The 72089-nt window shown below is 41.5% G+C and overlaps 1 protein-coding gene across 2 annotated transcripts; it reads right to left on the bottom strand.

The window, feature by feature from the left end:
* Window positions 1-14079: 14079 nt before the first annotated feature.
* On the bottom strand, window positions 14080-70766 carry LOC139419631 (LHFPL tetraspan subfamily member 6 protein-like). Of its 2 annotated transcripts, none has more exons than XM_071169614.1 (4): window positions 70374-70766; window positions 69364-69895; window positions 15167-15265; window positions 14080-14993 (listed from the first exon to the last, which is right to left on the bottom strand). In XM_071169614.1, exons 2-4 carry the CDS (start codon window positions 69746-69748, stop codon window positions 14875-14877), a joined length of 603 nt encoding a protein of 200 aa, XP_071025715.1. In that variant the 5' UTR covers window positions 69749-69895; window positions 70374-70766; the 3' UTR covers window positions 14080-14874. The 2 variants fall into 2 exon arrangements, with proteins under 2 accessions (XP_071025715.1, XP_071025716.1); XM_071169615.1 differs by having other exon boundaries at window positions 70523-70766.
* Window positions 70767-72089: the final 1323 nt, after the last annotated feature.

Below are 72089 nucleotides of genomic sequence, written 5' to 3'. Positions count from 1 at the left end.
TAGCCTGCATGAATTTATTGTTAAAGGGGAACTGGTAAAAGTATACCGGATCGGGGGGGGAGGGCAGAAATAGTAGAAGTTGTCTAAAGTCAAAATAAAACTTTACAGAGCTAAGTGAAAGAGAGAGTTAAACATAAAATACAACTCAATACATGTGCAATAAATCTGTCCAGCTGGTGTCTTGACAAAACACAATTTTCCTGTTCTCTCTTCCATTCTCCTGCTGCCCCCTCCTATCAGCAGCTCGATTTTACATCAATGGGGCTGTACATTAAGAGAAGTAGTGAAGGTGAAGCTCAACACGATGAGGACTGACATTCACTATCTGGAAGATGTTCTCTCTCTCTCTCTCTCTCTGTTAGGATTTTCCAACGAAAAGATAGGGCGCGACAAACACAATAATGTCCAAACAAGGATATCAAAAAGTTTAGGATATCAAAAATCATTAAATAGACCAAAAATTAATCATGTAAAAATAATAACATAAAACCCCAAAAATATAACATACATACCAAAAACAACACAGATAAAGAATATTTTAAATATTATTCACAGTTACACCACAATAGAAATGGACTTCAGTTATATACATTTTTACCTTTAAGGTCCATTAGACAAAGCAATAAAGGTGCCCAAAATGTATTGAAAATTGTCTAGTTTGATCCCCAATCAGAGACGTGGAGTCAGTCCGGGCTCGAAGGTCAACCCAGCTCCAGGGCCGGAGTCTTCCTCCGCGCCGATGCCCACGCCAGGCAAGGCGACCAACACAACTCCATGGCCGGAGCCTTCCTCTGCACCGATCTCCAGTCTAGACCCGGTGTCCAGTCCCGCTCCATGGCATGAGCCTTCCTCTGCACCGAGGTCCAGTCCAGGCACAGTGTTCAGCCCGGGTCCATGGCTGGATCCGCGGGATAAGCGGGTTCTTCGTCCTGCACCATTGCCGCCACCGATGCTGGCAGATTCACAAGCTGAGTGGGAACTTCGCCCCGCACCGGAGCCGCCACCGACGTTAGATGCCCACCCGGACCCTCCCCTATAGATTCAGGTTTTGCGGCCGGATTCCACACCTTTGGGGTGCGCCCTGACCATAGAGATCCTTTTTATTCTCTATTTTGGTTAGGTCGGGGTAATCTAGGGTGTTTATTTCTATGTTGGCCTGGTATGGTTCCCAATCAGAGGCAGCTGTTTATCATTGTCTCTGATTGGGGATCATATTTAGGAAGCCATTTCCCCACTGTGTTTTGTGTGATTTTTTTTATGTGTAGTTGCCTGTGAGCACTCCATAGCTTCACGTATCATTTGCTTTTTATTGTTTTGTGCGTTTCACGTCAATAGATATGTGGAAACCCATATCACGCTGCGCTTTGGTCCGAATGTTCTTACAACAATCGTGACAGATACAAGTGTCCTTCCTAACTCAGTTGAGAGTTGCTCTCAGAGTTCCTCTCAGTTGAGAGGAAGGAACGGGCTGAGGGATTTCACCATGAGGCGATTGGTGACTTTAAAACAGTTACAGAGTTTAATGGCTGTGATAGGAGAACACTGAGGATGGATCAACAGCATTGTAGTTATTACACCATAATAATAACCTAAATGATAGAGTGAAAAGAAGGGAGCATGTACAGAATAAAAAATATTCCAAAAACGGCATCTTGTTTGCAACAAGGCACTAAAGTAAAACTGCAAAACATGTGGCAAAGAAATTAACTTTATGTCCTGAATTCAAAGTGTTATGTTTGGGGCAAATCCAACAACACATCACTCATTACCACTCTTCATATTTTCAAGCATGGTGGTGGCTGCATCATGTTATGCGTATGTTTGTCATCAGCAAAGACCAGGGAGTTTTTTTAGGATAAAAATAAACTGAATAGAACTAAGCACAGGACAAATCCTAGAGGAAATCCTGGCTGTGTAATAGAGGCAACGTCACCATTGCATCTCCAACAGCTATCCTCTGGTATTAACTTCAGCTTATGTAACCTTTGTGGTGTCCAGTGCCATCTAGAGTGCCTTCAGAAAGTATTAATATCCCTTTACTTATTCCCCATTATGCTGTGTTACAGCTGGCACATCAACAATACTGACTTCAGACGAATCCCCTGACACTTGTTGGAGTGGTAGAGAAAACACACCATTGTGTTCATGAAAGTCTCCCCTTTCCATAGAGTGGTCATAAGTTTGTAGGTCAAACCATTCGGACTCTACACAATTTTTTTGGGATGTCTCATTGTCTGACTAACACTGCTCTAGCTCTGCTAGTTGAGGTAATAAAGTCAGCAAAAAAATAAATGCCCCTTTTTCAGGACCCTGTCTTTCAAAGATAATTCGTAAAAATCCAAACAACTTCACAGATCTTCATTCTAAAAGGGTTTAAACACTGTTTCCCATGCTTGTTCAATGAACCATACACAAATAATGAACATGCACCTGTGGAACGGTCGTTAAGACGCTAATAGCTTACAGACGGCAGTTAATTAAGGTCACAGTTATGAAAACTTAGGACACTAAAGAGGCCTTCTACTGAATCTGAAAAACACCAAAAGACAGATGCCCAGGGTTCCTGCTCATCTGCGTAGGCATGCTGCAAGGAGGCATGAGGACTGCAGATGTGGCCAGGGCAATAAATTGCAATGTCTGTACTGTGAGACGCCTAAGACAGAGCTACAGGGAGACAGGACAGACAGCTGATCGTCCTCGCAGTGGCAGACCACGTGTAACAACACCTGCATACACGTGGGAAAGGTACAGGATTGCAACAACAACTGCCCGAGTTACACCAGGAACTCAAAATCCCTCCATCAGTGCTCACACTGTCCATTGTAGGCTGAGAGGCTGGACTGAGGGCTTGTAGGCCTGTTGTAAGGCAGGTCCTCACCAAACATCACCAGCAACAACGTTGCCTATGGGCACAAACCCACCGTCGCTGGACCAGACAGACTGGCAAAAAGTGCTTCACTGACGAGTCGCGGTTTTGTCTCACCAGGGGTGATGGTCGGATCCGTGTTTATCGTTGAAGGAATGAGCGTTACACTGAGGCCTGTACTCTGGAGCGGGATCGATTTGGAGGTGGAGGGTCCGTCATGGTCTGGGGCGGTGAGTCACAACCTCATCGGACTGAGCTCGTTGTCATTGCAGGCAATCTCAACGCTATGCGTTACAGGGAAGACATCCTTCTCCCTCATGTGGTACCCTTCCTGCGGGCTCATCCTGACATGATCCTCCAGCATGACAATGCCACCAGCCATACTGCTCGTTCTGTGTGTGATTTCCTGCAAACAGAAATGTCAGTGTTCTGCCATGGCCAGAGATGAGCCCGGATCTCAATCCCATTGAGCACGTCTGGGACCTGTTGGATCGGAGAGTGAGGGCTAGGGCCATTCCCCCCAGAAATGTCCGGGAACTTGCAGGTGCCTTGGTGGAAGAGTGGGGTAGCATCTCACAGCAAGAACTGGCACATCTGGTGCAGTCCATGAGGAGGAGATGTACTGCAGTACTTAATGCAGCTGGTGGCCACACCAGATAGTGACTGTTACTTTTGATTTTGACCCCCCTTTGTTCAGGGACACATTATTCAATTTCTGTTAGTTACATGTTGTCACGCCCTGGCCATAGAGAGGCTTTTATTCTCTATTTTGGTTAGGCCAGGGTGTGACTAGGGTGGGCATTCTATGTTCATTTTCTATGTTTTGTATTTCTTTGTTGTTTGACAGGGTGTTGTCTCTGATTGAGAACCATAGTTGCTTTCTGTTTTGTGTCTGCAGCAGACAGAAATGTTTCGGTTTCATTTCGTTCTCTTGTTGTTTTTGTCATTCTATGTTCTGTTCTATTAAATAATCATGAACACTTATCACGCTGCGCTTTGGTCCTCACCTTCTTCCACCAACAGCCGTTACACATGTCTATGGAACATGTTCAGTTTATGTCTCAGTTGTTGAATCTTGTTATGTTCATACAAATATGTACACCTGTTAAGTTTGCTGGAAATAAACACAGTTGACAGTGGGAGGACGTTTCTTTTTTAGTTTATGTAAATGTAGGTAGAGTTAAAGTGACTATGCATAGATTATAAACAGAGAGTAGTTTTTTAAGTCATTTTGCTGTTCGCTTGGATAATTGGAGATGGAAGGGAGTTCCATGCAATCATGGCTCTGTATAATACTCTGTGTTGCTGTGAATTCATTTTGGACTTGGGAACTGTGAAGAGACCCCAGGTGGCATATCTTGTGGTGTATGTATGAGCAGAAAGTTATTTGATTATGCAGACAATCTGGAATTTTCATCACAGTAATATTTCTCATGAAAACTAGAAGAGAAGTCTCTAGTCAATCCTCAACCAGGGAAGACTGGCGTCCACACAAAACATCATGTAATACAGAATATTAATAGACAAGAACAGCTCAAAGACAGAACTACATGGCTTTTAAAAAAGGCAAACGTAGCCTACATATCAATGCATACACACAAACTATCTAGATCAAATAGGGGAGAGGCGTTGTGCCATGAGGTGTTGCTTTGTCTGTTTTTTTAATCTGTTTATTAGAGCAAACAGGTTTGCTGTTTATTTCTCAATCGAAATGAGTGGACCAAGGCGCAGCGTGGTAGGTGTACATCGTAATTTTATTGATGACACGAAAAAATAACAAAGACAAAAAACAAAAGCGCACAGTTCTGTCAGGCAGAAACACTAAACAGAAATCAAGATCCCACAAAACCCAAAAGGAAAATGACAACTTATATGTGATCCCCAATCAGAGACAACGATAGACAGCTGCCTTCCCTGATTGGGACCCCCCCCCCACACACACACACACACGGCCAAACACAAAGAAATAGCAAACATAGACTTTCCCACCCGAGTCACACCCTGACCTAACCAAACATAGAGAATAAAAAGGATCTCTAGGTCAGGGCGTGACAGGAACGGAGTTGCAATAATGCAATAATGGCTCTATATAATAATGGCTCTATATAAAATGCTTTCTTGAATTTGTTTTGGATTTGGGGACTGTAAAAAGACCCCTGGTGGCATGTCTGGTGCTTTAAGTGTGTGTGTCAGAGCTGTGTGTAAATTGATTATGCATACAATTTGGGATTTTCAATACAATGTTTCTTATAAAAAGAAGTGATGCAGTCAGTCTTTCTTCAACTCTTAGCCAAGAGAGACTGGCATGCATAGTATTTATATCAACCTTCTGACTACAACGAATAGCAAGACGTGCCTCTCTGTTCTGGGCCAGCTGCAACTTAACTAGGTATTTCCTTGCAGCACTGGACCACATGACTGGAGAATAATCGAATTAGACAAAACTTGAACCTGCTGAACTTTTGGAGTGTGGTGTCAAAAAAGCAGAGCATCTATTTATTTATTAGCATCTATTTATTATTTATTAACTCCTTCTGCGGCTCTTATGAGTCTGCGAGAATTGGGAGAGGCAAATAGACACAGGTGCGTGGTACGAAATCACTATATTACCTATGGTAGAACTGACAGTGATATCCACTGGTGACTGAGATAAGGAAGTAATCAATCCTAGTGTAAACAATATGAGGAGGGGGAAAAATAATAGTCCCTCCAATCTGTGTGCATTGAACTCCAGATGTCGTTTAAACCTAGGTCTTCAGCTAGTATTTTTATTGCAGCTGCAGATTTACCCTCCACACTATTTCTCAGCTGAGACTTGTCCAGATCTTGGTCTGGGAACTGATTGAAATCGCTCCCCCCGATATTATTGAGATGTCTCATAATTCTAAAACAGTTTGTGATAACCCATAACAAAAATCGAGCATGTTTGCAATAGGTGCATATATATTGCATAAAACAACTGATGTTCCCGTCAAGACCCTCTCAGAACATTAGTTTCTGTAAAGTTGACAGACTTGTGTATGAGAGCAGATACCCCTTGTTTTACCTGTACCTGGGCTAGAGAAAGCCTTTTATTCAAATGTGTCTCCTGGACAAAAGCTATATCAGCTTTAGATTAATTGAGATATGCTAACGTTTTCTATTTCTTGATTATATAATTATCCCCTTTGAAAATTTCCGCTGGCTACTTTTAATTCAGCTGTCTGTAAATAACTAGGTTTCTATCCAATTGGCAACAGATTTTCATGCAGATATTTTAAAATCGCCATAAAAACAATGTGCACATTTTCCCACCAGATAAGAAGCTATGCGTGATGACGTAGTGCACATAAAAATACCTTTTGCGGTTAAATTCCCATTTACCAAATAAAAAATACTAGTTAAATGGGTTTCCTTCGCATTTTCAACTCTACTGATGGTTTTCTCACAAAAAAATGTTGCGTTATATAGCGAGTGTGCCGATGGCTACAGCGCACTTCTAGCCTACATGTTGACATTATTACGGACAAAAGAACAAAACGCAAATGTGTCACCAGAATAAGAATAAGACTCTCGATGATGACTGGAAAGGAGCATCAAGCTCATCACCATGCAGTTTCACCACCATGTGAAGTTAATCATAATTGATTTAATCTGTAGTTTAACAAACGGCATGCTTTCCAGATGATTCGTAGTGGGAGGACCACACGACATGTCATCGCGTGACTCCAAATTTACCTCGATATTATGGTTATTATATTAATGCCTGCGCATAAATGCATTTCCACCGACATGTCGCAATTAATTTTACCGACACAAAATATCCCAGCATGTCTAGAGTATTGTATTCTGTCGACATTATGGAAAATTGACCTAAAAAATGTTCTGTTTCCATCAACCCTGTCATGACATTTTTTACCCAACATGCCCTTTTGTCGCATAACAAGGTTGGATGGAAACCTGATTATTGAGATATAAAGAGGTCATATTAATCATATGTTATTTCTGTACAGTATATGAGTACATCAGAAAATATAAGAAAATACATATAAAAATGGTACACATATCCAACATTAAAACTAAGTAAAATCCCAGCCAAACCTAAGGAGCTGGGGAGAAACAACACAAACCAAGACCTACAGTGCATTCTGAAAGTATTCAGACCCCTTGACTTTTTCCACATTTTGTTAAATTACAGCCTTATTCTAAAATGGATTACATAAATAGTTTTCCTCATCAATCTATACACAATACACCACAATGACAAAGTGAAAACAGGTTTTTAGAATTGTTTTCTAATGTATTAAAAACAAAAACAGAATACCTTTATCTACATAAATATTCAGACACTTTTCTATGAGACTCGAAATGGACCTATGTCTATTGATCATCCTTGAGATGTTTCTGCAACTACGGTAAATTCAACTGATTGGACAGGTCACGCCCTGGCCTTAGTTATCTTTGTTTTCTTTATTATTATGGTTAGGTCAGGGTGTGACATGGGGAATTTATGTGTTTCCCTGGTCTAGGGGTTTTGTATGTTTTTGGGGTGTTTGCTATTCTAGGTGTTTTTGTAAGTCTATGGTTGCCTAGATTGGTTCTCAATTAGAGGCAGGTGTTTACCGTTGTCTCTGATTGGGCACCATATTTAGGCAGCCATGTTCTTTGGGTATTTTGTGGGTGATTGTTACCTATGTCAGTGTTTGTGCCACAAGGGATTGTTTCGTTGCCAGTTCACTTTGTTGTTTTGTATTAGTGTTCATGTTGAGTTTTCTTATTAAATACCATGGACACTTACCACGCTGCATATTGGTCCGATCCTTGCTACACCTCCTCTTCAGAGGAAGAGGAGGAAATCTGTCGTGACAGGACATGACTTGGAAAGGTACACACCTGTCTGTATAAGGTCCCACAGTTGACAGTGTATGTCAGAGCAAAAACCAAGCCAAGAGGTTAAAGGAATTGTCCGTAGAGCTCCAAGACAGGCTTGTGTCGATGCACAGAAGTTTGGAACCACCAAGACACTTCCTAATGCTGGCCGCCCGGGCCAAACTGTACAATCGGTGGAGAAGGATCTTGGTCAGGGAGGTGACCAAGAACCCGATGGTCACTCTGACAGAGCTCCAGAGTTCATCTGTGGAGATGGGAGAACCTTCCAGAAGGACAACCATCTCTGCAGCACTCCACAAATCAGGCGTTTATGGTAGAGTGGGCAGACGGAAGCCATTGAAGATTGAACTCTTTGGCCTGAATGCCAAGCGTCACGTCTGGAGGAAACCTGGCACCATCCCTATGGTGAAGCATGGTGGTGTCAGCATCATGCTGTGTGGACGTTTTCAGCGGCAGGGACTAGGAGACTAGTCAGGATCGGGCAAAAGATGAACGCGGCAAAGTAGAGAGAGATCCTTGATAAAAACCTGCGCCAGACCTCAGACTGGGGTGAAGGTTCATCTTCCAACAGGACAACGACCCTAAGCACACAGCCAAGACAATGCAGGAGTGGCTTCAGGACTTATCTCTGAATGTCCTTGAGTGGCCCAACCAGAGGCCGGACTTGAACCTTATCTAATATGTCTGGAGAGACCTGAAAATAGCTGTGCAGCGATGCTCCCCATCCAACCTGATCGAGCTTGAGAGGATCTGCAGAGAAGAATGGGAGAAACTCCCCAAATACACGTGTGCCAGGCTTGTAGATCCATACCCAAGAAGACTCGAGGCTGTAATCGCTGCCAAAAGTGCGTCAAAAAAGTACTGAGGAAAGTGTCTGAATACTTATGTAAATGTTATATTTCAGTTTTTTTTTTATACGTTTGTATAAAATTCTAGAAACCTGTTTTTACTTTGTCATTATGGGGTATTGTTTGAAGATTGATGAGGAGAAAAAAACTATAGAATCCATTTTAGAATAAGGCTGTAATGTAACAAAATGTGGAAAAAGTCAAGGGGTCTGAATACTTTCCGAATGCACTGTAAATTGAATTTATTAAAGAGTCACCCAAATTTGACTCTCCGACAACCTGACACTTTATGCATCTGCAATACCCATTTCAGTTATAGTAGGCTTTTTGAAGACTTTCTGTCACACATACAGTGGGAAGAACAAGTATTTGATACACTGCCGATTTTGCAGGTTTCCCTACTTACAAAGCATGTAGAGGTCTGTCATTTTTATCATAGGTACACTTCAACATCAGAAAAGCAGATATATTTGATACAGAAACCTTTGTTTAGACCAAAAAGCTCTATTTTTGTCTCATCAGACCACATGACCTTCACCCATTCCTCCTCTGGATCATTGTAAAGGCCGTTGTTGGTGGAAGAAGGTGTGAACCAAGGTGCAGCGTGGTATGTGTCCATATTTATTAGAATGAACACGGAAATAACCAAAATAACAAAGAGAAACGACCGAAAACCGTTCTGGCTGGTGCAGACACACAACAGATAACAGAAAATAATCACCCACGAAACACAATAGAAAACAGGCTACCTAAATATGGTTCTCAATCAGGGACAACGATTGACAGCTGCCTCTGATTGAGAACCATACCAGGCCAAACACAGAAATAGCAAATCATAGATAAACTAATATAGACAACCCACCCAACTCACGCCCTGACCATACTAAAACAAAGACATACTAAAAGAACTAAGGTCAGAACGTGGCAAACTTCAGACGGGCCTGGACATGCGCTGGCTTGAGCAGGGGGACCTTGCGTGCGCTGCAGGATTTTAATCCATGACGGCAAAGTGTGTTACTAATGGTTTTCTTTGAGACTGTGGTCCCAGCTCTCTTCAGGTCATTGACCTGTTCCTGCCGTGTAGTTCTGGGCTGATCCCTCACCTTCCTCATGATCATTGATGCCCCACGAGGTGAGATCTTGCATGGAGCCCCAGACTGAGGGTGATTGACCGTCATCTTGAACTTCTTCCATTTTCTAATAATTGCGCCAACAGTTGTTGCCTTCTCACCAATCTGCTTGCCTATTGTCCTGTAGCCCATCCCAGCCTTGTGCAGGTCTACAATTTAACCCTGATGTCCTTACACAGCTGTCTGGTCTTGGCCATTGTGGAGAGGTTGGAGTCTGTTTGATTGAGTGTGTGGACAGGTGTCTTTTATACAGGTAACAAGTTCAAACAGGTGCAGATAATACAGATAATGAGTGGAGAACAGGAGGGCTTCTTAAAGAAAAACTAACAGGTCTGTGAGAGCCGGAATTGTTACTGGTTGGCAGGTGATCAAATACTTATGTCATGCAATAAAATGCAAAATAATGACTTAAAAATCATACAATGTGATTTTCTGGATTTTTGTTTTAGATTCAGTATCTCACAGATTAAGTGTACCTATGATTAAAAAAAATACAGACCTCAACATGCTTTGTAAATAGGAAAACCTGCAAAATCGGCAGTGTATCAAATACTTGTTCTCCCCACTGTAAGTAGAGCCCTGTATTCTGGATGATCATGTCACATGACCTGGATTGTATACTTTATTTAAATGTCCTGAGAACATGATTTTAAATACACTACCGGTCCAAAGTTTTAGAACGTCTACTCATTCAAGGGTTGTTCTTTGTTTTTTGTTTTTTTTACATTTTCTACATTGTAGAATAATAGTAAAACGAATATAATAAAACTATGAAATAACACATATGTAATCATGTAGTAACCACAAAAGTGTTAAACAACTTAGATTCTTCAAATAGCCACCCTTTTCCTTGATGACAACTTTAAACACTCAGCTTTGCAGACCAGAGGATGGCCTTTAAACAGATGAAAACAGATCTGATATGGTGGGTGATTGAGTTAGTTCTGCATTTCCCTGCTATACTGGAGATCAAGCACAAGTTTGACTCACCAGATTAAGCATCAGCCTTCATCCAGAGATGCACCACCAGGGAGGACTGTTGAATCCAGAATTCAGTTTGAATCAGGACCATCAAGGACTGTCAAATAAGTTATTTATTTTAGCCATTGCTATGATTATTTCTTACCATGTTGGTTTAGAATGTAGGTAGAGTTATTGGGCTACTGGAACCAGTTGGATTTGTGGAGGGGGGTCTAATATTCAGAAATGAAAATTAGACCAAAGAGGTTAAAGCAATTGTCGGAGGATGGTGCTGGGCCATCTGTCTTATAAAGACATTTTGATGAAGAGGCTTTAAGCTTTATTTTGGTGTATTGCACTTGTGATTTTATGAAAGTTAAATATTTCTAATAATTTAATTTGAATTTCGCGCTCTGCAATTTCACCGGATGTTGTCGAAATAACATCTAGCCGTAACATTAAGACAACTTTTAATAAAAAACAAAAGAAAACATTAATGACATTCAAAGAATGTTCTAATAATGTTATTTAATTATCAGCTTTGTATTAGTTAAAACCTCTTTGGGCTAGGGGGCAGTATTTTTACGTCCGGACAAAAAGCGTGCCCAAAGTAGACTGCCTGTTACTCAGGCCCAGAAGCTAGGATATGCATATAATTAGATCTGGATAGAATCTGGATAGAAAACACTCTAAAGTTTCTAAAACTAAAACTGTTAAGATAATGTCTGTGAGTGTAATAGAACTGATATGGCACGCGAAACCCCGAGGACAAACCATCCAAAAAAAAAACATTTCAGCCTACCACTGTTTCCAATGGCTTTCATATTTATTATGAGGCGAAGTCCTCTCAGATTGCAGTTCCTAGGGCTTCCACTAGATGTCAACAGTCTTTAGAAAGAGTTTCAGGCTGGTTTTTGGAAAAATGAGCTAGAAGTTGTAGTTTTTCTAAGTGGCTCCCATTTTGTTCTTTGTTATTTATCTTCGTTAATGAACCTACTATTCTCCGTCTTAATTTTTATAGTTTATTTATGTATTAGGGTTCCTAAGGTTTGATTATAAATGTTGTTTGACTTGTTTGGATAAGTTTATTGGTAATGTTTGGGATTCATTTTGTATGCATTTTGAAGGAGGGAAACCGGTGGATTATTGACTGAAGTGCGCCAGCTAAACTGAGTTTTTATGGATATAAAGAAGGACTTTATCAAACAAAAGGACCATTTGTGATGTAACTGGGACCTTTTGGAGTGCCAACAGAAGAAGATCTTCAAAGGTAAGGCATTTATTATATTGCTATTTCTGACTTTCATGGCGCACCTGCCTGGTAGAAATATGTTTTTCATGCTTTCGTATGCGGGGCGCTGTCCTCAGATAATTGCATGGTGTGCTTTTGCCGTAAAGCCTTTTTGAAAGAAGTTAAGCTTTATTTTGATGTATAACACTTGTATTTTCATGAATGTTCAATATTTATATTTCTGTAATTTGAAGAAAGCCTGCACTAGAAAGGTTAAAAAACAAGGCATGTTGGCTCTATACTGATTCCCATGGATAGAGAACTGAAGACCTTGGATTCCAATCTCACTCATTGGTTTAAATCTCACTGATGTTGTGCCACAATATATAAATATATTTTTGCATGATTAATGTCTAAGGAAATTAGTTTCCATGTGTCCTATTTCTGCTTGGTGTTCAAAACAGTTCAACTAAGCTAGCAATGTTGTTGAAACATGTTCTCAAAACGTTATTTATCTACCTTCATATATTCTATCATTTCCGTTCTGAGAATGTTAATAAAATCTTCCAGGAAAACTTTCAGGGAACCATAGTAAAATGTTCTCAGAACCTCCCTGCAGCCTACAAATAAATGAACATTCCCAGAACAGGCAGAATTTTTACCGCCGTTCTCAGAACGTTTTACCCGTCAGGTAACTCATGGCTTCATTCCCAGAACCAATGGGAAACTAAAAACGTATGTTCCCACAACTTCAAAGGAGCCAAATGTGCTAGCTGGGCTGCCATGTCACCTTTCTCTTCCTCTCACTGCCTGGAAAATCTCCTCCTTCCCCTAATGCAGCATGTTGACCATGTTGTTCCAGCATGGTCGGAATCTCCTGTAGGTAAGGGTGTCATGTCCTTGTTTTCTGCCTTCTCAGGACCACCCAAGATTTTAATATTATCTCTGTTATCCAAATGATACATTTTTGCATTTCCTTCTGGATTTCTTCTATCTGGTCTTTCACTGTGATGGCGACATTTTCCAATGTTGCTATATGGTCCTTTGCTTCGCCAACACGGTTGCTCAGTGTATACATTTTCCCCTCGTTTTCTCCATCGTGGTCTTAATTTCTGATTATTCTTATTTTGCAGGGACACACAAATTGCTCCGATTTCTGAGGCAAGAATGCTCAGTGTGGGCTCGCCAGTGGCAGTATCTGGCTTGGCTGGCCTATCTGGCCTGTGAGAAGCGTTCATTTTCTTGCTAAACTTGGGTGGTTGTTTCAGCAGTGAATCCTTTGCGCACTTTGATTTACGGCTATCCCGGATACATTTATTTTGTTGTTGTAACAAAGCTGCCTCTCGCTTGCATGATAATAATTATGCGCCAAAATTGCTAAATATCATTGTCAAAATCTATTTAGTGTCGAGTTCCCCAGAGGTCCTCAACTACAAAGCCACCCTCATCGAGAGCACACGTGCCCTACCTCTTTCTCAACCTCTACTTTCTGAAAGTGAGCTTTGAAAGTAATCATTGTCCACCAAAAGGCTGAGGGAGATTCACAAAACACATGACCAATTAACAAAATTACCATTTGAAGTGAAAAATAAGACATTGAGAGACTTATTGAACTGACCGTGTGTTATTTTGATTTTCTACAGTCTTTAGCTGCAGGCTGTGTCCTTCAATGAAGTGGTGTGTTTACTAAAGGTCTGGCAGTGGACCAATGACATCACACTCTCTAGACAACAGTTTGGTGATATAGAACACTTTTAAAACCATCTGTGAAAATCACTTAACCCCCAATTTACTGTTGACTTTTCACTAAATAGCCAGGTGTATTGCAAATAGAATGAGCAGTGGTTTGTGGGACTAGTGAAGAGGTGTGTGTTAACCCTTACTAATGATTTACCTCCAGCAGCATCTGTTGAATGGTCCATTCACCTCTCTTCCTGCTGTTCATAGTAAAGCCTAAACTCCCAACAGAGCTCATAACAGCCACTGAATGTTGTCAGAGCTGGCCATCGTCAATAAAGACAAACATGACAGATAATTTTAACCAGGATTAACCGAGCATATGAATCACCATAATCACCAACATCGCTGTTACAGTTTTAAGAAAAAGTAATAGGCTCATGCCAAGTGATTCAATTCAGATTAAATGGCGCTACAGTGGAACTACAACTTCTCCACTGCTGAACGTTTTATTTGTTAATTAAGACTTCAAAGTAACAATATTTATTTACAATGTATTTACAAAACCAAGTCAAATTAGACATAGTGTTTCATACAAAAAGGTGCGAATATGTTATTATAATACAATAAACGTAATACACAAAAACATACATCATTCATATTTGACAGATGTACATGGTTAGGGACTTCAATAGTCCCTGTTTATAGATATACTGTAAATAGACATGAAAACAGTTAAAATTATTGCAAGTTACCAGTAAAGGTTTATATATTTAAGGCAACACTAAGCCAACGTGGGGACACATAACATATTCATTAAATACAGGATATAAAATACTCACAAAAACAAAGTAACATCAAAAGTAGAGTAATTTCTCTTTACCACAGGATTGTGCCATTACTTCAGTTACGATGAAGAGTTATAGTACAGGGACTGGAACACGACAGACTAGAGGGGGAATAGAGGAGCAACCAAACAAAACATGGAAAATAGAGATGGAAACACATGTTGCTGCTCTTGCTGTCAATGACAACCAAGTATGTAGACTCCACTCTTTGAAGTGCTCTGCAGAACGATGGAGTGTCTCATTACGTGTGTTGTGTATTGCTTTCTACTGCAGCATCAAATACAGCACAAGGTGGTCTGCTCATTTACTTTTCACTTATGACAGAGTGCATAGCTAGCCTACAGACTCTGTCCCCCTGATATTCTCCCTTGCTCTGAGTCTCAAATGTTTGGTGATGACAAGTGTTGTTTCAAGTTGTCATCATGGCCGTCCTGCCTTGATGCCATCAGTACGGGTACTGCTTCCGTCTCTTCCCAGCAAAGCAGGCCATCCAGGTACATAACATCATGGCTGCTGCTGCCCCTGCTCCTGTGCAGTAGAACGCCCAGCCAATCTCACAAGAACCTAGATACAGACAGACAGACACAGACAGGAGAAACAAACAGTGAATTAAAATCAGAGCTAACATAACATAATATGAGCTGTGATCAAATTGAATGACTTGTTGATTATCAACATGTGACTTGAATATGATGACGTTGTGTGGATGTGACTGTGTGTAGATGTTTTACCCGTACCAAGCTCAAACTGGTTGGATCTGTTGCTGCATGTCTGTCGGACTTCCTCACTGTCCCAGCCTAGAGGGTAGAGTGCACACCCCGACCCAATCAGCAACGCTGTACAGAGGGAGAGAGAGAGAGAGCATGTGCTAAGCTATGTCATAACAAACCCATCATACAGTGAATAGTGCAGCTTGCATTATTCAAAACCACTTAAGTTAAAAAGATAACACGTTCCACTATGTCACATGATTTCCTGAGATGGCACTTTCATCAAGAGCCAACGGACACTTCCCAACATATTAATGTGGGCAGTGAAGGCAACAGTTTTACTCTAGCATTTTGGATTTGAGATCAAATGTGTTATATGAGGAAGCAGTACAGAATGTCACCTTTTATTTGAGGGCATTTTCAGACATATCTGTTTTACCATCTACAAATGAATGCATTTTATTTATCTAGTCCCCACATTTGAAGGTGTCATAAGGATTTGGACTAATTCACTTATAGTATTACATTTAGCATTTGGTCCCATATTCTAAGCACGCAATGACTACATCAAGCTTGTGACTCGACAAACTTGTTGAATGCATTTGCAGTTTATTTTGGTTGTGTTTCAGATTATGTTTTGCCCAACAGCAATGAATGTTAAATAATGTAGTGTCTAAGGCACTGCATCGCAGTGTTACGGCGTCACTACAGCCTGGGGTTCATCCCTGTGTCACAACCGGCCGTGACTGCGAGTACCATAGGACGGCGCACAATTGGACCAGCGTCGTCCGAGTTATCAGAGGGTTTGACAGGGAGGGCTTTGATTGGCTCATCACGCTCTAGCGACTCGAGGGGGCTTTGCTTGGCTCATCGCGCTCTAGCGACTCCTTGTGGTAGGCCAGTTGCCTGAAAGCTGACTTCGGTTGTCAATTGAACGGTGTTTCCTCTGACATATTGGTGCAGCTGGCTTCCGGTGTTAAGCGAGCTGGTGTTAAGAAGCAGTGCGGCTTGGCAGGTCATGTTTCAGAGGACGCATGACTCGACTTTCACCTCTCTCAAGCTTGATTGGGGAGTTGTAGCAATGAGACAAGATCGTAATTGGATATTACAAAATTGGGGAGAAAAAGAGGGTAAAAAAATAATGTAGTGTCATTTTGGAATTTACTATAGACGCAACAATATGTTTTGATTGGCCAATGCATCTTAACTATAGTGAGTTTTTCCCCTTCCTCTTTTTCCGTCAATACTCCATTTTCTTGAACAAAATTTGACACCTCAGCTGAGAACTCCATTCCCTAAATGGTCAGCCGATGGCGCCATGTCCGTTTGCTAGTTTTCTTTCAAAAAGGGGGTTCGAAATATTAGCATTATGCCATAAGCGAGACCTCAGGAGACATTTAAGAAATGACACTCGAATCACGGGAAAGGATAAAATATGCCTTCCGTTTGAATATCAGAGAAAGTTGATGTAATTAAAACAAATCTTTTCTCTGCTGTCTTTCCATAAAAAATATATATAAAAGCTTAATTAAATGGGGAAAGGCAAATGCTAATAATTATATTTTGCTGGAGGAGAAGCAGAAAAGATAAACACAATTAGGTTTATAGATCATACAGTCTCAGTTAACGTGAGAATGTAGAATGTCTAGATTGTCTATGTTGAGGAATGTGACGTCGTTCTCTTGTCTAGACTAATTGGCACTGTTAGCAACCAGTAGCTAGCGGCACAAGTTATGAGCTAACTAGCTAACTACATAATGTTATATTCTGACATCATTGACGCTAAATATATTTTGTTAAATTGTTAGCAATATTCACAATTGAATTCAAATCAGAATGCTTCAATTTAATATGTTTCTGTTAGCTTATGTTGTAGCTAGGTAGCTAGCTAGCTAACTGTTGTTAGCTAGAAGGCTCCAGAGTTGAATGACACTTCTTAGCGACCAATAACTAGCTAGTAACATTATAGCCATAGCTACCTCTCCGACCGGTGATGGCCACAGAGGAGGAATGCCTCTGCTGTCAGGAGTGTGTACAAGGGCAGGGACTGCTAACAGAAATTGAGGAGCGTGCATGCCTCCTCGCCCACCTCAGCATTGGACCCCACACTGACAGCATACTTTCCACCTTCCACATGCTGAAGAGGAACTGTAGTGAGCAGCCCAGACCAGAGGGAGCGTGAGGACAGATGTCCAAGTTCCTTTGCTGCGCATAAGTTAGCTAATGTTAGCTAGAACCAGTCTAGCTAACTAGCATTAGTAACTTATCACTCCCTGATCGGTTTCATCTGTCTTTGTGATTGTTTCCACTCCCCTCCAGGTGTCGCCCATCTTCCCCATTATCCCTTATGTATTTATACCTGTGTTCTCTGTTTGTCTGTTGCCAGTTCATTTTGTTCCTCAAACCTACCAGCATTTTCCCCCTTGCTCCTGCCTTGTCTATTTTCCTGTTTTTGTCCTTTCTGCCTGCCCTAACCCTGAGCCTGCCTGCTGTCCTGTACCTTTGCCCTCTACTCTGGATTACCGACCTCTGCCCTGACCTTGCCTGCCATCCTGTACGTTTGCCTGCCCGTGTTCGAATGAATACACTTTTGTTACTTTGACATTGTCTGCACCTGGGTCTTACCTTCAAACGTGATAGTAACTAGCTGGCAGTAGCCAGCTAACTAGCCACGGTAGCTAGCTAGACTGGTTCTACCTAGCTAGCTGACTTGCATCACCAGGTCACGTTAACGTTACATTAATTCATTTCCATACGAGTAGCTAGCTACATTGTGAAAAAGTAATGAAACAATTTAGCTAGCTACCAAACAAACTTTCCCATACTGATGTACTCACCTTTCTGAAGAGCCCATGGTTTTGTATAAAGACATGTTCATTCAACATTTTGGGTGGAGGATGTAGCATAACTGGAAGGAATGTCACTTTTTATTTTCACCCATTCAAACCTACCCATTCATTTTAGAAAATCCCCCAGCCCCACATATTACAGTTATCAATGGCAATGATGGTATCGTGAGAGACAGTATCTGTTACCATGTGAGTGACATGAATGTCTTGCTATCTATGGTGCCAGACAGATATTTGTTTAATTCTTTGTAGACAATTGTGCCTGCCTACTGGTGCCTGGAGTGGGCCATGCGAGTATAGCGGCTGGGGCCAGACAACCAAGTGGTGCTGTTTTGTCAGCTGCACCAGGAGCAAATTCCCCTCTCCTGATGGGCACTACGTGGGTTCCTGGAGGTTGAGGAGTCACAAGATATATAATTATTAAATGTTTAATTAAACAAAAGTATAAAAACAGGCCAACTGCACGTCCTTGTCATTATTCGATTCTGAATGGACACAGGTAGAGGACAAGAGAAACCAAGTTGAATCTGTCTAACAGGACCTCAAACAGGTACATTTAAGTTCTTGGCCCATACGAAGACCATGTAATTACCCAATTGACAGTACGATGAATTTTTCTAAAATGACACCCAAATCTAAACAGGACCTGAAGCAAGGATATGCATATTATTGATACCATTTTAAAGGAAAAACGTTGAAGTTTGTGGTTAATGTAGGAGAATATAACACATTAGATCTGGTAAAATATAATACAAAGAAATAAACATGCTTATTCTGTTTTTAACATTTTTTATCATCTTAGAAATGCAAGAGAAAGGCCATAATATACAGGATCAATATCATGCCAAATGTATTCGCAAATGTAAATCACCAATCCACAAATGTAAATCACTTTCCACAAATGTAAATCATTTTCCACAAATGTAAATCGCCATCCACAAATGAAGTTCACTATCCACAAACACATTTTGATTTGAATTTGTAAATCGAGGGCCTTAAGTAAAATGACTGCCATAAAGATATGCACATAGGAGAGATATGCGCAAACATGACAGATATGGCAAACCTGCAACTCCATATTTGGAAGAGTTTAGGTCACCAGACTTTTGTCAGGGATTCGACGACAAGAAAAATACTAAGTTCTCATACGTAGAAAAAGGTTCTCATGGTAGAAAGCGATTTGTAATCGTAGAAAACAGTTATCACGCGTATAAAAAAGTTAGCACGCATAGAAAGCGATTTGTGGTCGTAGAAAAGTTGATTCCATTGATGCTGTTGACCAGGATCACTGGTTGGTGCAGAAAAAAGGGGGTGAGTGTAACCGGTGTGAAATGGCTAGTTAGTTAGCAGTGCGCGCTAATAGCGTTTCAATGAAGTAGGTGTTTTCCTTGCCCTGCAAGGGCTGTGGATTTTGTTGCACAATGGGTAACGATGCTTTGAGGGTGACTTGTCTGTGTGTAGAGGGTCCCTGGTTCAAGCCCAGGTTGGGGCGAGCAGAGAGACTGAAGCAATACTGTTACAAAGTCTGAACCCATGTCCTACACCTCCCCTCTACCTTTTGCATGCCTCTCCTGGGCAAATGGTTAGAGGCCTCAGGAATACTTATGTCTCCTTAATGCTCATTTTCTGTGCAACATGAGACAGCGGATCGATTATAATCACTTACAATGTATGATTTATCCTCCACATTTAGTGGTGCTATCACACTGGCCAGCTAATTCAACTATTTGGGTGATGAACGGGTGTACACCGCAATAGTGTTGCAAATATAGAGTAATCTAGGGCTAGGGTTTTGATTATTTATGTTGGACATAGTATGGGTACATATATGGTTAACATATTATGGTTACAATACTATAATTTATGCAGCCTTGAAAAGCAGGCATCAAAATGGCCGAACGAGAGGCTACCAGCAGTTTATAAAAATCGCTTTCTATGGGTACAAACCTTTTTTCTATGACTACCGTGAGAACTTGTTATCTATGTGTGAGAACTTCTAATCTTTTTCTTGTCATTATATCCCTGACAAAAGTCCGGTGACCTAAGCGATTCCAAATATGGAGTTGCAGGTTTGCCATATCTGTCATGTTTGCGCATGTCTCTCCTATGTGCAAATCTTTATGGCAGTCATTTTACTTAAGGCCCTCAATTTACAAATACAAATCAAAAGGTGTTTGTTTGTAGATAGTGAATTGCACGGGGCGGCAGGTAGCTTAGTGGTTCGTGTGTTGGACTAGAAACCAACTAGTGCCTATTTTAATGCTAGCTTGCTAATACAGTGGATATTCGTTAAATCCCTCATGTGGTTAGTGAAGTCCAATTTGGATATATTTGGCTGTTTTCGCTGAATAACATTTAGAAGTGTCCCCTTTTCAGGTTTAGAAGAAGTGACTGCTAAATGCTAACTCCCGTTTGTTGTTGTTTTCCAGGTTACATTTTTGGATGACCACCAGGACCTCAGCTGCAATTTCGTCTGCTGTTTCTCCATTCAATTCAACAAAATCAAGCAGTTTTGTTTCCACAGATGTGCTGCCATCATATATCTTACAATATCGGACTACTATTGGCAGCAGCGTTATATGTCCATGATTGGACGCATCATTGGACAGGGACACAAATTCAACCTGGTCTAGGTCCTGTGTTGCCCATGTTACTAACATGTTACTCACTATGGCGTCACATTTTGTCCTAGCACATGTAAACTTTGGCTCATAAAGCTTCCGTGTCAGTTGTGCTGTGCAGTCCATAGATCTGTAACTATGATTGTGTCGCATAGTGTGGCATGCAAAGACACCCTCCTGCACAGCTAAACCATATTCTTCTTGGGAAGGCTCTAACTTCTTGAAGAATGTGGTGACAGAGGACATACCAACACGGGCAATCAGAGAGGCTTTATGCTTTTTCGTCTGCTGATGTTCTACCACTGCCATTCTTCCCCGGCTGCCAATTGAAAGAGAGGACGCAGTGAACCATTTTATCATCTTGACCTGAGCATATTAAATGGAAATTCTCTCATCATGTTTATCATAAAAAGTGCATTTTTGTTTCTTGGAAATAGTCATTGTATCTCCTCTGTCTGCTCTTCTTCACTCTCCTTGTGCCACTCTTAATTACTCTCTTAACTTTTTATTTTCCTCCAATCTCTCTCCTCTTTTCTTCACCTGTCTTCCTTTCCTTCTCTTCACCTTTCCACCTCACTCTTCTACACTCTCCTTGCTTCCCTCTTTTTTACTCCCTTCATTTTTCCTTCTCCTTCCTCTCCAATCTGTATTAATACATAGCATACTATTAGATAACCAACGTATTTTAACAGATTCCCATTGCTTGCATGTTTGGAAAAATAAATTGGCAGGCTCTGTAACCATATCTTTACCTTTCCTCATATGTTTCCTTCACTCTTCTTTTCTATCCAGTCTTCCTCCTCTCCTTCCTCTCCACTGCTAATGCTATCCATGAACATTTCTAAATATATTTTCGCAAAACCATTCAAATTGTAATCTACAAAAATATTCTCTGAATAAATTGTGCATTCATTTTAATATAATCATATTTTCAAAATAGCCCGTCCACTGCATGTTTAAATGTGAACGTTTTTTTTAACCTAGCTACCATAAACAGTAGCTAGCTAGCTAACTTAGTCTACATAGCTAACGTTAGGTTATGCTAGCTATTTAAAACCTTATAGAGCAGATAATCTATCTATATAATAAGTTGTGACATTATAACATCACTAGCTAGTATCTCAAACGATTGTAATTTACCTGGCTTGAAAATACGTTTGTGGTGATGTTGTGTATTCACTTTATACTTGCCAGCTTCTGGCTGAGTTTTCCACAGCAGTTTTCTCTAAAACTATCGCGAGCAAGTAGTTAGTAGAAGAAGAAGAGTGAATGAAGCTGCTATAGAGAGCAGCCCCCTCTGTTGGCCTAAACAAGCACAACGCGATTGAGACGTCAACCCGTAGGCTCTGCTGCCCGGTCTTTCTTGCCAAGTAAAATATTTCACTTTGCGGTCTGTTTTTAACGCACAGTTAAAAACGGGGACATTTCCGGGGACAGCTCCAGCCGAGGACAGGCCACCAAAAACGGGGACTGTCCCCGGAAACGGGGACATCTGGTCACCCTAATGTACTCTTCCTTGGCAAATAAAGGTGTGGTTCAGGTATGAATCTCTGTGAGACATTCTTTTTCAGTCATATCCAATACCAGGTGTATCAAACTCCATTATTTAATTAAGAACTAATTCTAATTTACAAGGACAGCCTACTCCTTCCTCCCCATTGGGGGATTGAACCCCTGTCTCCTGCGTGCCTGCAATATGGAAGACCATCAAATGCTTCTCAAAGATGCCCTCTGGTGGTCAAACTAGCAATAACTTGCATTAACAAAAAAAATGTCTGACAAATAGATAACGTGCCACAGAATGCTGCAGCAGCCCACAAGGTGTGCCGCAACTTTTAAAGGAGGATCCACTGTATGACTTTCTGTGTGACACAGTCCCTTCAGAAAGTACACTCTTGACTTTTTCAACATTTTGTTGTGATATAGTAATTTCTTGTCAACGATCTACACAAAAAAAAGTTATGTCAAAGTGGAAGAGAAATTCTAACATTTGTAAAACATTCATGAAAAATAAAACATCTCTTGATTACTTAAGTATTCAACCCCCTGAGTTAATACACGTTAGACTCACCTTTGGTAGTGATTACAGTTGTAAGTCTTTCTGAGTAAGTCTGTAAGAGCTTTGCATACCTGGATTGTATAATAATTGTCAAATTGGTTGTTGATCATTGCTAGACAGACATTTAAGTCTTGCCATAGATTTCAAAGCAGATTTAATTCATTCACAGTCTTGGTAAGGAACTCCAGTGTAGATATGTCCTTGTGTTTTAGGTTATTGTACTGTTGAAAGGTGAAATCATCTCCCAGTGTCTAGTGGAAAGCATTTAGGATTTTGCCTGTGCTTAGCTCCATTTATTTTTTATCCTGGAAAACTACTCAGTCCTTAACGATTACAAGCATACCCATAACATGATGCAGCCATCCCTATGCTTGAAAATTGTGTGAGTTGTACTCAGTAATGTGTTGTATTAGGTTTTGCTCTACACATAACACTTTGTATTCAGGACAAAATGTTAATTCTTTGCCACATTGTATGCAGTATTACTTTTGTGCCTTGTTGCCAACCGGATGCATGTTTTGGAATATTTTTGTTCTGTACAAGCTTCTTTCTTTTCACTCTATCAATTAGGTTATTATTTTGAAATAACTACAATCTTGTTGATCCCATCCTCAGTTTTCTCCTATCACAGTTGTTGAACTCTGTAACTGTTTTAAAGACACCATTGGCCTCATGGTGAAATCCATGAGCGGTTTTCTTCCCCTCTGGCAACTGAGTTAGGAAGGACACCTGTATCTTTGTAGTGACTGGATTTATTGATACACTATCCAAAATGTAATTAATAACTTCACCATGCTCAAAGGGATATTCAATGTCTGTTTTTTTTTTATTTTTTAAACCATCTACAAATAGGTGTCCTTCTTTGCGAGGCATCGGAAAACGTCCCTGTCTTTGTGGTTGAATCTATGTTTGAAATTCACTGCTCAACTTTACAGATAACTGTATGTGTGAGGTACAGAAATTAGGTAGTTATTCGAAAATTATGTCAAGCACTATTATTGCATACAGAGTCAGTCCATTATGTGACTTGTTACGCAAATTGTTACTCCTGAACGTATTTAGGCTTGCCATAACAAAGGGGTTGACTACTTATTGACTCAAGATATTTCAGCTTTTCATTTTTAAATCATTTGTTTAAAAAAAATCCTAAAACATAATTCCAATATGGTGTGTGTGGGCCAGTGAAAAAATAAATCTCAATTTAAACCATTTTAAATTCAGGCTGTAACACAACAAAATGTGGAAACAAGTCCAGGGATGTGGATACTTTCTGAAGGCACTGAACTGTGCATGATCCTGCCAGCTGTAGCTTATTGCTTTACCACATGAAAGGTGTCAGGATTGTTTTTGTGAAATGCTATAGCTACTTCACCACTGTATCTCACTTTATGTTTAGTAAATGTCCCTCTGACTGTGTATTTTTTTAACAGTGATGGTAGTAGCTAAACCAGACTGAAAGTGTTGATTTGGAGGTGTGATGTTGTGAGGATGTGGGTGAGATGATAGTGGAGGCCCAAGCAACTGGAGCATGTGGCAGGAGGACTTGGGGCTGTGTCCCAAATAGCACCCTATTCCTCATGTAGTGCACTACTTTTGATCAGGGCCATAGTACTCTGGCTTAAAAGTATTGCACCCTATAGAGAATAGGGTGCCATTTGGGAGGCACACAGACACTGGGGTCTGGGTTTATAGCCTGGAGTCAAACACAGAAACACCACAGATAGTCTGCATGGTGATATGCTGTTTGTCTTTGACTGTCTGTCTGTTACTTTCGGGAGGTTGTAAGAAGTTACAGATGAAAGCATGAATGCAGTGCCACCAGTAGTAGGCTATATCTAACAAAGCATATCGTCATGGGAATGGCTTTTATTCAGAATATTCTGAAACCCTGACATGAAAAGAAGAAGAATTTATGTTTTACTCTTATTGAAAAGCTAATTCATTGGGAGCTTAGGGAGAGGTATTTTATTTAAGAGCCCTCTGAAGAACTTTTGAATATAACTCAGCCAGCTGACACAAGTTGAAACCACTCACATGCATAGATAGATACATTGCAATGTCTTGTATTCAAATCATCCTCTTAGTTTGCTGCCCCCCCCGGCCCACTATATCATTGTCTTTCTCTAAGCCCCTTTTGTCTGTATGCATCAGATCCTTTCTATAGACATTCCACACATGCCTAAGTGTGTCCCTCCATTTCTTATGAATACAACCCCAGAAAATCCAGCATTTGTCATTTTATGTCATTTTATACTCTTTACAATTGAATCTCAAATCATTCAAGGCATTTTCATCTGGGTTAAAAGGCTTTGTGAAATGTCCACAGGCAGTATATGAGAGCAGGAGAGAGTAGTAGGAGAGAAATGCCTGTCTGGGAATAAACCACACCCTGAACATGACCTATAGGTCATTATGCCCTGAGGGATGCCATAAAGGAACAAGGTGATACAATAGAGAGGTAGGGTCCGTCTGTGAACGTCATCAGATAAACAGATAACAAAACCAAAGTGGGAAAAACAAAGAGGGCGAAAAAAGAACAAAATAGAACAGATAACAATCACAGAATATTAAAAGGGACACTTCATTATTTTAATTAATCAAACATTTTCTTGGGACCTTTTCTTATCTTTTGGACACTTGTAGACACTGGTATAGTGCTTGAGATGATAGAAAGTTAAAAAGTGGTGGTGTCCCTTTAAATGGTTTCTGCATAGTGTGAAGGTTTAGGGAAAAGTGAGTCACGTCCAGTCTAATTAACATTATACTGACTTTTGAATGATTTGGTAAACATTTATCTACAGCATCCTACTAATCAGCACCCTACTCCTTTTAGTGGAGTCATTATCTGTGCACCCCTTAGAATAGTCTTGCCTTGTTAAATAAAAGGTGTGGGGGGGGGGAAGTATTGGAAGGAGAACTGCCTGATGACCCACTAGAACAGCTGCCCTCTCTGCAGTGAGTGTATTCAAACGTCGAGCTGTTTTTGTGTCCCAGAGAGAGTTCCTACCGACAGCTCTCTGATCTCAGTACAGAACAGGTGGCATGCTGTCGGGCAGCCCTCTGTCGGAGTCGCTCGACAGCACAACCAAACCTTAAAACTGTTCACTGAACTTGACGTTTCTACAGAAACAGGTGGTGCACCGCACCGTTAAGAGGCTCTGCTGTCGAAGACTAGCTTGACAGGACCTTAAAAACGGTTCAATCAACACAAGAGCCCCAAACAACACCGAGACAGCTGGAATGACAACTGTGTGCCGTTTAAAACACTACCGTAGACCACCGACTCCACCTGATACTTGCAGAGTATTCCGCACAAGACCTTCAGGTCATCACTAGAGAATCCCGTCTCTCAATACTTTAAAGAAACCATGCAGGCCTTTCTGTGTGAATGCTAGGACTATGTACTTTCAATCAATCTGTCACATTTATTTATAAAGCCCTTTTTACATTAGAATATGTCACAAAGTGCTATACAGAAACTCAGCCTAAAACCCCAAACAGCAAGTACACGTAAAATCAAATCAAATGTTATGTCACATGCATCGAATACAAGTGAAATGTTTACTAGCAAGCCCTTAACCAACAATGCAGTTTAAGAAATAGATTTAATTAAATGTTTACTAAATAAACAAAAGTCAAAAAGTAACACAAGTAATGTACATAACAATAACGAGGCTATATGCAGGGGGTTACGGTACTGAGTCAATGTGCGGGGGTACAGGTTAATCGAGGTAATTTGTAAAGTGATTATCCATAGATAATAAACAGCGAGTGGGGGGAGGGTGTCAATGTAAATAGTCCGGGTGGCCATTTTATTCGATTAGTTGTTCAGCAGTCTCATGGCTTGGGGGTAGAAGCTGTTAAGGAGCCTTTTGGTCCTAGACTTGGGGTTCCGGTACCACTTGCCATGCGGTAGCAGAGAGAACATTCTATGACTTGGGTGACGGGAGTCTGACAATTGTTTGGGCCTTCCTCTGACACCACCTAGTATATAGGTCCTGGATGTCAGGAAGCTTGGCCCCAGTGATGTACTGGGCCGTACGCACTACCCTCTGTAGCGCCTTACGGTCAGATGCCGAGCAGTTGCCATACCATGCGGTAATGCAACCTCTCAGGATGCTTTCAATGGTGCAGCTGTAGAACTTTTTGAGGATCTGGGGATCCATACCAAATATTTTCAGTCTCCTCTTCACAACTGTCTTGGTGTGTTTGGACCATGATAGTTTGTTGGTGATATGGATAAGGAACTTGAAACTCTTGACCCGCTCCACAGGTCATGGTCCGGGGGCCAAACACGCCTGTCAATGTTAATGGGGGCCTGTTTGGCTCTCTTTTTCTTATAGTTCACAATCAGCTCCTTTGTCTTGCTCACATGTAGAAGCAGATGTAGAAGCATCTTTCACACCGCCCTCCTCTCGTAAAACTCACCCAAACAGGCCTACTCCACTCACAAGACTAATTGTATGCATAGTATGCAGTGAGCAATGCAGAGTGGGGAAAGATCATTATTTTTTACTCAATACAGCTATACACTGTACAACTTGAACTATTAACAACTTGACACGAGCTAACTTTTTCACCATATAACAAGATAATATTTTCACCCAGCATGAACTCTGACTCAACTTTCTACATTCTTCTTTAGCCCTCTCAAAGATAAGGTACTTATGAATGATACAGTGTTTGCATTAAGCAAAGCAATGTGAACGATAATAACAAACCAAGGATATGCCTTTGAGAGCATGTGGGGAAGAACAATGAGGAAATTAGCTAGAGGGATAAGGATTATAATAGTTGGGCTAACTTACCGTGATTATGGTAAGGCTTTTCCACCCTCAGTGTCTGACACATTTCAGCTTTGCTACATCGCTGCAAAAGTAATTTCCCACAACCAATCTATCGTTGTCTGATTCATCTTTGAAGACTTTCTAAAATACTAATTAAAGGTCAATTGTCATTGTCTATTGGCATTGCCTGCAGCAACGAGTGTATTATAGTGTTTCCCACAACCTTCTTTTTACTCTAGGAGAAGAGACCATGGGGAGACATGGAATGAGGTTGGGCCAAGGGCTGGAAAGTAAGGGAAGGAAAACACAACCCCCACAATTCTGTCTGGGGAAAAATAGTTTAGCTGAACATCTAAAGCAAAATGGATTCTAAACTCAGAAAAAAAAGAAACTGCCCTGTCTTTCAAAGATAATTCATAAAAATCCAAATAACTTCATTGTAAAGGATTAAAACATTGTTTCCCATGCTTGTTCAAAGAACCATAAACAATTAATGAACATGTACCTGTGGAACGGTCGTTAAGACACTAACAGCTTACAGACGGTAGGCAATTAAGGTTACAGTTATGAAAACGTAGGACACTACAGACACCATTCTACTGACTCTGAAAAACACCAAAAGAAAGATTCCCAGGGTCCCTGCTCATCTGCGTGAACGTGCCTTGGGAATGCAGATGTGGCCGGGGCAATAAATTGCAATGTCCGTACTGTGAGATGCCTAAGACAGCACTACAGGGAGACAGGAGGGAGAGCTGATCGTCCTCGCAGTGGCAGACCATGTGTAACAAAACCTGCACAGGATCAGGACATCACACCTGCGGGACAGGTAGAGGATGGCAACAATAACTGCCCGAGTTACACCAGGAACGCACAATCCCTTCATCAGTGCTCAGACTGTCCGAAATAGGCTGAGAAAGGCTGGACTGTTGTAAGGCAGGTCCTCACCAGACATCACTGGCAACAACGTCGCCTATGGGCACAAACCCAGACAGGACCAAACCAAGACAGGACTGGCTGGACCAGACAGGACTGGCAAAAAGTGCTCTTCACTGACGAGTCGTGGTTTTGTCTCAACAGGGGTGATGGTCGGATTCGCGTTTATCATCGAAGGAATGAGCGTTACACCGAGGCCTGTACTCTGGAGCAGAATCGATTTGGTGGTGGAGGGTCCGTCATGATCTGGGGCGGTGTGTCACAGCATCATCGGACTGAGCTTGTTGTCATTGCAGGCAATCTCAACGCTGTTCATTACAGGCAAGACATCCTCCTCCCTCATGTGGTACCCTTCCTGCAGGCTCATCCTGACATGACCCTCCAGAATGACAATGCCACCATCCATACTGTTTGTTCTGTGCGTGATTTCCTGAAAGACAGGAATGTCAGTGTTCTGCCATGGCCAGGGACGAGCCCGGATCTCAATCCCATTGAGCACGTCTGGGACCTTTTGGATCGGAGGGTGAGGGCTTGGGCCATTCCCCCCCAGAAATGTCCGGGAACTAGCAAGTGCCTTGGTGGAAGAGTGGGGTAACATCTGACAGCAAGAACTGGCAAATCTGGTGCAGTCCATGAGGAGGAGATGCACTGCAGTACTTAATGCAGCTTGGGGCCACACCAGATACTGACTATTACTTTTGATTTTGAACCCCCAGTGTTCAGGGACACATTATTCCATTTCTGTTCGTCACATGTCTGTGGAACTTGTTCAGTTTATGTCTCAGTTGTAGAATCTTGTTATGTTCATACAAATATATACGCGTTAGGTTTGATGAAAATAAATACAGTTGACAGTGAGAGGACGTTTCTTTTTTTTGCTGAGTTTATAATGGTTGGAAAAGGATAGTGCTCCAAATTTGGTCGGAAATAATCTTCAAAGGAGAACCCTTTTCATTATTTCCTCGACCTGATATGAATATGCCAAATGCATACAAAATCCTCAACTTTACTTGCAATTTATCAGGCTGTAGCAGATAAGATCTGTCAGGTATGCCAGTGCCAATGGAACCACTTTGAAGATTTTGCTTCCCTGAAATAGATCATGCAGCTGCTTATGCGAATCTTGACAAAATTATTACAGAACAAGTGCACAATATTGCTCACACAGAACCCCGAGGGCCCCTAACGGCATTACTGTAGTTACGCTATAACATTTCTCTGACAGCCATCTGCTTACTGTATGAATCAGCTTAAATAAAGAACTGATATGCCGTCATAGCTGCTCTGATGTTGCCCTTTTATGAAGCTGCCAAGTGCTATTTTTAGATACAGGAAGAGGACCTTGTCTTAATGGAATAAGATACACAGTGACATTATTCGTGTATTTTAACTGCTTAGCAACTCCCTTTGGGGATTCCAATTCCAGCCTGTTTTGATTAGTGACATTCTATACATTCAGCAGAACTGAGGTGACTTTCACAATAACAACACAATCGTGTTCTCTCCGAATTCACAATAACAACATGTTGTTAATGCAGCCCACTTCAGATGGCTCACCTACAATATTAGTGTTTGTGCTAACTGAACTGCCCAACAGGGCATGAAGTGGAGGGCACAGAGGAGCTGTAGCAACCTTTCACTGTTACCCAACCTTAACCTCATGCTGACCTGGAACAGTCAAAACAGCTCACTTCCTACCTTGCTATTGTCTCAGAACCTGGTGACCTCACCCCATTGGGAGAGGGAGGGAGGGGGGGGGGGGGGGGGAGATCTATTATATATATCTAAAAACATAATTTGTTCCAGTCACAGAGCAGAACACACACCCTTTAAGATTAGAAAGGTGAGGCCTCAACTCCACACCTGCTTGCTCACGTCACAACAGAAATGTCTTTCTGCTGAAAAGGTCAAGTGTGGAATTCTAGTGCCACTGACCTACAATTCCTTGTCTTTGTTATGTTGAAGTGATTGTTTTACTCATTTCTATATTGGAGTGAATTTTTTATTTATTTTATTTCACCAGGTAGGCTAGTTGAGAACAAGTTCTCATTTACAACTGCGACCTGGCCAAGATAAAGTATAGCAGTGTGAACAGATAGCAACACAGAGTTACACATGGAATAAACAATAAACAAGTCAATAACACAGTAGAATTTATTTTTATAATCTAATCTAATCTAATTTTTAAAGAGTCTATATACATTGTGTGCAAAAGGCATGAGGTAGGCGAATAATTACAATTTAGCAGATTAACACTGAAGTGATAAATGATCAGATGGTCATGTGCAGGTAGAGATACTGGTGTGCAAAAGAGCAGAAAAGTAAATAAATAAAAACAGTATGGGGATGAGGTAGGTCAATTGGGTGGGCTATTTACCGATGAACAATGTACAGCTGCAGCGATCGGTTAGCTGCTCAGATAGCAGATGTTTAAAGTTGGTGAGGAAGATACAAGTCTCCAACTTCAACGATTTTTGCAATTCATTCCAGTCACAGGCAGCAGAGAACTGGAAGGAAAGGCGGTCAAATTAGGTGTTGGCTTTAGGGTTGATCAGTGAGATACACCTGCTGGAGCGTGTGCTACGGGTGGGTGTTGCCATCGTGACCAGTGAACTGAGATAAGGCGGAGCTTTACCTAGCATGGACTTGTAGATGACCTGGAGCCAGTGGGTCTGGCGACGAATATGTAGCGAGGGCCAGCCGACTAGAGCATACAGGTCGCAGTGGTGGGTGGTATAAGGTGCTTTAGTAACAAAGCGGATGGCACTGTAATAAACTGCATCCAGTTTGCTGAGTAGAGTATTGGAAGCCATTTTGTAGATGACGTCGCCGAAGTCGAGGATCAGTAGGATAGTCAGTTTTACTAGAGTAAGTTTGGCGGCGTGAGTGAAGGAGGCTTTGTTGCGAAATAGAAAGCCGATTCTAGATTTGATTTTGGATTGGAGATGTTTGATATGAGTCTGGAAGGAGAGTTTACAGTCTAGCCAGACACCTAGGTACTTATAGATGTCCACATATTCTAGGTCGGAACCATCCAGGGTGGTGATGCTAGTCGGGCGTGCGGGTACAGGCAGCGAACGGTTGAAAAGCATGCATTTGGTTTTACTAGCGTTTAAAAGCCTTGGCCAGGTCGATGAAGACGGCTGCACAGTACGGTCTTTTATCGATGGCGGTTATGATATCGTTTAGTACCTTTAGCGTGGCTGAAGTGCACCCGTGACCGGCTCGGAAACCAGATTGCACAGCGGAGAAGGTACGGTGGGATTCGAGATGGTCAGTGATCTGTTTGTTGACTTGGCTTTTGAAGACCTTAGATAGGCAGGGCAGGATGGATATAGGTCTGTAACAGTTTGGGTCCAGGGTGTCTCCCCCTTTGAAGAGGGGGATGACCGCGGCAGCTTTCCAGTCCTTGGGGATCTCAGACGATATGAAAGAGAGGTTGAACAGGCTGGTAATAGGGGTTGCGACAATGGTGGCAGATAGTTTCAGAAATAGAGGGTCCAGATTGTCAAGCCCAGCTGATTTGTACGGGTGCAGGTATTGCAGCTCTTTCAGAACATCTGCTATCTGGATTTGGGTAAAGGAGAAGCTGGGGAGGTTTGGGCGAGTAGCTGCGGGGTGGGGGGTGGAGCTGTTGGCCGAGGTTGGAGTAGCCAGGAGGAAGGCATGGCCAGCCGTTCAGAAATGCTTGTTGAAGTTTTCGATTATCATGGATTTATCGGTGGTAACCGTGTTACTTAGCCTCAGTGCAGTGGGCAGCTGGGAGGAGGTGCTCTTGTTCTCCATGGACTTTACAGTGTCCCAGAACTTTTTGGAGTTAGAGCTACAGGATGCAAATTTCTACTTGAAAAAGCTGGCCTTTGCTTTCCTGACTGACTGCGTGTATTGGTTCCTGACTTCCCTGAACAGTTTCATATCGCGGGGACTATTCGATGCTATTGCAGTCCGCCACAGAATGTTTTTGTGCTGGTCGAGGGCAGTCAGGTCCGGAGTGAACCAGGGGCTAAATCTGTTCTTAGTTCTGCATTTTTTGAACGGAGCATGCTTATCTAAGATGATGAGGAAGTTACTTTTAAAGAACGACCAGGCATCCTCAACTGACGGGATGAGGTCAATATCCTTCCAGGATACCCGGGCCAGGTCGATTAGAAATGCCTGCTCGCAGAAGTGTTTTAGGGAGCGTTTGACAGTGATTAGGGGTGGTCGTTTGACTGCGGACCCGTAGCGGATACAGGCAATGAGGAAGTGATCGCTGAGATCCTGATTGAAGACAGCGGAGGTGTATTTGGAGGGCCAGTTGGTCAGAATAACGTCTATGAGAGTGCCCTTGTTTACAGATTTAGGGTTGTACCTGGTGGGTTCCTTGATGATTTGTGTGAGATTGAGGGCATCTACCTTAGATTGTAGGACTACCGGGGTGTTAAGCATATCCCAGTTTAGGTCACCTAACAGAACAAACTCTGAAGCTAGATGGGGCCGATCAATTCACAAATGGTGTCCAGGGCACAGCTGGGAGCTGAGGGGGGTCGGTAGCAGGCGGCAACAGTGAGAGACTTATTTCTGGAGAGATTAATTTTTAAAGGCTATTGCAGTAGACTGCAACTCCTCCCCCTTTGGCAGTTCTATCTTGACGGAAAATGTTATAGTTGGGTATGGAAATCTCAGAATTTTTGGTGGCCTTCCTAAGCCAGGATTCAGACACAGCAAGGACATCAGGGTTGGCAGAGTGTGCTAAAGCAGTAGGTAAAACAAACTTAGGGAGGAGGCTTCTGATGTTGACATGCATGAATCCAAGGCTTTTTCGATCACAGAAGTCAACAAATGAGTGTGCCTGGGGACATGCAGGGCCTGGGTTTACCTCCACATCATCCGTGGAACAGAGGAGGAGTAGAATGAGGGTGTGGCTAAAGGCTATCAAAACTGGTCACCTAGAGCGTTGGGAACAAAGAATAAAAGGAGCAGATTTCTGGGCGTGGTAGAATATATTCAGGGCATAATGCGCAGACAGGGGAATGGTGGGGTGCGGGTAGAGTGGAGGTAAGCCCAGGCACTGGGTGATGATAAGAGAGGTTGTATCTCTGGACATGCTGGTTGAAGTCACCGCATGTGTGGGAGGTGGGACAAAGGAGGTATCAGAGGTATGAAGAGTGGAACTAGGGGGTCCATTGTATACTAAAACAATGATAACTAACCTGAACAACAGTAAACGAGGCATATTGACATTTGAGAGAGAAATACAGCGAGGCAAAAAGTAATCACAGGTGTTGACTGGGAGAGCTAGCTAAAACAACAGGTGAGACAACAACAGCTAATCAGCTAACACAACAACAGCAGGTAAAATGACTAGGCAGAGAGGGTCGGATTAACTACACACAGAGCCTGAGTTCGAGGCTTGGGCCGACAGATATAAATTAAATAAACGGAATGGAGTATAGATGGAACAGGGGAGCCCCACTACGCTAGCGACACGGCGTTTAAAGTTAGTAGCATTTGCTCCGACAGAGGCCGGATGAAGGCACAGCGGATGGAGTATTCGTCGGCAGACCAGTCGTGGTGGTGCGGCTGGGCGCGGTGTCGACAGAGAATCCAAGCCAGAGGCGAAAGAGGTATTGTGGAATTTAGTTTGCTAGCCGGGAGATGTGCCTGACTCACGGCTAACTGGTGCTAGCTTCGTGGCAGTGGCGTTAGCCACTATATCCAATCGGTAGCAGCGGTGATCCGGTGCCAAGGTCCAGAGTTTACAGCAAGGATCCGGTGGAGTTTTGGGCTCTAGCCGTGTGTGAGTGGGGTTCGGGTGAACAGCTGAGTAGGCCGGGAGGTGGGCCTCAGGGAATAGCTTCGGTACTAGGTGCCACGGTGAGTGAAAACTAGCTGTGAGCTAACTAGCTGTGAGCTAGCCAGCTGTGAGCTAGCCAGCTGTGAGCTAGCCAGCTGTGAGCTAGCCAGCTGCAAGCTAGCTGTGAAGATTAGAAGTAGTGGTCCAGGGATTACGGCAGGAATCCGGCGTTGTTGTGGAGAGACAGTCCGATATTGGTAAACAAGCGATATTGGTAGACAGGCGAGTATTGTCCAGGCTAAAAACAGGGCTGGTATCTGTGCAGAAGGTAAAAGCCGCTAACAATGACTAAATAGCTTGTAGCTAATTAGCTGGTTAGCTTCTGGAGATTCTTGAATGTGATTCCGTATCACATTGGGTGAAGCAGGTTACCGGAAGGTATAATCAAATAAAAAAATCGAGAAGAGATTGAAAATAAATTGATATATATATATATATAGATATATAAAAATACAAAAAAATACAAAAGTACACGAGAGGACAAAACAAACACCTCTTCACTGCTATGCCATCTTGGATTTGGGACTTTGAGTGAGTAGAACTGCATTGCTGCCTGAATGTAGAGCCTCCGGTCAAAGCGGTAACAGAAAAACATCTCTCTTCTTCTACCCCTTTTTATAGCCTAAGCCGAAGCAAGGATATACATATTCTTGATACTATTTGAAAGGAAACACTTTGAAGTTTGTGGAAATGTGAAAGGAATGTAAGAGAATATAACACATTAGATCTGGTAAAAGATAATACAAAGAAAAAACAAACAGTTTTAATTTTTGTACCATCATCATTGAAATGCAAGAGAAAGGCCACAATGTATTATTCCAGCCCAGGTGAAATTTTGATTTTGGCCACTAGATGGCAGCAGTGTATGTGCAAAGTTTTACACTGATCCAATAAACCATTGCATTCTGTTTAAAATGTTGTATCAAGACTGCCCAAATGAGCCTAATTGGTTTATTCATACATTTTCAAGTTCATAATTGTGCACTCTCCTCAAACAATAGCATGGTATTCTTTCACTGTAATAGCTACTGTAAATTTGACAGTGAAGTTAGATTAACAAGAATATAAGCTTTCTGCCCATATCAGATATATGTCCTGAGAAGTTTTGTTTCTTACAACCTCATGCTAATCACATTAGCCTATGTTAGCTCAACCGTGTTAGCTCATTTGTGTTTTTTAAAGCGGAAATCAGCAGTTGAAACAAAAACAAAGCCATTCCCACCCATTTTGGTAAAACGCTAGGGATGGGGCTGGAGAAATGTAACCATTCTCAAATTCATAGACAGAGCTATGGATGCAAGGACTGGCCATCACGCCTCCTTCTAAAACCCCATTGGAGGAGACGACCCAAGGTTCCTCGCCTCAGACCTCCCCCAATGGGTTTTGAGAAGGATGCAAGTAGAGGAAGTGAGGAGTTGAGCAGGGATTAATTGGGACAGAGCTCATGTCATTGTTTTAGTTGTTAACTTATATTGAATGATACACGTATTATCGGTTTTCACTTATATCTTTGTTCTACTTTTGCTCTTTCCACAGATTTCATTTTTTTATTTAACCAGGTAGGCAAGTTGAGAACAAGTTCTCATTTACAATTGCGACCTGGTCAAGATAAAGCAAAGCAGTTCGACACATACAACAACACAGAGTTACACATGGAGTAAAAACAAACATACAGTCAATAATACAGTAGAAAAATAAGTCTATATATAATGTGAGCAAATGAGGTGAGATAGGGGAGGTAAAGGCAAAAAAAGGCCATGGTGGCGAAGTAAATACAATATTGCAAGTAAAACACTGGAATGGTAGATTTGCAGTGGAAGAATGTGCAAAGTAGAGATAGATATAATGGGGTGCAAAGGAGCAAAATAAATAAATACAGTAGGGGCAGAGGTAGTTGTTTGGGCTAAATTATAGATGGGCTATGTACAGGTGCAGTAATCTGTGAGCTGCTCTGACAGCTGGTGCTTAAAGCGAGGGAGATAAGTGAGATAAGTGTTTCCAGTTTCAGAGATTTTTGTAGTTCGTTCCAGTCATTGGCAGTAGAGAACTGGAAGTAGAGGCGGCCAAAGGAAGAATTGGTTTTGGGGGTGACCAGAGAGATTTACCTGCTGGAGCGCGTGCTACAGGTGGGTGCTGCTATGGTGACCAGCGAGCTGAGATAAGGGGGGACTTTACCTAGCAGGGTCTTGTAGATGATCTGGAGCCAGTGGGTTTGGCAACGAGTATGAAGCGAGGGCCAGCCAACGAGAGCGTACAGGTCGCAGTGGTGGGTAGTATATGGGGCTTTGGTGACAAAACGGATGGCACTGTGATAGACTGCATCCAATTTATTGAGTAGGGTATTGGAGGCTATTTTGTAAATGACATCGCCGAAGTCGAGGATGGGTAGGATGGTCAGTTTTACAAGGGTATGTTTGGCAGCATGAGAGAAAGGATGCTTTGTTGCGAAATAGGAAGCCAATTCTAGATTTAACTTTGGATTGGAGATGTTTGATGTGAGTTGGCTCTAGCTTGTTGATATCTGATGAGACACCCTATGTGATTTGACTCTTGTATTATTGACTGTATTCAATAAAACTTCCAATGCCAAATTGAAATAATTTGGGATTCTCTAATTGATAGAAAATTGTAGATCCCAATCAGACAATTACTATAAAACAAATATGTTTTCCTCCGTGCAGTGTTTGGTGAATGCATGGTGTTGTTTTGTCTTAAATCCTCCTTTGAATGCGGTGTGTCCATCCTCACCCCCTTGATCACTGCAACGTATTATCTGGTCTGCTGGGAGGGTCCTTGACTGCCACCTGCCCTCCATTGAGGTCCTGCACAACTCCAGGAAAGGTCATCACCGGCCCTTCCACACCCTCTTCCAAAAAGACTACCCTCTGGCAAACGGTTCAGGTCAATCACAACGAAAACCTCCCACCACCTGAACGGTTTCTTCCCCCGTGCCGTGGCCCTTACCAACCAGCCACTTAGTCCACGATGATCCTCTCATCCATAGACTTTGCACTATGCTCAAGTTTAGCTAACTAAACATGCGGCTTTGCAGTGCATCGCATTTCACAGAGGGCCATCAATTGCTTTAAAATGTGGTGAATTAAAACCATAAAATTAAGTGGTAGAATACCTCTATTCTGGAATGCTTCTCAAGTTAAAAGACTGCATTATTAAAGGGATAGTAGGCTAGCTGTTCCTGGATACTTCCAGTCATTGCAATAATGATAATTAGCGATGGCTTCAGAAACTACCTTCAACTTCCATTAAACTGCATGCTGAGCCATAATAATGATATCCATAAGTTCATCTTACTCTGGGTAAATATAAAAGGGCTTGATTGAAAAAAAAACAGACCACTATCCCTTTAAAGAGCAGTCTTGATAATAAAACGTAGTGAAAGTGCATTTATGTTAGTCATGACTTGGATATCACAATCTTCCCTGCTTCTATCTTAACAATCCCGACATTGCTGCCATGTAACGTAAGGAAAAAGATTGTGATAAATTCACTACTGCTTTGCAGTTTTAAACCAAGTCAGGATTTGACATAATCCACCAACTGCCTCCCCCTGAAATTGAGTGTAAGCACCTTCTGTGTATATTTCTGTAAATATAGACAGTACTGTAGCTATGCCTGCATAATGAGGTGAGTGTGTGAGAGAGAGGTAAGTAGCCCACCACAAAAATGTTGTGATTAAAATGATTTTGCAAAAGACCACTCACTCTCTCCCTTAGAATACCACAGAAATAAAGCTTTCCTCTCAGAAAGGGAATATGACACAAATAGAACTCAGCTGTAAAGTAGACTTGAGCCTTAAAGAGATTCCCCAGACAGATGTTGACGGCCTCCGTGAACAGAACACAGTCTTTCTGACATCTTTGTATGTCTTTCTGTTTTATGTCTCTCTGTGAAGTCTGTATACACTGAGTGTACAAAACATTATGAACACCTGTTCTTTCATAGACTGACCAGGTGAATCCAGGTGAAAGCTATGATCCCTTATTGATGTCACTTGTTACATCCACTTCAGTCAGTGTAAATGAAGAGGAAGAGACAGGTTAAAGAAGGATTTTTAAGCCTTGACACAATTAAGATGGGCCAATATCCCTGTAGAACGATTTCGACACCTTGTAGAGTCCATTCCTCGACTAATTGAGGCTGTTCTGAGGGCAAAAAATGGGTGCAAATCAATATTAGGAAGGTGTTCTTAATGTTTTGTAAACTCAGTTTACAGTGTGTCTCCAGTGAGCACTGAACAGCAGATAGAGTTACCCATACTAGACAGGCCGTCATGAAGCTCCTTACAGCCAGGATCTCTGGTACAGGAATATGATAGGGGACAATGTTTTAATTCACCACTAGTACCTATAGAAACCCACATCTGGACATACTTGAGCTCCAACACACGAGGTGGTGCCAAAAGCACCACACCTAGAAAGTAGCTTGGCCTTCTCTGTATGGGAGACACTGCTCTCTTTCTCTTAAAAAACCCATCTGAAACATCTGGACTCACTCAAGCTCTAACTTAACACAATGTAGCTAGTGGAGCCAAAAGCACCACAACTAGAAACACAATGGTAAAAAGGTGAATAGTGGGGAAGCCTGCAGATGTAAGAAAAGTCTCATTGATTACAGGACTCAATGAAGCAAATGCTGACATACAATGTGGACACCTGCTTGTCGAACATCTCATTCCAAAATCATGGGCATTAATATGGAGTTGGTCCCCCCTTTGCTGCTATAACAGCCTCCACTCGTTTGGGACGGCTTTCCACTAAATGTTGGAACATTGTTACAGGGACTTGCTTCCATTCAGCCATGAGCATTAGTGAGATCGGGCACTGACGTTGGGCGATTAGGCCTGGCTTGCAGTCGGTGTTCCAATTCATCCCAAAGGCGTTCGATGGGGTTGAGGTCAGGGTTCTGTGGAGGCCAGTCAAGTTCTTCCACACCGATCTTGACACCATGTCTGTGTGGACCTGGATTTGTGCATGGGGGGACTGTCATGCTGAAACAGAAAGGGCCTTCCCCAAACTGTTGCCATAAAGTTGGAAGCACAGAATCGCTTAGGATTTCATCGTATGCAGTAGCGTTACAATTTCCCTTCACTGGAACTAAAGGACCTAGCCCCAACCATGAAAAACAACCCCAGGCCATTATTCCACCTCCACCAAACTTTACAGTGGGCACTATGCATTCGGGCAGGTAGAGTCCTCCTGGCATCAACCAAACCCAGATTTGTCCGTCAGACTGCCAGATCGTTGAACCGTGATTCATCACTCCAGAAAATGAGTTTCCACTGCTCCAAAGCCCAATGGCAGTGAGCTTTACACCACTCCAGCCAATGCTTGGCATTACGCATGGTGATCTTAGGCTTGTGTGTGGCTGCTAGGCCATGGAAACCCACTTCATGAAGCTCCCGACGAACAGTTCTTGTGCTGACGTTGCTTCAGGAAGCAGTTTGGTACTCGATATTGAGTGTTGCAACCAAGGAGAAATGATTTTCTGTGAGCTTGTGTGGCCTACCACTTCGCGGCTGAGCTTTTGTTGCTCCTAGACTTTACTGCTTCACAAAAACAGCACTTACAGTTGACCGGACCAGCTGTAGCATGGCAGAAATTTGACAAACGGACTTGTTGGAAAGGTGGCATCCCATGACGGTGCCACGTTGAGCTCTTCAGTAAAGCCATTCTACTGCCAATGTTTGTCTATGGAGATTGCATGGCTGTGTGCTCGATTTTATACACCTGTCAGCAACGGGTGTTGCTGAAATAGCTGAATCCACTAGTTTGAAGAGATGTCCACATACTTTTGTATATGTGACTCGTTTCAGGAAACCAGGTGTTTGTCGCATGTCACTACTTTACAGGAGACCATTTGAACATAAACTTTTTGGGGCATGAATGCCTTCTGGAACATATGATCTTTCATGTGCCTTAATAACAAACTTGTATGCAATCTGTAAACACTAATAAAATTGTTAAATTACGAGCCTAATTGGTTTAGCCACAGAAAAAGGCGGCAACCTTCCCACTAGCCATGATTGGCTGAGATAATAAGTGGGCTGGACATGCCGAGAGATGAGTTCGGATTGGTCTGCCATGTAGCATGCTTCTGTCTATCTGAGCTGGTCAGTATGTGTAGGTAATCCTGTCTAACGCAGCATTTTTAAATAATATATTGCGTAGTAGAACTGCACAAGCATTGTCAACATGCATGTGTAAAGTTATATTGTCTGACATTTTTTCATATATACCATTGATTTTTGTTGTTGGTACATTAGAAATAATTGATGTTGAGTCATCAAAATGATCATATCCTTAAAATGAATGATCATATCCTTAAAATGTTTACTAATTAATGTAGCAACAGTTAGGTAGATACAAAAAACATTCAATTAAATTGGGCAACTGATGCCAGAACACCAATACGCCATACAGTAATACCAGTGACGCAAAGTGAAACCAATGACAAACATAAGATTATTTCAAACAAATGTTATCAATTTATTAGTAATATTTTTAATTACAAATAATTTCAGATTTCACAAGATGAGTTGATTTAAAATGAGCTATAAAATAAGGGTTATTGTTCAAAGATTAAGATCAAAAGATGAAGCCTATTGACTAAAATGTATCTTTCATAACATGACATTGTCATACAAAGATATAAAATATGTCCACTAGAACATTAGAAACACAAACATTGAACATAAACTAAATCTGGTTTCCTAACCACACCGATACAAACATTTTGTACGCAGTAAAACATGTTCATGGAATTTGTCCTGTATTGTTCTTCACTTTTACTTCAGACATGTTTGTCTTTGCCATGTTATTGTGTCACGTCCATCTCTGAGCCAATCTCCATTGCTTTCTAGCTACTGACGGCTTCTTCACTAGTATCCAGTTCACATATGCCACTTTCACACAGTCAGGTGCTCCTCCAAGTACTTCCAGATACTGTGACAAATTTGAACTGATCTTTTGTTCACTTGCATTGGCTCTCGCATCAGACAAACAATCGGGTCATCCCCATACCAGTTTATATCATCTCTTGGGCTTGGCCAGTAGAACTTGTTGACACCATTCCTGTGCATGCACTGTACTTTGACATTATGTTCTTCAACCTACAGTACAATTGCAAGGGTATGGTTGTTCATCATAGTTCACGATACACCACTGTCCACTGTGGTGAGACTCGATGACATCTGGACGAAGTGGAGCTGAGGTATCCAGGTCGATGACATCTGGTTGTTGTGGAGGTGAGAGATCACAACCATTAGCCTGCATTGTCAGGAGGGTGACTTCTTGGAATCCGTAACATGCGCAATCCCACATGCCTTCCGCTGCATGGCAGAGACAACTTATGTCTCTATATTTTAGGATGCCAGGAGTGATTACTTACAACCTGGTGCATTTGCATGGTTCCTTTTATGGTAACCAGAGATACCTCCTCTGTGCCTTTGTTTCCACCTCTTCCTCGCTGACATAATGCAACTGTATTTGACTGCCAGAGTCCCTCAACTCCTGGTAGAAATCTGGTAGAAATATTTTTCTGGTAGAAATGTTTATTGCATCCGTTATGTCTCTCCCGTGACGGACCAAGAGCTCGGCTGACCTCTTCAATGAACCCCCCACTCCAGCCGGAGCACCTTTTCCGTGACTGGCGTCAAAAAAGTTCCACGTAGTCCCCTGGAAGCCCTTCATGTAAGGTTCTGTGCAAACTATGTAAAAGTTAACTTCCTGACTTATGTATTGAGATGTTGCTTCAATATATATCCACATAATCTTCCTGCCTCATGATACCATCTATTTTGTGAAGTGCTCCAGTCCCTCCTGCAGCAAAGCACCTCCACAACATGATGCTGCCACCCCCGTGCTTCACGGTTGGGATGGTGTTCTTCGGCTTGCAAGGCTCATCCTTTTCCTTCAAACATAACGATGGTCATTATGGCCAAACAGTTCTATTTTTGTTTCATCAGGCCAGAGGACATTTCTCCAAAAAGTACAATTTTTGTCCCCATGTGCAGTGGCAAACCGTAGTCTGGCTTTTTTATGGCAGTTTTGGAGCAGTGGCTTCTTCCTTGCTGAGGGCCTTTCAGGCTATGTCGATATAGGACTTGTTTTACTGTGGATATAGATACATTTGTACCTGTTTCCTCCACCATCTTCACAAGGTCCTCTGCTGTTGTTCTGGGATTGATTTGCACTTTTCGCACCAAAGTACGTTAATCTCTAGGAGATAGAACGCGTCTCCTTCCTGAGCGGTATGACGGCTGCGTGGTCCCATGGGGTTTATACTTGCGTACTATTGTTTGTACAGCTGAACGTGATACCTTCAGGCGTTTGGAAATTGCTCCCAAGGATTAATCACACTTCGTTTTCTAAGGTCTTGGCTGATTTATTTTGATTTTCCCATAATGTCAAGGAAAGAGGCACTGAATGTGAAGGTAGGCCTTGAAATGCATCCACAGGTACACCTCCAATTGACTCAAATGATGTCAATTAGCCTATCAAGCTTCTAAAGCCATGACATAATTTTCTGGAATTTTCCAAGCTGTTTAAATGCACAGTCAACTTAGTGTATGTAAACTTCTGACCCACTGGAATTGTGATACAGTGAATTATAAGTGAAATAATCTGTCTGTAAACAATTGTTGGAAAAATGACTTGTGTCATGCACAAAGCAGATGTCCTAACCGACTTGTCCTAACCAAAACTATAGTTTGTTAACAAGACATTTGTGGAGTGGTTGAAAACACGAGTAAACTTACGACTTCAACTGTATATTGTGTGGCAGGGCCATCAATGAAGAAATTAAGGTGTTGCATGGCAGGGTACTGGTGTTTTATCATGCCCAGAATGGGGTCCAGGTGAGCCCATATGGTTGCTGGATAATGCCTTCTGCTGGGTGAGATGGTGCAGAAGAAGATGGGGGGCTCCTCTGCCACACAGAGGACACCAGTGTGGAGCGTCACTTGCTTGTGTGAACCCCCGAAGTGAACTGACTGGATCTCTGAAGCATACTTGCAAGTGATGTGTGATTAGAATATTGAAACAGTTATAAAATGCTAACTATTTTTTAATATAATTGTTGAGGGTTTTATAAAACATTACTTTGAGAAAAAAGTTTGTGCTGTTATTGATTGTCACTGGCGTTACCAGCAAGAACAGTAACACCAGTGACGATAACACCAGTGACAAATCTGCAGACAAGATGGCATATCTAAGATGGCGGCCACTGTAGCTCAAATCACACTTCTTAAATTGTAAATAAATCACTTAATCATGCAATTGTATAAATAATTGTAATCCAATTTCCTTTCCCATTACTATAAACTGTATAACACAAGTGACACATCTTAAGTCCTCACATGAAATTACCAAGTTATTCATGAAATTTGATTTATCTGTTAATTTACCAGGTAAATTGACTGAGAACACGTTCTCATTTACAGCAACGACCTGGGGAATAGTTACAGGGGAAAGGAGGGGGATGAATGAGCCAATTGTAAACTGGGGATTATTAGGTGATTATGATGGTTTGAGGGCCAGATTGGAAATTTAGTCAGGACACCAGGGTAAACACCCCTACTCTTACGATAAGTGCCATTGGATCTTTAATGACCTCAGAGAGTCAGAACACCCATATAACGTCCCATCTGAAAGACAGCACCCTTCACAGGGCAGTGTCCCCAATCACTGCCCTGGGGTATTGGGATATTTTTTAGACCAGAGAAAAGAGTGCCTCCTACTAGCCCTCCAACACCACTTCCAGCAGCATCTGGTATCCCATCCAGGGACTGACCAGGACCAACCCTGCTTAGTTTCAGAAGCAAGCCAACAGTGGTATGCAGAGTGGTATGCTGCTGGCAAATTGTTGACATATGAAGAGAGAGTGCACACTCACCATGTGCTTTTCAAAACAGTCCCGTCTCCAATGGACCTTTGACCCAGGAAGAACTTGGCAAGGATGTTCCATTTTTTTAAAGTTGTGGTTTTCATACGTTTTAACACAAGTGACATGAAATTGAGGGACAGCTATTACTTGTAAATTGTGTTCTCTACAATACAGAAAAACATTTGTTTGCAATATAACTTACATATGTGTCTTACATATGTTTTATTAATAATACAACACTTAAATAAGGAAAGGGGTGTGGCTTTCAGAAAGTTATTTTTAGCCACCTGTGAGAGTAAATGTCACTCCGGTTAACATGTGATAACTATACAACAGAACAGATTAAGGTTGAACTAAGGTTGAGCTTCAATAACGTTCCATAATGTTCCCTAAAAGCCTATGTAAATCCCAAATCTGTTAAATTATATGCAGTATGTACACTTCACAAAATGAACAGGAATGACATACTACTTGACAATCAGAGAACTGATACTGTGTACTGGTTGGGATTGGCGTGGGGAGTCCGTGGGTGGCTTTTACATTTTGGAGGAATTCCTCATGTCTTACTCATTGGTTGGAAGAAGGTGGATCCAAATCAGATGTTCGGTACTATATTTATTTAATATTATCTGAATCCTATAAATTAAAAAATGGCCAATTTGGGTGAAATCAATTAGCTTAATTTAATTTCAACAGAAATAATGTTTCAAGAATGCCAATCTTACCGGTTTCTAACTACATACAGTGCCTTGCGAAAGTATTCGGCCCCCTTGAACTTTGCGACCTTTTGCCACATTTCAGGCTTCAAACAAAGATATAAAACTTTATTTTTTTGTGAAGAATCAACAACAAGTGGGACACAATCATGAAGTGGAACGACATTTATTGGATATTTCAAACTTTTTAACAAATTAAAAACTGAAAAATTGGGCGTGCAAAATTATTCAGCCCCCTTAAGTTAATACTTTGTAGCGCCACCTTTTGCTGCGATTACAGCTGTAAGTCGCTTGGGGTATGTCTGACATTTTTTCCCATTCCTCTTTGCAAAACAGCTCGAGCTCAGTGAGGTTGGATGGAGAGCATTTGTGAACAGCAGTTTTCAGTTCTTTCCACAGATTCCCGATTGGATTCAGGTCTGGACTTTGACTTGGCCATTCTAACACCTGGATATGTTTATTTTTGAACCATTCCATTGTAGATTTTGCTTTATGTTTTGGATCATTGTCTTGTTGGAAGACAAATCTCCGTCCCAGTCTCAGGTCTTTTGCAATATACGACTGATTGTTGTCCTATGGACAGAGTCTCCCACCTCAGCTGTAGATCTCTACAGTTCATCCAGAGTGATCATGGGCCTCTTGGCTGCATCTCTGATCAGTCTTCTCCTTGTATGAGCTGAAAGTTTAGAGGGACGGCCAGGTCTTGGTAGATTTGCAGTGGTCTAATACTCCTTCCATTTCAATATTATTATATTTTTGTATCCACATCCGGCTTTAAACTTCTTCACAACAGTATCTCGGACCTGCCTGGTGTGTTCCTTGTTCTTCATGATGCTCTCTGCGCTTTTAACGGACCTCTGAGACTATCACAGTGCAGGTGCATTTATACGGAGACTTGATTACACACAGGTGGATTGTATTTATCATCATTAGTCATTTAGGTCAACATTGGATCATTCAGAGATCCTCACTGAACTTCTGGAGAGAGTTTGCTGCACTGAAAGTAAAGGGGCTGAATAATTTTGCACGCCCAATTTTTCAGTTTTTGATTTGTTAAAAAAGTTTGAAATATCCAATAAATGTCGTTCCACTTCATGATTGTGTCCCACTTGTTGTTGATTCTTCACAAAAAAATACAGTTTTATATCTTTATGTTTGAAGCCTGAAATGTGGCAAAAGGTCGCAAAGTTCAAGGGGGCCGAATACTTTCGCAAGGCACTGTAAATAATTTCGGGAACATTCTGAGATGGTGTGTGTAATGGCTTGCTGAAGTGACATACAATGACTCTCCTGTCTGTGGCTGCAGCCCCCAGATCCTAACCCTGCTGGCCTGACTGAGCAGTGGAAGCAGAGGACCAGGGGAAAGAGACAGGCTCAGATAAGATAATATTCATCCCCCCTATTGAGGCATGAAGCAGACAGCAGGGGAGCTGGCAGACCATGTGGTCACAGAAGAACATCCAGCCAGCCAGAGCCTGTCGAGGATGCGTTCCAAATGCATCCAAAAAAACTAGATCACCTTTACCCTACACACAGATATGCATACAAAGCTCTCCCTTGCCCTCCATTTGGCTAATCTGACCATAACTCTATCCTCCTAATTCCTTTTTACAAGCATAAACTCAAAACCGGAATTATCAGTGACGTGCTTAAAACGGAAGTGGTCCGATGAAGCGGATACTAAGCTACAGGACTGTTTCACTAGCACAGACTGGAATATGTTCCGGGATTCATCCGATAACATTGAGGATTTTTACCACCTCAGTCACTGGCTTCATTAATAAATGCATCAACGACGATGTCCCCACAGTGACTGTACGCACAGTGGGGCAAAAAAGTATTTCGTCAGCCACCAATTGTGCAAGTTCTCCCACTTAAAAAGATGAGAGGCCTGTAATTTTCATCATAGGTACACTTCAACTATGACAGAAAAATTAGAAGAAAAAAAATGGAGTGTGACTGTTTGAGGTTGTGGACAGGTGTCTTTTATACTGATAACAAGTTCAAAAAGGTGCCATTAATACAAGTAACGAGTGGAGGACAGAGGAGCCTCTTAAATAAGAAGTTACAGGTCTGTGAGAGCCAGACATCTTGCTTGTTTGTAGGTGACCAAATACTTATTTTCCACCATAATTTGCAAATAAATTCATAAAAAATCCTACAATGTGATTTTCTGGATTTTTTTTTCTCATTTTGTCTGTCATAGTTGAAGTGTACCTATGATGAAAATTACAGGCCTCTCTCATCTTTTTAAGTGGGAGAACTTGCACAATTGGTGGCTGACTAAATACTTTTTTGCCCCACTGTACATATCTCAACCAGAAGCCATGGATTACAGGCAACATCCGCACTGAGCTAAAGGCTAGAGTTAACGCTTTCAAGGAGCGGGACACTAATCCGGATGCTTATAAGAAATTCAGCTACGACCTCCGATGTGAGTAAGACCTTTGACACATATGAATACACTGTGATCATTCTACAGTGGTCCCTGCAGTGCACGCTCAAACCGGTGTGATTAGAACACTTCACTAAAACATCTGTAGCATTGTAGCTAAGCCTAACCCTTTTCCTAACCTTAACCTCATTCTCTTAACCTATGTTAATTAACATATCCTGCCACGTTAATTATCCTAACCTGCTATGTAAACAAACCATCTGTGGAGACAAATCATCAGTATCACCACACCGGCAGCCAATCGCGTCACCCCTGACACTCACTTGGAGACAGTGTTGTTGATTATGTATGTAGCTAGTGGGCTCAGCTGTAGCAATAGCAATGTATTTCAAAAGGAGACAACTGTCCCTCTGATGTCATAGGTCCCTCTGATGATGCTGGTGATGATGTAGGCAGACCAACAGTGGGTGAAGTACAGTTGGTCTGCGGTAGTTGAAATTCCTCATTGTCCACATCACTAAGGAATTATCATGGTCCACACACACACCAACACAGTCATGAAGAAGGCACGACAACACCTCTTCCCCCTCAGTAGGCTGAAAAGATTTGGTATGGGCCTTTAGATGCTCAAAAAGTTCTACAGCTGAGAGCATCTTGACTGGCTGCATCACTGCTTGGTATGGCAACTGCTTGGCATCCGACCGCAAGACGCTGCAGAGGGTAGTGTGTACTTGGCCGAGCTCCCTGCCATCCAGGACCTCTATACCAAGCTGTGTCCGAGGAAGGCCCCAAAAAATTGCAGACTCCAGCCACACAAGTCATAGACTGTTCTCTCTGCTACTGGCTCATCACATACTGTATACTGCTGCTACTGTTTATATTTTTACTGTTGCCTAGTCACTTTATCCCTTCCTATATTTACATATTACCTCGTACCCCTGCACATCGACTCGGTTACTGGTACCCCATGTATATAGCCAAGTTATCATGGTGTATTTATTTATTGTGTTATTATTTTTCTATTATTTATATTTTTCTCTCTGCATTGTTAGGAAGAGCCTGAAAGCATTTCCCTGTTAGTCTACACCTGTTGTTTAGGAAGCATGTGACAAATAACAGATTTGAAATGGCACCCTTTTCCCTTTATAGTGCACCACTTTTCATCAAAAGTAGTGCACCATAGTAGGGAATAGGATTCTATTTGGTATAGTCCCAGAGACTTACGACTTCAACACCTAAAACACCCCATACCAGAGATTATAACACTCGGCTCACTACTGCAGATCTGCATAATGCTGGGAAGAGAAAGGAGCAGAGAAGGGCATGATTCCTCTGATCAAATCCCACTATTGCAGACATCTACAGTATAGTCAGTGTATCTTATAGCACTAGGTATTTTCTGTTATATTAATTTGATCCCAGTGCATGGAAACAGTAACTTCCAAACTAAAATGTAGATATTTTGGTGAAAAAACTAACTGGGAAAGAGTTTGACTGTGTCTATTGGAAAAGATCAAAACAACGTGCCAGAGAAAGGAGCAAGGGGATTGTGAATGAGTGGGAGAAGATAACTTCAGTATGTACTGATAATGAGGTGTTCATAGATTAGGAGGTGTGTGTGTGTGTGTGTGTGTGTGTGTGAGAGAGAGAGAGAGGGAGAGAGAAGGGGGTGCAATAGTGTGACGGTATACAGTGAGTCTGTGACTACGGTTTTAGAGGCTGGGAATAGATACGTGTGAGTGGGAAAATTAGGTCAAGACTGACTGACTGAACTGAGCAGTAGCGGCAGCACTACAGAGCACAGCATGTGTTGATGTTTTTTTTTTACAAACCTCTGAAGTGCCATAGGCCACAACACACCGGCAGAATAGGTGCCAGGAGAAAATGTGGTGTTTACATCCGGCACTGTATAAGACTTCTTACACTATCTTATGGGGATGGCATCCTTTTAACTAAAGCAAGAACATTCTCTCTTTATCTCGTCTCACTTCGGTTATGGGCACTGTATACACAACACTAACACTAAGGGCATGATTCAATCCAATGTCAAGTGCGCAACACGACACGATGGGATTGTATCCCGACCTAAATACCAAACACTGAATAACATGTAGTTGCTGGTTTAACACTGAGTGGATGTCCTTCAATCAAGCAGGTAGCCATAACTCCTCTCGTCTGCCAAAACAATGTTGAGGTACTCTCATTTAGCCCGCACAGTTCTGTTTTAAAATCAGGACACCCCCTGCGAGGATTCTTAATTATTGTGCCTCAAGATGTCTCACCACTCTGACTCATACATATTCATTCTTTCTTTCTTTCTGGTTTATTTTTCACACCCTTCGGCGAGTCTTTGAAGTTGTATTCTGAAATTGTCAGTCTGCTGCTCAGATGAAAGTAGGGAGCCGTCTTGCTTTTGCCTGTTTTTTTGTTGTCAGAGGTTGTTGTTGTGTTGTAAAGCTCAGCTCTTTACATGGAGAAGAAGAAAAAAAGGGAGACTGCTTCAACTGGTATCAACTCCAGTCTGATGGTGGAAGAACAGAACAGTTTCCAAGCCACATAGGGAGTGTGATTTGGATAGAGTATCTCCAATCTTCAAACCATGACAGAGTGTAATTGGGTTTCTTCCTCCTGGTCTGAAATGACATCTCCTTTGCGGTGCCTCTCTCCCCAACGTGGTCTCGTGGTCGTATTATTCTGTACGCAAATCCGAAACACTACGTTTAGTATGACATGTTACGTTTCATATGTTATGTATTCATTTGTGGATGTCCGTCACCCATTTCTTACGAACAAAAATATAAATACAACATGTAAAGGGTTGGTCCCATGATTCATGAGCTGATTCTTTTTTTGTTTATGCTTATTTCTATCAAACATTTTGCACAAATGTGTTTACTGTACATCCCTGTTAGTGAGCATTTCTCCTTTGCCAAGGTAATCCATCCACCTGACCATATCAAAAAGCTGATTAAACAGAATGAAGTTTACACAGGTGCACCTTCTGCTGGGGACAATAAAAGCCTACTCTAAAAAATGCAGTTTTGTCAAACAACACAATGCCAAATTTTGAGGGAGCGTGCAATTGGCATGCTGACTGCAGGAATGTCCACCAGAGCTGTTGCCAGATAATGAAATGCTAATTTCTCTTCCATTAGCTACCTCCAACATTGTTTTAGATAATTTGGCAGGACGTCCAACCGGCCTCACAACCGCAGACTAAGTGTAACCATGCCAGCCCAGGACTTCACCTGCGGGATCATCTGAGACCAGCCACCCGGACAGGTGATGAAACTGAGTATTTCGGTCTGTAATAAAGCCCTTTTGTGGGGAAAAACTCATTCTGATATGCTGGAAGGGTTAGCTAACATGCTAAATAGTTAGCTAAAAAGTAGTAAGTAGTTGCAAATTAGCTAAAATGCTAAAGTTGTCAGTGATGAGATTCTAACTCGCAACCTTTAGGTTGCTAGACGTTTGCGTTATATACCCACCAACCACCCACCCTCCTTTCATTTGTCTTATGTTACCATTCCAAACGTTAAATAGTACATGTAAATGCAGGACATTAGTATAATGTGTTACGTCTAGTCTCCCCCATCGTAGTACCCTTCTCCGCATTTGCGGTGCCTCTCTCCCTCATTGCGGTGCCTCTCTCCCCCATTGCGGTGCCTCTCTCCCCCATTGTGGTGCCTCTCTCCCCCATTGCGATGCCTCTCTCCCCCATTGCGGTGCCTCTCTCCCCCATTGCGGTGCCTCTCTCCCCCATTGCGGTGCCTCTCTCCCCCATTGCGGTGCCTCTCTCCCCCATTGCAGTGCCTCTCTCCGCAATGGGGGAGAGACTTCACGGTTGTCAGCAGGCCCCCGATAAGGCCAGTCAGAGATACAGAGGCACTGAGAGTCTTCTCAATCACTCCACTGAGCTCAGATTGAGACAATAAGTACGTGTGGGTGAAGGTGAGAGCGCACGTGTGTGTTCAAGCATGTTAATGAATTAATTTCATAGCTGCGAAATGCTTGACGAAGGAGAGCTTCATGGGAATAACAATCCTAGATGATTGTGAGAGAAAGACTCTCATATCATACCGTGGAGGATGGTTCAACATATTTACAACATTAGATAGTGTTGCTACAACACATGATATCCATCAAGTAAACAATGTCTATACTGGTTCACAGTGGATATACTGTACATTTCTTTTGGAACATATTGTATATACAGCATTCTTGTGATCCTAGATGTATCAAATGCTTTGGACATTCCAGCACATTGCAGAACTGAGTTACTGCACTTGCAGATAATACAATTACAAACATTGTGTCTGATTGGGATGTTTAGTTAATTCCAAGTTTGGGCTTGAAGCAGAGGTTATCCTGGTATGTTGCATACTGTAGCTCCTTGGCAGTCAAGTGAACTAGAAATCACATTTCCTTAAACACTTTGGGTGGAGGCCAGAACTTAAAGTTTAGACAAAAAGCAGTAGGGCAGGATGGGGTAAATTGAGCCATTTCTTTTTACAATCAGCATCAATCTGTTAAGAGAAATATAGTATTCTTTCTAACAAGGATATCTACATATATTTCAGGATGTTGTGTATCCATGGAGATAAATCAGAATTCATGTAAACATTACAGTTTGAAAACATAGCTTGTCCAAAACAGAGTTGTCTCGGGTATGGCCTAAATTGAGCCGTGGGACAGGGTAAGTTAAGCCCCCTACAAATTTCTGTAATGAATTCAATTACAAATCACTTTTAATCTTTTAATAATTTTAATCACACACATATTTTAACACATGCTTAACACCTAACAAACACGTTGTACTTTTTTATACACTTTTAACATAGGCCAGGCCCTGTTGTTGCATCATATCTCATCGGTAAGCCTGGGAAGAAAACAATTACATTTTCTCAACTTGCCACTTGCTCAACCATTAGCTCAACTCACCCAAAGGCAAATATTTTGACTATATAAGCCAACACAGCTACAAGGATGCACTTTCATGCTAGGTTTAGGTTTAGGACTTCATATTGAATCTTATAGAGACCCCAACTGATGTATAGAACAGTCTTATAATTATCTACTTTGGTTTAGATACAAGCATCATGAAACCTTGAACACAAATGAATTTATGTTTTTTGGACCTAACCTGCTTACCACTTTGCCCATGTGGTTTATTACTTCACAAACTCCATGAAATGACGGCCACTTCCTAAATATTTGGTCAAATTATTAATTTTGTGTATGGTTTCCTAGAAACAAGGGTGGCTCAACTTACCCAACTCTCCCCTACAGTAGGTACTACCCAGAAATTATTTTAGATCAATATAAAAATGGCTGCATTGGGCCTTTAGGTAGGCAGGAATGAGCTAAGTTACAGCTTCATATGTTGATTTATTCACTGTACCCTAGTCAGTGTAAGATCAGCTTTAAGTTCATCATAATTTAGCTTGGAAGAGAAAGTCTTGAGCTGCACAAGCATGGCACACTTTAAAAAAGGTCAAATGCAGCCATTTTTATCTCAATATAAGAATTTCTGAGTGACAATTAAGTACCTTACTGTGATTGTTTTCAGTTAAAATGGCCAAAAAGAAACAAAAATAGCTTCTTAACTAAGATCAATTTCTCAAGCAAGAAGTTTGCTAGGAATGTCTGGGACTGGTCTGAGTGGTGAGGGAAAAAAAATTGGCAGAGAAGTTTGGAAATCTCTTTCTTATTGCTATATTAACTCATTTACTGCATGGTGATGTCAAAAAAGGCTGACATTTCAGGTGGTCTTTTCAAACTGACCTGACACTAAAAGGGCATGGTCATATTTTATTTCAAATTTCACAGTATTATTCCAATCTCATAGTGTGGAAATGTACACTGAGTGTATGAAACATTTAGGACACCTGCTGTTTCCATGACATGGACTGACCAGGTGAAAGCTATGATCCCTTATTGATGTCACTTGTTAAATCCACTTCAAACAGTGTGGATGAAGGGGAGGAGACAGGTTAAAGGATGATTTTTAAGCCTTGAATCCATTTTTTTTAATTTATCCTTCACTTAACTAGGCAAGTCATTTATGAACATATTCTTATTTACAATGGCGGCCTACCAAATGGCAAAATGCCTCCTGCTGGGATAAAATGTAATACAAATATAGGACGAAATCACGACAAGAGATACCACACCACTACATAAAGAGAGACCTAAGAAAACAACATAGCATTGCAGCAACACATGACAACACAGCATGGCAGCAGCACAACATGGCAGCAGCCCAACATGGTAGCAGCACAAAACATGGTACAAACATTGGGCACAGACAACAGCAAATAAGGCAAGAAGGTAGAGACAACAATACATCACGCAAAGCAGCCACAACTGTCAGTAAGTGTGTCCATGATTGAGTCTTTGAATGAATAGATGGAGATAAAACTGTCCAGTTTGAGTGTTTTTTGCAGCTTGTTCCAGTCGCTAGCTGCAGTTGAGACATGGATTGTGTGTGTGTGCCATTCAGAAGATTCAAAAGATTTATTGTAAGTGTGTTTGAACGAGGTATGGTAGTAGGTGCCAGGCACACCAGTTTGTTTCAAGAACTGCAATGCTGCTGGGTTTCTCACGCTCAACAGTTTCCCGTGTGTATAAAGAATGGGCCACCAACCAAAGGACACCCAGCCAACTTGACAACTGTGGGAATCATTGCATTCAACATTGGCCAACATGCGCCAGCATCACAGCTTTCCACACCTTTAAGAGTCCATCTCCAGACAAAAAAAATGTTATAATGTATTTAACCTTTATTTAACTAGGCAAGTCAGTTAAGAACAAATTATTATTTACAATGATGGCCTACCCCTCTGCAAATTGGGGGGTGGGGGGGGGGGGGGCGGTGCAACTCAGGAATAGGAAAGTGTTCCTAATGTTTGGTATTCTCACTGTATAGAAAACACAGGAAAAATCATGTTTTTGACTCCAATGGGTCTTTAAGGAGGCGAGAGTAAGAAAAAGGGAGCAATATAGACTTATGGTTGTGGGTTTAAGAGGGAGAGGGATATAAATGATGTAGGATTAAAAAGACAGCAAAGGATGAGCTTTAGAGAAATCAGAAGTGGGAGAAGAAACGGTAGGAAGAAAAACAGCAAACGTGTGCTACGTTTGTGTAAAGCCTGTCGCATGCATCCCAGTCGAAACAGTTTGAGCATATATTATGATGACATTTTTGTTCGCTTTGATGTTAGGCGGGGGGGGGGGGGGGTTGTCGGCTGTTTGCGCACACATTTTTTTCTTGAGGAAAGTCGAAGTTCGGTAGCCGAAGTCTACACCCTTTCATTGGTGATCGGTCAACAGTAGGGGTGGGAACTTTGGACGGGATTCTTCAATTAAGTGTTTGTTGTCATTTGACGAAAGCACAGCAGCAGCTACGCCCTACTGTCTGCAGTGCACTACTAGATTTCATGAAGTACTGCACCAAATATCTTAGCTAGACGTAAAATTGTGGAACTAAGACATCCTCTGAAAAAATGTCAACATTTATTACAGATCTCTTGATTTATCTTAGATAAATTCAGATTATTTTGAGGAAGCATTACTGGCTATGTTGTTGCACGGTGGCTCAAGAGAGATAAACAGCAGCAATATTGCAGTTTTTTTCTCAAGTTTTTCAAGCAAAGGTCTTTAGGGAGTATGCGAGCACATACAGTCGCTTCACCTAGCCAAGTTCTGCTAGGTGCAAACCGAACCTATGGATGCGGATGACTCTTAAGAATCCACCCCTTTTTTTCAATTTTCGCCTAAAATGACATACCCAAATCTAACTGCCCTGAAACAAGGATATTCTTGGTACCATTTGAAAGGAAACACTTTGCAGTTTGTAAAAATGTGAAAGAAATGTAAGAGAACATAATAGATCTGGTAAAAGATAATACAAAGGGGAAAAAACATTATTTTGAAATGCAATATAAAAAAATTGAAATGCAAGAGAAAGGCCATAATGTAATATTCCAGCCCAGGCGCAATTTAGATTTGTATGTGTGTATGTGCACCCCTACTCTGTCCCTGACCACAGGGTAAGAGAATAGCAGTCAACCAACCCAGCACCATTCCATTTAGCCTTCTGAACCCCTACAGGACACTGACCGCAGAGTAAAGAACTTCAGACAGTCACCAACCAAACTGTTATTACCAAGGAGAATAAAACATCTACTGTGATTGGCTTCTGAAAGCAGGACAGTGTGTGCAGCAGCAGAGTTGACAGACAGTCATGAGGGGAAATGAGAAAGTTGGTCACGAGGCAATTTACAGCTGTTAATTATGCAACGCAACCACTCTGCATATTTAACAACCTGCCTGAGAGGCGGTGATTTACTCCATATTGGATTGGATGTCTAAATGACTGTACTGTGGTGTGTGTGTGTGTGTGTGTTTGTCCGGTTCACTTGCCTGAGTGCGTATGGGGTTACGATTCTGAACAATGCCTGAGACTTACCTCCTTGTCTGAGACTAACCTTGACAGCTGTAGAGAGAAAGGGATCAACTGAAGTAAAGTTGTCTATTTGCAGGCTATAATATAATGAAAGCCAATAGATTTTCCATAGAAGGTGATTGGTCAGAGGAGGCATAATGCCACTGGCACGTCCGTGAGGCTGGAGAACAAAGGAGACTGTGTAGCTTTCAAAGATCTCCCTCTGGGCTGAATCAAGCCTGCCAGTAGCCCTACTGTGCCCCTGGACTAAACAGACTGGTTCCAATACATTTGCCATGCTCTCTGGACTGAACCCTTTTACAGTGTCTTTTACTTGTTAAGATGGTTCTAAACATCCCAATTGGTGATGTTTGTATAATTAAACCGGCAAGTAACTGGAATTTAAGCAAAGGGTGATGATGCAATATTTAAAAATATCTCTGAATCTCACATTTCCATGATTGCTACAAATTGGCCTCATTGCTGATGTATTCCTATAAAGACTGTTGATAAAAGGGTGGATTGGAATCTGTCTTAAACCTTGGGTGTTTGTGTAGTGATTATATCTTCAGACTTTCACAGAGTCTGCCTGCTGCTACAGCAATTCAGCTCAGGAATGACGGTATTAGCAAACGCAAGATGTTGTCTGGGGAATATGTTCAGATTAAACAGAACCAGAATGAGGCAGGGAAACACTCAAAGTGAAAAACATGTCAAGGATATAAAAACCTATAATGAAAGATCTTATCAGCACAACAGATCCGTTTCTTCTTGCCAACTGATTGCTAAAAACTTCAAAGCTAAATCATTTGCGGATGCGGTATTGTGAGTGTACCCATAGATATCAGCTTTCCCTTTCCCAGCTGTCTTGAATTGACAAGATCTAATGTCTGATAGTGAAAATGAGAGCAGTTGCAAGCAGCAGCCAACCAAAACAGTATATAGAAGCCCACCCTAAGCACTGGAGCATTGCCTGCCCTCACAGCCACATAGCAAGGCAGCATAACCTATTATGTGGCCATGGAAAGTGGCAGCTGTAGGTGGCTTTATTTTCTGGAGTGGTGAGATGGTGGGGGTGGCGGGGAGGGTTTAGAATGTCCTGCACTCTGACATTCTATGTGAATTCCAAGGCATTACAAACATTCTGTAGGCAGACTCACAGGCCCCTGACAAGCTCTCCAAAACCCACAAGAATGGAAAGAACAGTGACACCATGACACACATGCATACGTAAAGTATTCAGATCCCTTTACTTTTTCCACATTTTGTTACGTTACAGCCTTATTCTAAAATGGATTAAATAGATTTGTTCCCTCATCAATCCACACACAATACCCCATAATGACAAAGCAAAAACAGTTTTTTTGAAATATCACATTGACATAAGTATTCAGATCCGTACTCAGTACTTTGTTGAAGCACCTTTGGCAGCCATATAGCCTTGAATCTTCTTGGGTATGATGCTACAAGCTTCGCACACCTGTATTTGGGGAGTTTCTCACAATCTTCTCTGCAGATCCTCTTCCAGCTCTGTCAGATAAAATCTCCAGAGATGTTCAATCGGGTTAAAGTCCGGGCTCCGGCTGGGCAACTCAAGGACATTCAGAGACTTGTCCCAAAGCCACTCCTGCATTGTCTTGGCTGTGTGCTTAGGGTTTTTGTACTGTTGGAAGGTGAATGTTCGCCCCAGTCTCTGGTTCTGAATGCTCTGGAGCAGGTTTTCATCAAGGATCTCTCTGTACTTTGCTCCATTCATCTTTCCCTCGATCCTGATGAGTCTCCCAGTCCCTGCCACTACAAAACATCCCCACAGCATGATGCTGCCACCATGCTTCACCATAGGGATGGTGACGGGTTTTCTCCAGATGTGACGCTTGGCATTCAAGCCAAAGAGTTCAATCTTGGTTTCATCAGATCATAGAATTTTGTTTCTTATGGCCTGTGAGTCTTTAGGTGCCTTTTGGCAAACTCCAAGTGGGCTGTTTATTTATTTATTTCACCTTTATTTAACCAGGTAGGCTAGTTGAGAACACGTTCTCATTTGCAACTGCGACCTGGCCAAGATAAAGCAAAGCAGTGTGACACAGACAACAACACAGAGTTACACATGGAGTAAACAATAAACAAGCCAATAACACAATAAACAAGTCAATGACACAGTAGAAAAAATAGTCTATATACAGTGTGTGCAAAAGGCATGAGGAGGTAGGCAATAAATAGGAGTGAATAATTACAATTTAGCAGATTAACATTAACAGTGATAAATGAGCAGATGATGATGTGCAAGTAGAGATACTGGTGTGCAAAAGAGCAGAAAAGTAAATAAAATAAAAACAGTATGGGGATGAAGTAGGTAGATTGGGTGGGCTATTTACAGATGGTTAGCTGCTCAGATAGTTAATGTTTAAAGTTGGTGAGGGAAATAAAAGTCTCCAACTTCAGCGATTTTTGCAATTCGTTCAAGTCAAAATAATCCCCCAAACATGTGTACAGTAAACTGCCTGCTCTTCAATCTGGTGCCACCAAGTCTCCTTTTGCATCTACAACTCTCTTTCTTATTTGTCTGTTAACTAATTTACTGGCTGGTGATGTCACTAGGCAGGCCAAAACTCCATTCCACCAAAACATGCTTAAATTTCAAGCTGTCTTTTCAAACAGCTCTTACACTTAAGACTGCGAAATGGTCATTTTCACAATTTCACAGTATTGTGGAAATATCTATCAAATACAGGGAAATCAACTTTTTGACAGCAATTGGACTTAAAAAAAAACACACCCTAAAAATATCTACAATATTGACATTGTAAGGCACTGGAAGAACTTAAACCAATAAGAAATACATTTCCAAACCTTTCTGCCATTAACAGCTAGTTTTCAGTTTTCCCCTCCCCACTCAGACCACTCCCAGACAGTCCTAGCAAAATTCTTGCTTGAGAAATTGCTCTTTGCTAAGAAGTTATTTTTGTTTCTTTTGGGAATGGAAAAGGACCCAAAGTACTCAGATGTACCCTGCCTGGTCAGTTGGCAAGACAGCACAAACAGATCTGGGATCAGGCTTGCTTCAGAGAAGGATCGCTTCAGAGAAATTACCGGTGCTTAATGGTCCAATGCAGCTGTATCTCAATATCATATTTATTAGTAACAATTAAGTACCTTACTGTGATTGTTTTTGATGATTAAAAAAAAGTACAAAAATTAGCTTAGCTGAAAGTGTCTGGGAATGGTCTGAGTGAGGAGTGGAAAACTAGCTGTTTATTTATTTACTTGAAATTTTGCAGGATGAAATCTCTTGATGCACCATCTAGTTTCCAAGAGTGTCCAAATGTTTTTTAAACTAAACAAACAACACTTAATAACAAGAATAACATGGCAATTACTGTCAAAAACTCCATCCCACCGGAACAGGCTGAAATCTGCACTGCTCCTTTAATTTACACAACCATTCAAAAGTTTGGGGTCACTTAGACATGTCCTTGTTTTTGAAAGAAGAGCACATTTTTTTGTCAATTAAAATAACATCAAATTGATCAGAAATACAGTGTAGACATTGTTAATATTGTAAATGACTAGCTAGAAAAAACAGCAGATTTTTTATGGAACATCTACATAGGCGTACAGAGGCCCATTGTCAGCAAACATCACTCCTGTGTTATAATGGCACATTGAGTTAGCTAATCCAAGTTTATTTTAAAAGGCTAATTGATCATTAGAAAACACTTTTGCAATTATGTTAGCACAGCTGAAAACTGTTGTTCTGATTAAAAAAGAAATAAAACTGTCCTTCTTTAGACTAGTTGAGTATCTGGAGCGTCAGCATATGCGGGTTCGATTACAGGCTCAAAATGGCCTGAAACAAAGAACTTTCTTCTGAAACTCGTCAGTCTAATCTTGTTCTGAGAAATGAAGGCTATTCCATGTGAGAAATTGCCAAGAAACTGAAGATCTGGTAAAACGCTGTGTACTGCTCCCTTCACAGAACAGAGCAAACTGGCTCTAACCAGAATAGAAAGAGGAGTGGGAGGCCCCAGTGCACAACTGAGCAAGAGGATAACTACAATAGAGTGTCTAGAAACAGACGCCTCACAAGTCCTCAACTGGCAGCCTCATTAAATTATACCCACAAAACACAAGTCTCAACGTCAACAGTGAAGAGGCGACTCCGGGATGTTGGCCTTCTTGGCAGAGTTCCACTGTCCAGTATCTGTGTTCTTTTGCCCATCTTAATTTTTTATTTTCATTGGCAGGTCTGAGATATGGCTTTTTCTTTGCAACTCTGCCTAGAAGGCCAGCATCCCGGAGTCGCCTCTTCACTGTTGACGTTGAGACTGGTGCGGGCCTCTGTACGCCTATGTAGATATTCCATTTAAAAAATCTGACGTTTCCAGGTACAATAGTTATTTACAACATTAATGTCTACACCGTATTTCTGATCAATTTGATGTTATTTTAATGTAATTTATTTTGCTTTTCTTTCAAAACAGGACATTTCTAAGTGACCCCAATCTTTTGAACGGTAGTGTTTGTGTGTATATACACTGCTCAAAAAAATAAAGGGAACACTAAAATAACACATCCTAGATCTGAATGAATGAAATATTCTTATTAAATATTTTTTCTTTACATAGTTGAATGTGCTGAAAACAAAATCACACAAAAATTATCAATGGAAACCGGTCATGCTGGAGGATGTTGCAGGCAGCAGAACGTTCTCCACGGCATCTCCAGACTCTGTCACGTCTGTCACGTGCTCAGTGTGAACCTGCTTTCATCTGTCAAGAGCACAGGGCGCCAGTGGCGAATTTGCCAATCTTGGTGTTCTCTGGCAAATGCCAAACGTCCTGCACGGTGTTGGGCTGTAAGCACAACCCCCACCTGTGGACGTCGGGCCCTCATACCACACTCATGGAGTCTGTTTCTGACCGTTTGAGCAGACACATGCACATTTGTGGCCTGCTGGAGGTCATTTTGCAGGGCTCTGGCAGTGCTCCTCCTGCTCCTCCTTGCACAAAGGCGGAGGTAGCGGTCCTGTTGCTGGGTTGTTGCCCTCCTACGGCCTCCTCCACGTCTCCTGATGCACTGGCCTGTCTCCTGGTAGCGCCTCCATGCTCTGGACACTACGCTGACAGACACAGCAAACCTTCTTGCTACAGCTCGCATTGATGTGCCATCCTGGATGAGCTGCACTACCTGAGCCACTTGTGTGGGTTGTAGACTCCGTCTCATTCTACCACTAGAATGAAAGCACCGCCAGCATTCAAAAGTGACCAAAACATCAGCCAGGAAGCATAGGAAATGAGAAGTGGTCTGTGGTCACCACCTGCAGAACCACTCCTTTATTCGGGGTGTCTTGCTAATTGCCTATAATAGCCACCTATTGGCTATTCAAATTGCACAACAGCATGAGAAATGTATTGTCAATCAGTGTTGCTTCCTAAGTGGACAGTTTGATTTCACAGAAGTGTGATTGACTTGGAGTTACATTGTGTTGTTTAAGTGTTCCCTTTATTTTTTTGAGCAGTGTATATGGCATTTGCCTGATCAGTTTGGATTCACCAAAACAAGCCACAGATCTGGTTTCTGGGAAAGAAACTCGCTTGTTGTTTTAGCAATTGATGAACCTGTTTTCCTTCAAATCTCCCCTTGTTTTGACAGGATGACCTCTCTTGGAGGATAATTGACATATTTACATGAGTGAGTCTCCAGTTGAGAAGGGTATAATTTCCACAGCAGCATGTTCAGTCTCTATTTGAGGAACCAGCCAATCCAGTCCATGCTGTCTTCAGGTCACTGATTTACTCTACTGCTATTCCTTTGTGCGATCTCTTCCTCCCTCGCTCATTCCCTCTCTCTGTCCTTCTGTCTCTTTCCTCCCCTCCACTACCTATCTCTCCCTCTTTTGATGGACTGCCGGGCCATACATTAGGGAGACTGGAGGTATGGGGCCCTTTGTGGGAAATGAATGGGAGATTGATTGCAAAGAGAACAGTGTTATACTTAAAAAGACTAGAGTTTGGAGACCAGGGAGAAGGAAAGAGAAACAAGGGATTGGTTGGAAGATGAGCAGACAAGTACCACCTGGCACCTGTGGATATGTGGATATGTATGCTGTAGTAGATTGATAGAAGAACTGATAGACAGAGTGACAGAGACCAAACAGACAGACTGAAAAGCATGAAAATAAACAGACAGAATAATATGATTTTTTTGTTCCTTCTCTCACACATCCAAGAGGTGAAATACTTCCAAGAGCACACATTTTGTGCTTTACCATACAATAATATATGATATAGCCTCTCAAGCGAATAGGATCAATTTCACAGCTTTGGTTTAGCTTTTGGTTTCTGGATAACTCGTAAATCGTCTGAAACAGTGAAATATTACCTATGCAAGGCTCCATCTGAACCTCATCCTTCATACTGGGATTTAAAGCATGCAAAACAGAACAGAACATATAGCCCTAACCTGTCTAGACACAGTAGTGCTCAGTGTGTTGTGCTGAGCTGTGCTAGGGCTGGGTGATATGGCCAAAATATCATATCACAATATTTTCACATTTTTTTATGGTATTTTAGGTTATCTTTCAATAATTTAGTTTTGATATCTCACGTGGGATTCACTGGAATCTCAGAAGCTCGAAGAACCAATCACACGTCTGTCGGATACAGATTGCTTTTCCACTTCTTCCTTTTGTCTCCTGTGGTAGCTAGCATCATACAGCTAGAGTAGAATAGGGATGGACGGTATTTCTTATTTTACTATATACCAGTATTGATGCACGGACCAGTTTAGGTATTTACTTAATTTCAATGTTAAGGATCTGCCCCTTTTATTCAATTTTCGCCTAAAATGACATAAGCAAATCTAACTGCTCAGGGCCTGAAGCAAGGACATGCATATTCTTGATACCATTTGAAAGGAAACACTTTGAAGTTTGTGAAAATGTGAAATGAATGTAGGATAATATAACACATTAGATCTGGTAAAAGATAATACAAAGAAAAAAAACATGCGTTTTTTTTGTTTTTTCGGACCATCTTTGAAAGGCAGAGAGAAAGGCCATAATGTATTATTCCAGCCCCATTTAAGTTCATAACTGTGCACTCTCCTCAAACAATAGCATGGTATTATTTCACTGTAATAACTACTGTAAACTGAACAGTGCAGTTCGGTTAACCAGAATTTAAGCTTTCTGCAGATATCAGATGTCTATGTCCTGGGAAAGGTTCTTGTTACTTACAATCTCATGCTAATTGCATTAGCCTATGTTAGCGCAACTGTCCCGTGGGGGACCCACTGATCCTGTAGAGGTTTTAACCTGTTGCGACGACCAAACCCGGATCCGGGATTCTATTTATAGACCTAAGCTCATTACCATAACGCAACGTTAACTATTCATGAAAATCGCAAATGAAATGAAATAAATATGCTAGCTCTCAAGCTTAGCCTTTTGTTAACAACACTGTCATCTCAGATTTTCAAAATATGCTTTTCAACCATAGGAAAACAATCATTTGTGTAACAGTAGCTAGCTAGCGTAGCATTTAGCGTTAGCATTAGCGTTAGCATTAGCGTTAGCATTTAGCAGGCAACTATCACAAAAACAAGTAAAGCCTTCAAATAAAATAACTTACCTTTGAAGAACTTCTGATGTTTTCAATGAGGAGACTCTCAGTTAGATAGCAGATGCTCCGTTTTTCCAAAAAGATTCTTTGTGTATTAGAAATAGCTCCGTTTTGTACATCACATTTGGCTACCAAAAAAAAAAAAAAAAAAAAAAAAAAAAACGAAAATTCAGCCCTCAAAACGCAAACTTTTTTCCAAATTAACTCCATAATATCGACTGAAACATGGCAAACGTGGTTTAGAATCAATCCTCAAGGTGTTTTTCCACATATCTCTTCAATGATATATCCTTCGTGGAAGCCTGGTTTCTCCTTGCTCTCAAATGGAAAAATAATTGCACCTGGCTTTACGCTCCAATTTCGACGCAGGGACACCAGGCGGACACTTGGAAAATGTAGTCTCTTATGGTCAATCTTCCAATGATATGCCTACAAATACGTCACAATGCTGCTAACACTTTGGGGGAACGACAGAAAGTGTAGGCTCATTCCTTGCGCAATCACAGCCATATAAGGAGACAATGGAAAACAGAGCTTCAGAAATTCTGCTCATTTCCTGGTTGATGCATCATCTTGGTTTCGCCTGTAGAATGAGTTCTGGGGCACTTACAGACAATATCTTTGCAGATTCTGAAACTTCAGAGTGTTTTCTTTCAAAAACTGTCAAGAATATGCATAGTCGAGCATCTTTTCGTGACAAAATATCGCGCTTAAAACGGGAACGTTTTTTATCCAAAAATGAAATAGCGCCCCTAGAGATCAAAGAGGTTAAAGTGATACACCACTCTGTTTTTATAATTTACTGTGCTACTTGCATCGGCTCTCTCTTTCTCTCACCAAGCCCCGGCCCCTGTTGCTCAATGAGCGCAGTTGTTGTTGCTTGACCACGAGATCATTTGCCGACCGTTCACTCTTTAGTTTGCATGAATGCAGCAGATGCAACAATATGTTGATGACAACAATGCCGCTTTCCACTTTACTTCCCAAGAAGGAACAAATTCATTATTTAGGCTATATTATTTCAAGGCTGTACCCTACATAGAAATACATTGTGAAGCATTTGCGAGTGCAACACAATAGGCTGGTAGGAACAAAGCGCTCAGCATTTAAACATTTTGTTGTATTAAATCATTATAGTCTATACATTTCACATATAGGCTGTGATTTACTTGAAATACAGAATGAAATACATTTTTTTTTAAATGACAATGCTTTTGAAATTATTTTTCTAAATTCATATTTAGAAAGTTTTGGCCAGTCTGTGGCTTCAGACTCGTGAGATGGTGCCTGGAGAGCAGGCCAGAAGCGAAATTGAAGCGGACGAGAAGGCCTATGCTCCAGCCTTTGGGAATCTCGCTCCATGCTCCAGTCATAATGGGATCGCTCCGCTCCTCGCTTGTTACGTTACAACCTTATTCTAAAATTGATTCAATTGTTTTTTTCCCATACAATCCCCCAAAAACAGATGAAGAAATGTTTGTACATTTATTGAAAATTAAACAGAAAAATCACATTTACATAAGTATTAAGACTCATTACTCAGTACTATGTTGATATGAACTGAATAAACAGAAAATCGTTAGTTACTTAACAAGTGAATTTCCTTGAAAATTGCAATACAATTTCCATGAAAATTGAGATAAAGTATTGTATCATTTCATAAGCGAGGATCTCTAAGAATCCCCACTGCTGGCATTATAGCCATTACCTAATGCAAGTGTATTTCTGAGCATGTAAGAACCACTGCATGGACCATAGAAAATAATTTAGAGGAGAATTGAGTAGGATAAACAGTCTCCCTCCTCTTTCATTAATAAATAATGAGGCGGACGCTGTGTTCTCAGAGAGCAAAATGTCGGGAGATATTTATCGTGCATGAAATGGCCAGTGCCCTCCTGAGAGAGGGGAGAGATACAGTATGTTTACATGCACACTAATAATTCAGTATTAAACTGATTGTGGCAATAAGCAGAGTAAAGCGTTTACGTGACTATCTTGATTGGTGTAAGGTAAAAATCTAGGTTAGCATACGCCAATTAAAACACCTGGTTTTCTGAGCAAATGTACAAATTATTAGGACATGTAAACAGCTTAATCAGAGTTCAAGAAGTTTATTTGATCTGTACATGTACCTGCACCAGTGGGGAAAGCCTCCCTCTTTTGCACGAGTGAAGTGAGTTCAGAAAAACATCTTAGAAATGGTTCACACAAACAAACTTCATATGTCGGAACTCAGAATCAAATAGGCTTTGCAAAAATAACATGGTTGCTTTGGTAGAACGTTTATTTTGATTGGTGATTTTCCGCATTTATTTCAGTCCCATCAGGTAGCCTGATTTCAGATGTGTCCATGTAAATTGGATTATTTGGGAAATTGTTGTTCTTGCAAAGCATGTAAACGTTTTAAACAAACTATTACACTAATCTCACTATCCACAATAACTGTATTATTGTGTACATGTAACCGTACTCGGTGAGGTCCAAAAATATTTAGACAGTAACACATTTTTTTTTTTTTTTTTTTTTTTTTTTTTCTGTACTCCAGCACTTTGGATTTGAGATGATACAATGACTAGGAGGTTAAACTGTCAGCTTTAATCTGAGGGCATTTCCATCCATATTGGGTAAACTGTTTAGAAATTACAGTACTTTTGAACACCATGGCTATGCCTCCATGGGATGACAATGTCCCATCCACAGGGCACGAGATGTCACAAATTGTTTGATGAGCATGACAACTATGTAAACCATATGCCATGGCCATCTCAGTCACCAGATCTCAACCAAAGATTGTCTATTATATTGACAAGACAGCTCTAACAATGGAAATAGATGTCCTCAAAGATAGAAGGCAGGCAGGCAGGAGAGATCAGGTGGGACCATTCTAGCCAATGAAAGGACAGATACGTGAGTGAACAACAGGCCATGTTTGTATCTGTGCCACAATAGTGTCTGTGACAGCATGGGCAGCACCATTGAGGCCTAGTCCATTTTCTTATTCATTGGCTGATTGCTACCAACTCATAGGAATCCCCACCCAGTTGACAACTTTAAGAAATGGTGGAAGCCCTCAATGGCAATATGTGTGGTAAAACGGGTTATATCCAGTGGTGACCCGTCATTCAGGGCAGGTGGCCCACATTTCTTTGGGGGGGGCTTTCCCAGTATTGCATGTTATTTTGGCATTAATATGTGTCACATATCAGTTTGCAAACAATGTAGAAAAATATATATATATCATTGAGTTAATAAAGCCACGTACAAACATGGTCTCTTTTTTGTTTTCTTGAGTAAGGCAGCCTCTCTAAATGCTTTCTGTGGTGGTGGTGATGCAAGCCAGCAGAAAATACAGAGCGCTGCGGCGTGATTGGCTCACTGTTCTGTCACTCATGGGGACAGTACATCACCGCCAAGTCTAAGGGTAGATCTACATTAGAAGTTCCCATCCAAGAAGGAACAATGTCATTGGCCACAGATAAAATGAAGTCAAATCACATTATAGCTAGTGGCTTTGATTGGACTGATCATGTCAATATCATACTTCAATATCTTAGCAAGAAGATATCATCATGAATCAAGACAACTGGGCACTTGGGAAAACTTTAATTCAACTGAGAAATAATGAAGAAATTATAAATAAAAAGTATCGGTGCTCATCGGCCATTGGACATAAACAACAAGTTGGAAATCGCAAATTCAACAATGAGTGGTTTGGAAGGAATCAGTGTCTTGCAAAGCAATCACTAGCCTGCTATTCAGTGGATTGGCAGTGTGGTCACAAGTCTAAGATTAAAGGGTCTCTTTTCCTAGTTTAAAATTATAAACATTGAGCTGTCAATGAAGCATGATTTGTGCCGCTCCCAAATCAACAAATTCACTCGGAACTTCCAAATCTGACTTCAGTGAGTTCAAGACAACTGGGCACTTGGGAAAACTTTAATTCAACTGAGAATTGTAAATTCGGAACTCGGGCCCCTTTCTAGGTCTACGACCTGAAGATAACTGGCATCTTCATGATTCTACCCCCCCCCCCCCCCCCCACCCGAGTTCCCAGTTGTCTTGAAAGCACCATACCTTCACAGAATGCCAGACTTTGATAACAAAGTTTGCCCACGAAGGACCACCGCGCCACCTTGCTGTTCAAGTGAGCACGGTTCTGACTTAGTGTACAGGGAGAATACTAAGAACAGCCCATGTTCTGAATTCTGTTGGTGTACATTTCAAAAGTGCTGAACAAAGTTATATTGACTACGTCCATCTTAGCTCGCTCAATGTCTCTTATCCACTTGTCGTCCCCTTATGCCATATTTTGTACACCTCGATTGTCAGTAGAAACCACATTTGTGTAAGCAAGTCAGCCATATCAGCTATGTTTTTTTAAAGGCAGTAAATGAGGCTGAATGAACTATTTTGCTGCCAGACAAGGCTCCGCTGATAGCCAGGTCTAGCAGTGGTAACTGCCGTTGGGACTGCTGTTGGGACTCTGGTGTTGGGACAGCTTTATGTAGGCCCTAACAGTTTATGGGCACCGCTTGTCACCATTATAGTGCAATGAATGTGTTGTCTAGTGGCTTTGCTGGCATGCACCCCACAAAATGATTTTTTGTCCCACCAACATGCTAAAATCGCCACTGGTTATATCCATGATGATTCCTCTATCTCTATGACAGAAGGCATAACTCCCAGATAAATTGTATTTAACGTCGCCAAAACACCATCCAGTAATATATATATCAATATATATCAATGCTTTTATAAACTTAACCATTACAAAATGTAATATATTCGATCAAATAAGCTTTACGTAGCAAATTGGCAATTACATTTTTTTGTTGTCCAAATTCAATACTTTCTCATTGACCTCCATACAAAAATTCCTCACTTCATGGGCTTATTTTTGTGGACAAATTTAGGGTGGAGTAAAACCTCTCACTTGGCCTCTTCCTCTCTGTCTCAACCCAATTGAACACTTATGGGAGATTCTGGACAGCGTTTTCCACCACCATAAAAAAAAACACCAAATGATGGAATTTCTGGTGGAAGAATGATGTAACATACTGTAAGAATATGTTGAAGATAAATACACAACGCAGAGAGAGGACTAGAGGTCAAAAGGACGAGAGGTCAAAAGGACGAGAAGTCAAAAGAGTAATAACGATCAATGGAAATAGTGTTTTTTCTGTAATAGGGGATTAATGAGCAATGGGTCAGAGACATGGGAGGGATATGTCTTCTGAAATAGGATACTTTGTTATTCGGCCATTGGCTAGTTTTATTACAAGGAATTATAATTGGTCAACCACAGGCTAGGGCTGGGTTATAAAACTACATGCTGTCCCTTTGTTCTGTGGAGAATCACTGGAGAGAATCACTGAGGACAGGGGAGCATGATCATCTACTTCCTAACATGATTTGTCCTTTTTGAATAAACCTATTTTCCTCCCCCTGATTTGCCTTGTATTATAGCTAATATTCTCATTGTTGTACCGGTTGTTTTCATACTTTTTATGTGTATCGCTTTGGCAACATTGACCTCGTTATTCATGCCATTAAAGCATACAGAATTTGAGAGAGACAGAGCGAGGACTCCGAGGCCCTGATATGCAAGCATGAAAAGGTCACACTAAATCAACCCCATGAAAAGAGTGATCAAAGTCTTTATACAGATGGAGGAGAGGGGGATGAGTGCATGAGGGGGAAGAGAAGCAGTATGCTCTGATTTACTACAGAGGCCTTTCCTCTTAGAGGCATTTTTCTTAGAGGACACACACCACATGTTGAGTGTGTTGCATCTGGATCAGGACGCCCCCGCCATCACCACCTCATGTCTCTCTCCTCAGACCCCCAAGGTCCGAAAAATAAGACAAACAGAGAAACCAAAAATAACACTGTGGAGTCGTCGTTCAGCCCAGCTTCGTTCTATTAAATCATTCAACGATAACATTCTACACCCATTGGTGGAGGAGTCAGTCTACTCATTATTGTATCCATCCTTTCTTCCACCCATCCATCCTTCCACCCATCCAATCTTAACAGCGCTTAATGATTTTAACTTACCCCCTACAAACTGGATGCCCCCGGCCACCCGTCCAATGGTCCTGGAGATGAGGTCAGACACACAGCATCCCATCAGGGCCGTGAGGGACACCAGGAGCAGCAGGCCACAGCCCACCCCTGTCACCACCGTACAGATCCTCCACTCCAAACTGGGGATACCCTGAAACGAGGCGTAACGCCCACACTGCTCCAGCATCACCGTGGCCTGGTGAACCTCATCACGCACCGGGTACGAGCACCGCCGGAAGGTCCCGAAAGAGACTGGTTTACCCATCTGGGACCCTAGGAGCCAGTATGGCATAAAGAAACCCACACAGGAGGCCGCCGCACACAGGAAGGAGAGCAGAGCCCACACCACGCCCGCACATGTCAGGCTAGAACCCATATCTCAGTATCTCAGATGACCCCCCCCAAAAAATGGTTTTTATCCCACAGAAGTTGTTTGCTTTTTATCAGCAGATCTGTTGATGAATAATTCCCAGGCTAGCACCAGCAGTGTTCTTCGTCCAGCCTCTTCTCTGTACGATGACCCATGGTGAGAGAAAGAGAGAGAGAGAGAGACATAGAGAGAGACCGAGTGAGGGGGAGAGAGAGTTGGATTTGAGGTACAAACAGGAAAAACAACTATACTGTCACTGGATACATGAAGGTTAAGGGATCATAAACAATGGACCTCACAATTGCAAAACATCTTTATCATTTGGGCTAAGACTTATTACAGTACTATTAAATAATGCAAGTGGCACCTCTTGACTTTGTTAATGTGCCCTTAATTTCAACGGGTGATTCATTTTAACAATACATACATGTAATTATTTACATAGGTAATAATTATAATAGCTTCCTACGTAATTACAATACTGCATATGAGCTTTAAAATTCAGACCTGCTAAACCTTAGCCTACTAATAATAACCCAAGGCAATCAAGGCTATTTTTAGAATGTAATGGCCTGACAAGTCTGCAGTTTTTGTTCCCATATCAAAAGTTGCTAAATATAAAAATAATTACCTCTCAGGCATAGATGTCCGTGTGTTCATAGATATTTCCTATTTCCTTTCATCTCAGCACCATAGGCGCTTACTTTCGAAGCAAACAGACATTGTGTCGAGCATTCTATTCTATTATTGTAATGCAAGGGAAAGTTTCAAAAATCTTACGTTTCAATTCCTCAACGTGATCCCAAACGTGTAGGTGAGAGGTCGATTTCAAAGTGCAATCTAATTGATAAAGAGAAGAGCAACACGACTTCAATAAAGTGCCCGCCGTCGGTACAGCTCTCGTTTATCGAAAAAAAGATATCCAATATGTCAAACTCGCTCAGTTACTGTAGGCAAAGCGGTCCGCGTTCTGGAGTTAACGGGAAACTGAAAACACCTCTGTCCCAATGCAGCGACCAGAGCAACATTCCTTGGCTTCGAAGTGAGTGACGACGACGTAGGCTTGAACACAATTATTCTGTGAGCAGCAGAATGTGGGTTGGTTCCTGTTTGCCTCCTGCGGTTGCAGCTTGGTCTCATAGAATAGACGTAACATAGTACATTTAAATCCGGAACAATCAATTTCGTATACTGTAAATTACATTTGGTACGGTTACATGAGACAAAAGATTATTTAAGGAAAACACGAACAGCCTGGTTTCAGACTAGACGTAACATAGTAAATCCGGGACAATCAAATGTATATAATATGTTACGTTTGGTATGGTTACATAAGACAGAAGGTTACTTAAGGCAAATACGAAAGGAGTTTGTTTGGTCGCAACCTAGTCCCAGAGCATTTCTTATTATTCTGTACGTAAATCTGAGAAACTTAATTTAGTGTGATTTGTTACGTGTTGTATGGGATGTATTCATTTGTGGATGTCCATCACCCATTTTATATGATATGTTACAAATTACAATTCGTATTATATGTTACAAATTTGCAAAACGCATGATATGATATTCTAGCTAGGTGGCTAACGTTAGCTAAACTAAGGGTTAGGGTTAAGTTTAAGTTTAGGAGTTAGTTTAAAAGGTTAAGGTTGGGGTTAGGGGAAGTGTTAGCGAAAAGGGTTAAGGTTAGGGGAAGGGTTAGCTAAAAGGGTTCAAGTTGGGGTTATGGGAAGGGTCAGCTAACATGGTAAGTAGTTGCAATGTATCTAAAAAAAAAGTAGTAAGTAGTTGAAAAGTTGCTAGTTAGCAAACAAAGTTGTCCGTGATGAGATTCGAACTCGCAACCTTTTGGTACGCCTGACCAACCACCCTACTTTTGTTTTGGATTAAACAACCGTTTGTCTTATGTTACCACACAAAGCATAATACTGTATATTATACTAATTTCAGTATTTCTGATTATACATGTACTATGTTACGTCTAGTCTATGAGACCAGGCTGAATGTAGGGGAATATAAAACTAATGACCATCAATCTAATTATCTAATACACTCGTTCAAACAGGCATCACTGTCCACTCACATTTATCAATCTAATGATCCAATAACTCGCATGTACACGCACGCATACACCAAGTTTACCCCTGTTAATGTCAGACTAAAGGCATACACTCTTCTAACCTTCTAACACACTCTTCTAATGGTGGGTTAAGAGCACAAACAAAAATCGTTTTGGGCACTGTCACTGAATGCGAAAAGAACTGGGGTTGTGTCCCTTTCAGTCTTCCCCCCGAATTCGCCATACAACGTTCTACTGTGTAGCCTAGGGCGAACTTGTAAAAAAACTGTG

Source organism: Oncorhynchus clarkii, chromosome 10 (genome assembly GCF_045791955.1).
Source record: "Oncorhynchus clarkii lewisi isolate Uvic-CL-2024 chromosome 10, UVic_Ocla_1.0, whole genome shotgun sequence".
NCBI classification, from domain to species: domain Eukaryota; kingdom Metazoa; phylum Chordata; class Actinopteri; order Salmoniformes; family Salmonidae; genus Oncorhynchus; species Oncorhynchus clarkii.
The sequence above is the reverse complement of the archived record's forward strand: the minus strand, read 5'-3'. Positions and strand labels throughout refer to the sequence as shown.

Bases quoted from the DNA above. Each gene is read 5' to 3' on its own strand.
- LOC139419631 (XM_071169614.1), bottom strand. From the start codon at position 69,748: ATGGGTTCTAGCCTGACATGTGCGGGCGTGGTGTGGGCTCTGCTCTCC. The intron at 15,266-69,363 runs GTAAGTTAAAAT...CCCTCTGTACAG, and splicing joins GGGCATCCAGTTTGTAGGGG to CGTTGCTGATTGGGTCGGGG. The intron at 14,994-15,166 runs GTACGGGTAAAA...GTCTGTATCTAG, and splicing joins ATCCAACCAGTTTGAGCTTG to GTTCTTGTGAGATTGGCTGG.